We start from the raw sequence: 60522 nt of genomic DNA on the forward strand, positions 1-60522 counted from the left end.
GACGTGGATGAGTCCGAGGTCCCTGCTGGCTCTCACAGCCAGGGCTCTTCCCACAGCCGCCCACCCCTCCCTGGAAGTCTGGGACGTGGGGGTATAAGAGGGCCTGTTTCTCTGCCAAGGGCCCCTCCCCCTGCAGTCATCTGTCTCTGAGTGTGGTGGGTGACACTGAGCATGTCCCTCACCAGCAGGTGTGAAAAGCCATCACTTTTCTGCAAACAAAGGAGGAAGGTGGCTGATAGAACCAGGTCCTGGTTGGGCAGAGACAGGGTTCCTATATCCTGTCCCTCAGGGTGACCTTAAATTCAGGGAGGTTTTCTTTTCCCCTGTGGCTGTCACTGGCCACTTCAGCCCAGCCTCCCACAGGAGCCCAGTGTGGCCCTGTGTCCGTCCCTCTCAGCCGCCCCTCCCGACTCAGCCACCAGCAGGACTGACAGACTCTCATTGGATTGTTTTCTTTTTTCAGATACCAAGTTCTGCTGGAACCATGAAAAAACTAAAAGTGTTTCACAGAAAGTAGCGTTTCTACTTGGAATAAAAACTACAACAGTTGACATGGATATAATTCGGAATAAATATTTTTATTTCCCTATTTATTTCTGTACAATACCCTTTCCCGTATATTACTCTATATTTATCATAAAGAGAAAGCAAAATATTTTTTGTTAAAACATTTGCTCTGGCCTAAAATAAAGTTATTTAAGATAAATTACAATGTGCCTGTGAGCCTACCGTGCCCGTCCCTGTGGCCCCGTCCTAGCTCACTCCAGCTACTGTGACAAAACCCCATGAACCGGGGGCTCATGATCAACGGAAATTCGTTCTCTCCCAGGTCGGAGGCTGACAGGTCCAAGAGGGACCAGCAGGCTCGCTGTCTGGCGAGGACCCCTTTCCTGATCCGTCCATGGCCCTTTCTCTCTGTGTCCCCACGTGCTAGAAGGCAGCTGTCTGGGGTCTTCTATGCGGGCCCTCGTCCCATTCAAGCGGGCTCTGCCATATGAAGGGATCGTTTCCCAAAGCTCCCACCTTCTATTAATATTACCGCCACCTTGGGGGTTAGGATTTCAACATAAGAAATGGGGGGACCTGGGCATTCAGACCATAGCACCCCCGTGTGGCATCCTGAGAAGGAGGGGGAGCCAGAGGTTGATGGGTAGGGAGGGTTTGGGCATAGGAGGGAAGAGGAGGAGGAGGACGGGGAATGTGAGCTGAACAACAGGTGATCCTCTTCCCTGGCCCCAGCATGGCAGCCCCGCTCTCTAGGTCACCCCTGGATCCCACTGTCTGCTCACAGCTCGCCCTGGTCCCTCCCCCTGCAGCCTCTGTCTTCCCACAAGAGCAGCATCTCACCCTCCTCCTTTCCCTGATTCTGAGGACTCTTCCACGGGGACTTCCCAGGCTTAGGGCACTTTCTACAGGATGCACAGAGCTGTCCCCTTTACCACCCACCTCCCCAGACCCGCACTGGCCACACCCTCACCTTGTGGTTCTGGAGAGTCCAAAGCACAGGAATCGCCCCCATGAAAGGGACGTGCAGCCTGGACCCCATGAGGTCGCGTCGTCCCACTGCTGAGTCTGACTCCAGCCCCCCGGGTCAGGGTGTGCAGTGAGAATGTCGCGGGGGAAACACAGTGCTCAGGACTCTGACCCACAGCCCTGAATCGAGATGGCCAGTGCTTTATGCACGTTCATTTTTGTTTCGTTATCTTCATGGGAGTTCTGGCATCTGCATGGTTGGCTTTTCAATTTTTTTAACCTCCAAAAGGCTTGTATTGGCATAACACGGGACTCTGGATTCCCACTCCTTCCTGTGTCACCAGAGGCAAGTGGGCTCCTGTGCCCTAAGACACCTGCACAGGAGTGACCATAGCCACATTGTGCCTAAGGACCACAAACTGGGCTCAGCCCAACGCACGCATGTCATTGTCTCAATTGGCCACCAGATGGCAGTGCGTGAGTGCTTATTACTAGAGCATTGCTCCAAAAGGTTTACAAATTTAATTAGGAAGGTAGTGAAAATCCCACACAATAAATGAATATAAGGCAACTCAGTAACCGGAAGATGCACCTTGCGATGCATACAGACTTGTAAAATATGAGTCCAACCCCAGCACCCTTCCCCCGACCTCCATCCATCCATCTATAAACATCTGTCTGTATAATCTTACTCCTTTGTGATAAGAATCTTTCCGTCGCAAGTGGTCTGCACGCCAGACAGAAAGTAACTGAAACAAGGGAGGACATACTACAGGTGATTGGCGGGAGGTCTCAGTGCAAGTCTGAAAGTGGGAGGTCTCGTGATTAGCATAGCCAAGGTCACGTGTCAGTTCCCTTGTATCCCCAAAGCACTGGGTGGTTTTTTCCTCTGGGGAACTTTGCTAAAATCCTTTATATCCTAAAAGAGCATCAAGTCAGAATAATGGCAAGCGGTTGTAACAATATTGAGGGAAAGATAAGGTTATCATTACAACTACATAGTAGTCTGCTTACTACATACTCTATTATAATCCTTAGTCCCCCAGGTAAGACAGTCAGTGAGCCGAGAGCAGAGTGTCCCCTTGGTTCTGACTGTGTCACAGGCCCCAGCCCAGCACCTGGCACAGCAGAGGTGCCAAATACTGCTCAGTGAATGCACCTGGGATGCGAGAGCTGACAGGGTGTTGAACACTATATGAAGTTGGGACTCTCTTAGAACAGCCCAGATATGAGGTCACCATAAGTACACTGCTTGTTAACCTGTCAGGCTGTTCATTTTTAAAACATTTTAATCTTTTTATTTATTTTTTTAGAGACAGGGTCTTGCTCTGTAGCCCAGGCTGCAGTGCAGTGGCAAGATCAGAACTCACTGCAGCCTGGAACCCCTGGGCTCAAGTGATCCTCCTGCCTTAGCCTCCCCAGTAGTTAGCAGTATAGGTGTGTGCTCTTACACCAGAGCCTGGCAAGAGGAGCCACTGTGAGCTCCCAGTTCTCTCACTTCCAGTGTGACCCGAGCCTCACTAGCGGGTGGGAATTTTCTCTCGGGTCCTCGTGGTCTAACGCCTGACGTTTCCCACAGGCGCATCCGGATGCGATTTCTACCTGTGAGAGGCTGGTGCACTCTTTGCATTCCCAGCACGAGGGACCCACCAGTCCTGGGGTCCTCGGGACCTTCCCAGCTGTGCAGGTGTCACTGCGTCACGCCCAGCACAGTGATTTGCGTCACAGGCTGCACCTTGGTCACGTGGTCCCTGATCAGAGTCAGACCTTGGGGGAGAGAACTCTGACTCTCCTAAATCCGAGTTCGATTTTTGCCAAGTACCTTTATGTGCCTTTCAGCTTCTCCTTCCTCCTCTTGCAATAGGGATTCTCAGTGCCATGGAGACGGGAGGGTGAGAATTAAAGGTGTAGAAATCCCCACATAGGACCTGGGACTGGGGACACTTTGGTCCCTTGGAGGGACCCTGCCACCTCCCCTGTGGGTAGTGGCCACAGCTTCCCACTGAGGCCAGCGTGTGCGTCTTTCTCAGAGTGTGGCGAGTGCAGGGACATCCTGGAGTCTGTCCTGGGGGTGAGGCTGGACTTCTGGGAGGAGGAGCGGGCAGAGACGGTGAGCCTGGAGGACGAGCTCAGGTAAGGGCGCTGGGTGCGGGGCAGGAGGGGGATGTGGGAGTCTCTGATGTGGGCAGCTCAGCTCATTTGTGTCACATAGCATCTCTCTGTTGCACCTACTTTTACTAATTCAGTTTTGTTAATTAAGGCCCTTTGGTGTTAAAATTGAAAGTAAGCTAGCTAATTTATTACAACTGTGCCAAACCTGTACTTGTTCGAGGCAACTTTAATTAAAGCAGGCCACAAGAAATACAAGATATACCCTTTGCAGTACTTTTATTAACAATAGCCAGAGCCTTTAGTGTTGATAGCCCACTTTAATTCCAAAGTCAACATAAAAATTCAATACAACAGTTAAGTTGAAAAGTGTTAGTGAAATAGGAGCTTAGCTTTGCTTTTCCAAACATGTTTCCAAAAGATTGTTTTATTTTAAAACGCACAGTGTTGGATACAAATGCCTTTTACCCATCGTGGTGGGGAAGATCACAATGACTGCTGACAATGGTCACCTCTTCCTCGCTACTAAGTCCACTGTTCTCAAAGTCTTACGAAGTACGAGAAGATGTGTCTCTTCCTTTATTTTAAAGAGTCCTTTGAAGAGAGCAATTATGTGACCAAATTTTCTATAAGTAGTTGGCAATTATTAAAGTTTTGCAGTGGCTAGTTTTCCTACTGGCGTCTTACCACCTAGGATAAAAAAAGAGAGACAGCTCATGAGTGATGTTGACTTTGCCCTTCCTCATCCAACTGTTCCTTAAGCCGCCACCCAAGCCCGACACCTCACACTGGCACAGAGCTTTCCAAGGGCAGCAACCAACAGGGATGTCGGCCCCTCTGCAGGGGCGGCCCAAGAGGGCGCGGCCAGGGCCATGGGGCCAGAGCCAGGAGCTGAACCCCATCGTGTTTTCTGAATTTCAAGTTCAGTATGTTCTAGTATGTTCATGCTCATATTACAACTGCTTCCTGTGATTAAAAAGTTGATTATGTCACCCTCACAGAAGGATGGGTGTTGGGGGTTATCTTAGCTATATATCCTCTTACCAAATTTGAAATGAGTTTCAACGCTGCATATTCTGAGATTTTCAGACACAATATGAATGGGAGACTGGGATTCCAACCTACGTATTTCCTTCCACACGGTCTGGTACTTCTGCCTCCCCATCCATGGCAACCAGCCCATTGCCCTCTAGCCTTTTTCTTCAGCTGTTCTCCTCTGTCCATGTGCCCTGTCCTGGTCCTCACTTAACCCCAACAGACATCTATCTAAAGCTCTTCTATGCAAGCATGACAAATGTACTGAATTAAGATCACGCAGCAAAATGCTTGTAAGAAGATCCATTCAGGGATGTCATGTTTATTCAATATAATCAACAGATGATTATTTTTCTCAACACCCTCCTCAAACTGCCCCATTAATGCTAGGAGAAGTGTTCTCGAACTCCACTGAGCATCGTGTCTCTGTTGTGTCAACACTCTTGACTCTAACTGTGTACCACAGACCAATGGCCCCGCCTTTTTGGGTGGGACTATTTCTTTATAACTGATAGGCTCTAGAGAAGAGTAAGCATGGGATTATTCTCCCAGGGATGTGCTACCAGTCCCTGGTTCTGAGTTCAGAAAGTCTGTGTGATATCCACACTGACCCCAATCTCTCACATGGGAAAGAAGGGAGCCAAGAATTAAGAAGGACAGCATGAATCAAAGGACAAACATGAGAGACATTCTCACCAAGCCTAGGATGTGAAGGGTCTGGATTTCTGACTCAGATTGGTGACGTTAGGAACTGAATCTTTATGTTGTAGAAGACTGCCTACTTTATGCTTGCTGTGTTTTCTTTGTTAATTTTCTCTGAACTTTCTCTTTAGTGTCCTTGAGAAAATTCTAGATTATATAAGTAGTTGCCGTTTATATTAGAACTCCACTAGTATTCATTTTGATAAAGTATTTGGTACCACATATACTTTTTTGTTTTCATATATATTGATAAATACAATGCAGAAACGCATCATATCATATTAAACTGCACTTACCAAGCATTTCTTCTAATTTGGTTATGGCAGGTTCATTCACATTAAAGATACAGTCATTATTTCTAGGAGAAAAGAATTAATAAGCTTTGTTATTACATAAACTATGGGGAAAAGACAACTTTCATTACTGTATTTTGCTGCTGATCATAGATACTGCAAGGATACTTTCCAACAGTCTCCCTCGAGGCCAGTCTTACCCAGCTGAAAGACCTCTTGTTCCCATCCTACCTCCTGGCTTCCTGTTTCGTCTTTGGACCACAGAATACACATAATTGTGAGAGTTTACATATTAAGCTTTATTAATATTAAATTTGTTTACTTAGAAGAATAAATATCTATGTATCTATACATATATACAGTCGTATGTGTCATATATATGTAACGTACTTGTATTTGTATATATGTATGTGTACATACATACTACACTCCCCAAAAAAATCTTTCTTGTAATTAATCTATATATTTCAATTTTAGGTCAAATACTGTCCTTGAGTACTCTCTTTCTTTGCTTCATTTTTATTCATAACCACATAAAATTTTCGGGGTCATAATGACTTCACTAATTAGGGGATGGATAAGTAAAGTATTAGGTCATTAAATGTGAAATGTCTGATTTCAAATCAAAAGTGTAGTTTATTATATCTCAAACAAGAAGCAATACAGTTAATCATAGTATGCACCTAAACTATCGACACAGTTTTAACATCTTAACAGCGGCTTGTTTACGCCAGCAGCGAAGAAGCCTAGAGAGCGAGTGGCGATGAAATAGTGAAAGGCATTTTCCACGGCTTGTTAAGAACTGAGTATTTTTCCTTGCAAGAAGTAGCCCAAAGCCTGGCAGAAGTGGTGGTCAGTGGGTGCAAGGTCTGGTGAATACAGTGGATGACACAGAGTTTCCAAGTCCAGCCTCTATAGTTTGAGCAGCGCTGTTTGTGCAACACGTGGTCCAGTGCTGTCTTACAAGAGGATTGATTGGCCTGTCTCTGTTGACCAATCTCAGCTGCTTAATCGCAAACATCCTCACCATTTCCTCTAATTGGTTGCAGTTGACACCCACTATAAGTGGTTGACCAAGTTTCATGAAGTGGATAATACCAGTGCTGGGCCACCAGACACCATTAGCTTTTTTGGATGAGTATTCAGTTCTGGACTGTGTTTCAACACATGATCTTTATCCAACTGTTGTGCCAAATGCTTGCGATTATCAAAAAGAATCCATTTTCATCACATGTAACAATGTGGTATAGAAATGGTTTAACTTTATGCCGTAACGGCAAAGAAAGGCAGGCTTCGAGGCGATTTCTCTTCTGATGCTCGGTTCATTCATGCGGAATCCATCTACCCAGCTTCTTCACCTTGCTGATTTGTTTCAAATGGTCTGATATTGTTGGAATAGTAACATCAAACCTTGTTGCTAATTCACGTGTAGGTTGAGATGGATTCGCTTCCACTACAACTTTCAGCTTGTCATTATCCACTTTGGTCTCAAATTGCCCATGTGGCTCATTTTCAAGATTAAAATCACCAGAATGAAACTTCTCAAACCATCAACGTACTGTGTGTTTGTCAGTCACATCCTTCCCAAACACTTGGTTCATATTTTGAGCTGTCTGTGCTGCATTGGTTCCACAAGAGAACTCATTATTCGAAAATAACACAAATTTTTGACTCACAAAAATTGCTCTGAAAAAAACTTGAAAGATAATCACAAGCCAAAACGTGTGTTTGAAAGACACAATAAACATAAAACAAGACATGTCAAGGTGAAGTATCAGAGAGATCAACAGTCAAACTTAGTACTTATGGAAATCGGACATTTCATACTTAATAACCTGATACAATATAAAGTCAGTACACTGTGATCTAGTAAGATCATACATTTTTGTGTCTCTGGAATTTGTGCTCAAATGTCATTCCTGTCCTTGCCCCTTTGCCACCCATGGGGTCCCATCGACTACTTACACCTTCTTTTTCTCCACCACACCAAGCCGCACAAAAGCTGCTAAGGCATTTTTCTGCACATCAGACGATAATACATCATGACACTGAGAGGCACCTAAAATAGAGGGTGAGGGAGAGGAGAGTTAGTGGACCGCTGTTTGTTCTCAACTGAAACAAATCACCACCCACAGAGGTGTGACTGACCTTGATCGAGAAGTTGGCTTGTGAATTTTCTGACTGCGGCCAAGTACTGTTTCTCATTGAAGTGGTCCTCTTCTTCACTCAAGAGGTATTTGCAAATTATCTGATTTTAAGAGGGAGGATAAGGGGAATAGAAAAAGGGTAGCCGAACACAACAGAACAGTAAGTAACTTTCCATTGCCCCTTTTAAGAGAATGATATATTAGAGCAGCCTAAAAACTCTCCAAGCTTGGAGCAGAGAAAAGCTGAAGAATTTTTAGGACATCACTTTCAAGCTTATATGATGTTTTATAATTATTAGAAAAAGGGAGTTTGAAATAATATTGGTATTTATTAAAGTATAATTTTTCATATTAATATGAATGGGCTGCAAGTTAATTACTATCAGCTTAATCTCTTATGCTACTTAGGAAGAGAAGGGGCAGATTTTTTGTAATTTTGTTTTTTTTCTCTAAATACACCTACCCAAGTGCCAAGCCCTAAAATACTTGATGATTTCTACTGCAGGAAGGTGATGAAGGGTACAACTAACACTTGCCAGACGCTCGCTAAGTGCTAGGCTTTGCGAGAGGGAGGCTGGCATGGGTCACTTCAGGGACCACAAACACCACTCTGCCAGGAAGTTGGTCCCGGCGCCAGGGTCCGGTGCCCATGTAAACAGAGCTGAGAGTCACAGAATCCTCTCGTCTCAAACACTGCAGACCTCGCCTACGGCTTACATTTAAAACTCCCTCTCTCCCTCTGACTCCTGGCACAGTTCTGCTGGGCACGTAACCATCTCCTCTCTAACCGCTCCTAAGAGCTCTGACAAACTCAGATACTTTCACCTGAACTTTTTCTTTTCCTTATAATATTAGCATTTAGCAATAGAAATAACTGACTTCATGTATCATTCAAGTCTTGCCTTTACTGAGTGCCTACTACATCAATATATCAAACACCTTGCTACACACTCTGAACAAAAGACATAAGATACAGTATGACAAACAATGTCTGGGTGTAACTGTAGTCACATAAATATTGTGCTCATGGCAACGCTAAGCTGTTATCCTCTTGGGTCTGTAATGGACCAAGCTTCCTCCTATATGCACTAAGCATTTCTAATCTCACTGGAGAGGTGAAATCATTCATTGTATTAATCAATCTCTATAGTTCTACCATTTGCCTGGGGAAGCTCTCGGTCCTTCGGATTAGAAATAAGCAGACTGAGGAAGTCTTAGCATATTTAACACAGGAAGCATGAAGGAGAACGCTGAGTTTACATACCTGATAACACTCCACAAAAGGCTTAAAGAGTCCTATTAAAAATTCTAACACGGTATTGCCTTTCTCTGTAATTAGGATGTCCCTCGTAGTCACCTGTATGGCCTCACTTTTACAAAGCAGGTAACAGCCTTCTTCGAAGTCCTGGAAGGGGAAGGGAAGGCCACACTAGGCTCCGCTCATTTAGGCGGCCGTGTGCATTGCTGCTCTCAGTGTGAGCAGCCACAGCCCTCAGACAGCTCCGAGAACACGGCTGCCTCCACGGCCCCTCCCAGAACACGGCTGGTTGTTAGACAGCAGCCAGAGAAGCATTTGTTCTAACGTTCAAAACATTGAACCTCGAACACAAAAAATTCATAGGCCTTAGAAATCATGACCTGGGTGATCAATTTTCTTTCACTTTGCACAGGCACATTCCTTGATTTAAATAGGAAGCACACATGGCAACTCTTAAAAATACTTAGAATTACGCTCATGCTCAAAAACCTCCAATACCCCTGCTCCTACTCCCCACAGAATAAAACCGGTTCTTAGCACAGCATACAAGAACTCAACACCCCCCTCTCATCTGCTCTGTCACTCGCTGTCCCAGCCAAGAAGCAGCCCAGCACGGAGAGCCTGGCGATTCTTCACTGTCTACACCACCAGGCAAGACCATCACTCGCTGCTCTCAAAACAAAAGGCATTGGCCTGGCTGACTCATTCCAACAAGCTGATAACAGGAAAATGAGTGCGGGTTTTTTCAAGTTTACTAAAACAGAGTTAGTTTATTTACAGTGGCCTCACTCATGGTTCAAAGAATGACCCTCCTCTCACCAAATAATCCTAAGTCATTAATTAAACTTGACCTGGGTTTAAACCAGAGTCTGCTAAGCTGTGAGTGTCCCGTTTTCTCTGCTCCACTTCGCCTTGAAGAAAGAGACGACACACCGCCTGCGACACGTCTGTGAACTCACGCCTAATGTTTCCAGAACTCACACTAAGCACCCTGGCTCTGTGCTGTAAGGACTTTACCTTCACTGTGTTTCCTGGAAGGAAGATGAACTCGTCTGAAAAAACATCGAGTAGGAAACGAAAGCAACTGTAGACATCCTCTGGAAATAGATTCATTACATAAGATTACAACATTGCTTTTTAAACTTTTGGGGAGTACCAGGAAGTCCATGATACGCCCAAATGCAGTATTTCAAAGGCATATTTTTATTCATATAACAGAGATAAGAATTTAGTCCCCTAAAAGAAGCTAAAGTCAATCCAAATTTTACTTACAAAGCAAACTACAGTCTAGCACACTTTTTAAATGATTACATCTAAAATTACACCAGGCCCGTAAATCAGCCAGTCTGGTAATGAGCAAGACACCACAGTCCTTAGAAGCTGGTACTTCACTTTCCCCTACCCCATTGTTCCCTAGTTGAGAATGAACTGATTTCTTAATTTCCCTCTATATTCACATTTCCTGGGATCTTTACTGTATCTTTAGCACTTTTCCTTAGACTCAATTGTGGAGCTTTGAAAAACTAAGACCAAAACAAAACATACTGGCTTGCCCACACCCCAGACCAAGGGAAGAACAACCTCTGGGGTCAGGCTCACCCCACCCCCTCGAACCACCCATAATTCTAACACGTGGCCTGGGCAGAACCCCCAGCCCTGACTACTACTGTAGCAAGAACCGTGTCTCACTCCGTTTTACCTTCCCTGGTGCAAGCAGAATGCCGCTGTGCAGCTAGAAGTGCTCACGCTGCGGGACGGCTCGCCCACCCCACTGGCCTCTGCTGCATCGGGGAACTGGTACAGCAGAAGCGGAGCGCCAGACCAGAAAGCGGAGAACTATGCTCAAATGCCAGATCCTTCTCTGAGTAACTGTGTGACTTTCTAGGCCTAAATTTCCTTATTTATAGAAGAAGAGGTTTAGATTAAATGATTTCTAGGCCCTTCCAATTCCAACATTCTAAGCAGACGGCCATGCATTTAGGGACAAGGCTAGTTTCTTCTGAGCGTACAGGCCTGCTCCTTACGGGGTTACACAGACGTGGCTGAACAGTACAAGGCTTCAAATGTTGCTCCTTACATGGAATGGAATGGCTGGGCCTCTTCTAAAACTCAAGGTCACACTCCTGAAAGTTACCTTTCCTGCACCCGGGTGTCATCTGCAATGCCACAGCTACTAAGGACGGACGCACAAAAACGTTGAACAACTGGTTCCTGTAAGCTGAGCACATGAGGAGAGTGATGTGCTGGAAAATGAGTCCATTGACCACTTCGGAGTCTCCGGAACCCACGCGCAGAACCACCTGGTCTCTGGCCACGCTGGCGAGGTTGGAATGCAGAAGAATGCTGGACTGGACAACTTCTTCAGCAGGTTTGCTATCTGCACACAAAGACACGTCATTCAAACAAGATGGGTCACTGCGGAGTCTCAGGCCTCGCATGCTCAGTGCTGGTCACTTGACAGACATTTATTCTCAAGTGTCAGGTTTTAGTCTCTACCAATTGAGGTGACAATATGATATGGAAGAAAAATCTTAAAAGTGCTATTTGATAAATCAAATCCCTGTCTAAGGACATGTAGCATGCTTTCTTACCTACCCCAAATCTGTCAGCCATTCTGAAATGTACCTAAGTTTCCGCTCTGAAAATCAACACTTTGTCTACCTCGGGAACCAAGGGTACCCAGAGTTCTGTAACAGCAAGTTCCGTAAACCAGAAAATCACATGCATGGGAATGTGACAACACTGAGACCAAAAGGCCTGTGATGAGCATTATGAGCACATTAACACTGCAGTCCCCAACCCCCAGCACTGTTCCCCAGCCTGTGGGGACCAGGCTGCACAGCAGGAAGTGAGCTGAGGCTTTGTCTGTATTCACAGCCGCCCCCTCCCTGGTCTGTGGAAAAACTGTCTTCCATGAAACCAGTCCTGGTGCCAAAAAGGTTGGGGACCGCTGCACTAACACATACTTCACACACGCAGCCTGCTGGAACCTGGAACAGGGTGGCAAGATCACCCTGCAGGTGACCAAAGGCAACCCAAGGATGCACAGTCCTGCCATCGGCCTTCAGGAGCACAGAGGGAAGCCGAGGAGATTCCTGTTTTCCCACATCAAGGACAACTCAAGCAGCAGTCCCGTGACAGCTCCCGACACTGTCACCCAACACGATGTGGGCCTGCCGAGAGCCAGGCAGCTGGAAACACAGAAGCATCACGAAGACATGGCGATATTTAACAAATATTCTCAGCACGGGAAATCAATGACGTCTCCTACCTTAGGAATCATATTTAATCACCCACCCTGTTGCTGTCACTTGGATCCCAACCCTCACTTTATTATAGTAACAAGTTACCATAGTGCCTGGACAGACACTCTCTGCTATGGATTAGTCACACATTTATCCCATCTTGGGAAAGCAAAACACTGTAGAGAGACGGGTGCCTATGTTTCCATCTGCTCCTGGGCCAAACAGTGATGGGTTGAGCACTTTGCCTATTCCTGCCTCGTGACAGCAACACTTGCTACCCTGTATGAGAACTAACAAGACCTTTGCCTCCCGCCAGACCTTCACAGAACTGAGAACACACATCTGACTGATTTCTCTCCCTCTTGGCAAATGGCACGGGATGACTGGCACCTGTCAGTGACTCCTCCTCGACACCCTATGGCTGTGCCCCCAGCACTGCCCCTGCCAGGGCCCAGCCTCTTCACTTCTCATCTGGGCACAGCAGCCCCCACCTCGCCTCCCTTCCACCAGTCTCTCCCCCCTGGGGTCCACCTTAAAACTGATTCCAGCTTGTTGCCTAAAAGCCAATCTGCACTACTTCCCTGCTTCAAACCTGTCAGTGCTTCCACTAACCCAGAGGTTTCAGTCCCGAACCCCGAGGCCCGCAGGCTCGTGTGATCAGCCATCTCCACACCCTCGTCTTCTGTCACTCCCTCACCCGCAGCCACCACTCTAGCATCGCCAGTGACTCCTCAGTGCCCGGCCCCTCTCGCCTTCCCTCATCCCTGCCTTGCAAGGCTCCTCTCCCCATCTTCCTGCAGAGCCCCTACTTTTCTGTCAAGATCGGCTCAAAGGTCATGTCTGTGAAATCTTCCTGATTCCACAGCATGGGCCTTTCCTCCACAGAATGCTCAGGAACCCTCCAGAATGTACGCGTAGCTCCTTGTCTCTACTCCACCGAACCCTCGTTACTAGTGTGCACATCACCGACCCAGCCCTGCTTTCTACAAACCAGGAGAGCCTCCAGGACAGGTATCCACCTTGTTCACTCTGTATCCTGGTAGTACTCAGCATCAGTGAGGTACTCAACATAGGACTGATGAGTGAATAATAGTACGTACCTGACGATAAATAATTACCTGGTCTTGAAAGGATTGCATTTCTAACTCTACTCTGTACAATTTTAAACCAAACAGATTAAAAACAACTTAAGCTAACTACTGTCATATATATCCTGAACACGCAGCATGGTATTCATAACTCCAATGAGGTTTTTACACAGTTTTTATAGAGAATCGCATAAAGTTCTAAGACCCAACCTTTAATCCTTACAATGCAGTGAGACCAATGGGTTGCAAATATAATCTGGTTTCAAGAGGTAGGTGTGGAGGGAAGGGGTTGTGGACTACAAGAGGATTTGTTACTTCATTCTCCACTCTGCTAGTTGCCAAGGAGATGGTATTCTAGTCCTCAAGATCCTTAGAGCCTTGTAGGGGGAAATGACATGTAAGCAATTATTCACAAACAATCAACATGCTGTGTTTAATGTCCCATAGTGATAAAAAGAGATTAGGTGTTCTTCCTCTCTCTGAGCAATGCTTTGCTGAAAGTCTTCTATAGGTTTTTCAGGTCCAGGCTACAATGTTTGCAATAAGCATTCTCATCACCTACGTCTCACCTACATACCGGGCCAGATGAGAAACCCTCCGAACATCTGGGTTAAGCCTTTCAGCCATAAAGTCTTTTCCACCAGAGCATCAAAGTCCATGGATGGCCGGTTCTGGAGTAGAACAGCAACTATTAGGGACCAGGGGCTCAGAACCAGGTTCTCAATCTGCAGAAGCTGCATCTTGTAGGCAACTTCAGTGACAAAGGCGTGCATGTCCGCGGACTGTTTCTGAGGAATGTATCTAAAAGGAAGAGCACAGAACAACAGATTACAGTTCTGCCACCGAGACAAATGGGAACGGGGGAAGATCAACCCTTTAGAAGGCGTCTCATACTTTCTGCCAACCAAATTCTCTCAGGCCAGGCCATGTGCAAGAGGCATTCCTTTGCTTTACTGTAGTGTAACCGACCCACACATTTCCAGGGTATGCTCTTGAGAGGTGATATAAAAAAATACTCAAGGTCCTATTATTCCCAGTCCCAGACAAAAGACTTCTATTGCTTTATAAATCAGATACAGCACTTCAGTGAAAACTGATGCCTCCCCCAGTAGACTGAATTATTGTCTTTTCAGAATCCACAGCACATTGAACATATCTCTATTGTAGACACACTTATCAGATCACACAGTAACTGCTGACATCCATACCGGACATGCTGTCCAGTTTGCCTGACTTCATGCACGGATCACCAAACTTTGAGTCGTATGATAAGGCCTACAGAGCTGGCTGGAGCAGAGATACACACATGACTTAAAAGCAGCCACATAATAAGGTAGCTTAATGTGAAAGCTGTAGCCCATAAGGGTGCCCTGTACTAGATAATAACTGGCCGGCCCAACCTGAGATCTAAAGAGAGGCAGCCTGTGGCAGCCAAAAGCTCACACCTGCTTCTGCAGTGACTAATGCAGCTGCTGGGGAGCTGCCGAAGCCACAGAGAAATTATTCATGATCTTGCAGGCATCTGAGCCCTGACTGTGCAGGCAGATGGCTTGTCTCCCTCACCTGTCCAGGTATACCCAAACGCATCTGTACCCTGCATCCTGAAAGAACCTAACACATTTTCTTGCCCATACAACTACAACCTTCTTGAGAATAGAGACTTGCTCCCATTCATCATTATTATGCAATCCTTTCTAGAATCAAAAATAATACTTAGTACCTACTTTGTCTGGCCTACCAATAGTGCTCAACAATTCTTGTACATATACATATTAATGGCATCATTTCTTCCCAATTTTAAGTTAGTTCCCCTGAGAAGAGCGATCATTGTCTGACTTTGGGCATTGACATATATCTCCTGTGGCTGATCACATTTTTGGCAAACACATAATTCATTTCTAATTGAAGCTTTCCACTGATGAAAATGGAATGGTACAGCTTCCCCGATAATTTGCTGTGTGATCTTAGGTAAACCAAGTTTCAGTCTTACAAGTGGTCAACTCAAGAATCACAATTCATGCTTTTAGATTTTCATCCTTACGATAGTTACTAAAACACAGGCCGTGCACCTTGGAACCAAGTTATATGGGCTCCGACTCATCCTCCCAGCTGCCAGAGATCGAAGTGACACAGGGTCTCCAAAGTAGACATGGATGCTTCCAAAATTTTCAGAGAGAATCTTTCTGGCTTTCAACAGCCCCTAATAGTATCAGAACAGTGGAAAAGGAAACAAAAAGGAGTACATTAGCTGAAATTAGTTGATGTGTAAGTTAGCACATTCTCTGAATTCAAATAAAATTAAGTCTGGCTACCCTTTACGTACACTTGTAGATTCTTTTGGCTTAGGAACCCCTAGAAGCTCATATACATAAAGAGTTTCTTCCAATATCTTATCATAACTGATGCTAATGGGAACAAAGTAGGTATCAAAAACTTCTCTTTTAAAAAATGGCTCCATCACAATATTCAGAAGACCTGTGAACACAGGGAGAAATGTTTTATCGTCCACAGTGAAGAACTGGGCACATACACAGGAAGATACTAAAAGTATACATTATACACTAAGCCCATAAATATAAACAGTTAAATAATCATACTTGCAAAGAAAATGTATCCTGTTAAAGAAAGGGTGTCAAGTTCTATGTAGCAGCTATGACGACACCACACCTAAAGGCTCTGGGTTTGTATTTTTCCTTCTAATCTGCAGTGACCTACCAAATTTAGGAGTCAATGTCTTGGCAGAGCGGCTTCTTGTCCCTTCGAGGAAAAATTCAACAGGAGCATAACCATTCTTTAAAGAGAAAACACAAACAAACAAAACAAAATACGAAACCCATTGCCTACTCTCACAATGACGAATGCTTCTTTTGATTCCTTTTCCCAAGCCCCCCTCCCGGCTCCCTGAACAAATACTGCTTACACTGAAACTTAAATAAGAGAGTCACACAGATTAAACACATTACTGAGCTTATGAACATTCTTTTAGGGGAAAAAGAATAACTAAATGGTCGATTCAGAAGGTAAGAATCTAAATAAGCAAACATCAATGAAACGAAAGTATAGCTTGAAAGTACTTGGTAATTACTGGCACTTACCCGTAACATGGTTTTTACGTATTCAGAGAACACAGCCCAGTAGAGTTTATTGCCACCAAAGGTACGCCGCATGAAAAAGGCACCCGACATTCGCAGCAGCTCACCAACCATTTTCATTCCCAGGAAGTCTAGAAAATAAAAGAGGGGTTAATATTTATTTGCAGATCTTGGAACTTTCTATAAAGATCTAAACTCAGACACTACGAAGACAGATTTCGTGCATGTGAAATATCCCTATGATGTTAATAATTATACCTTTTAAGATTAAAATCCTTAAGAGACACCTAATAGAATTATGAAGAAGAGATTCTGTGCGCTGGGTGCTCCTGGAGGTCACCTTGTGCCACTCTGTGCACTACTGCACTGACCACCAGGCCAGCTAGACACCAGGGACAACAGCAGAGCAATGTGACCACTTAACAACATCATGGCGTCAATTTCTGTAGCCAGCCCTGCTTAACGTGACAACGGACCAACATGTGTCCTTCATGCCCAGGACAGCAAACCAATCCTGCTCTCCTCCTTCTCTCACCAAGTAAAAATATCATCCTACTTTTAGTGGGAGAGACTAAACAAAGCAAGTCTGGTATGGGAGGAAGAGTTCCACCAGCAGTTTTAAAACAGTCCTTACCTTCATTTTCCCTAATTTTCAAATGACTTCCTCACATGTCTATTTAGACGAAAACGCTTTGAAAGTGCTTAAGTCTCTGGCAGTTTCTACCTGACTGTTTACTACATTTACTGACAAAGGTGTACACTTGAATCCCAGCTTTCCTGGCTACCCTGAAAGGGAGTTGATAAACAATTTACTTGCTTTAGCAATCCCTCTTTCAAGAATCTATCTTATAGAAATAAAAGCACTGATATAAAAATGTATTGCAACACTGTTTGTAACAGCAAAACTATAAATTATGATATGTCCAAACTGCTGAATATTACAAACTATTAAAAATGTTAGACATGAACTTGGACCCTGACTTTACACCATATACAAAAGTTAACTCAATGGATCAAAAACCTAAATTGTAAGACCTGAAACTATTAATATAAAACTCAATGAGCACCCAAAAACATGCTCAGGATCACTAATCATTAGGGAAATGCAAATCAAAACTACAATGAGATGCCACTTCACACCCATTAGGAGGATTATTATTAAATAAAGAAAACGCATAAAATAACAAGTGTTGGCGAGGAAGTGGAGAAGGTGGAACCCTTGTGCACTGTTCATGGGAATGTAAAATGGTGCAACTGCTGTGGAAACCAGTATGGTAGTTCCTCAAAAAATTAAAAGTAAAATTACCACATTGACCCAGCAATTCTATTTCTTGGTATACATCTAAAAAAACTGAAAGCAGGGTCTTGAACAGATATGTTTTTCCAACTTTAAAAAGGAACAAATTTCTGACATTCGCTACAATATGGATGGACCCTGAGGGCACTTTGCTAAGTCAAATACAGCATATATTTCACCATACAGTCACCCAAGGACAAATACCGTATGATTCCGCTTATATGAAGTATCTAGAGCAGCTGAATTCATAGAGACAGAAAGCAGAACGGTGGCTGCCAGCCGAGGGAGGGTAGGATGGGGAGTGTGTCTAATGCGCACCGTCTCAGTTCTGTAAGATGGAAAGAGTTCTGGAGACGGATGGTGGTGACGGTTACACAACATCGTGACTATATGTGATGCCACCGAACTGTACATTTAAAGATGGCTGAGATGGTTAATTTTATGTTATGTGTATTTTATCACAATTAAAAATATATTCAAAATCTTAGATTTATTTGCTATCTGGATAGATAGCCATCAATATATTATCAAATAAAAAAAGTAAAAGGCAGGTAATACATGTAGGTAGTATAGTCTCCTTTTGCAAACCTAACCCAAGGAGTCCCGCGTGCACAAACGCCTGTGTGCGTAGTCTAGGGAAGGGTCAAGCCGCATAGAAGGAGAGGCCATCTGCATCGTCTTCTTCAAATACCTCAGTATTGCTGGAATCACGCCAGCGAACACTTTAATTTTTATAGTTAAAAAAAAGTAGAAAAACAATATTTACCCATTCCTGCTGCTATAACTGGCACAGGTAAATCATAGTTGTACAAAAGAAAAGACAACATCAGGAAGTCAATGTAACTTCGATGACTAGGCAGTAGGACAACAGGATGCTCCTGGATGGCTCGTTGTAGCTTGAAAATAAATATTACATTTTAAATGATTTCAGTTTTCATGGAATTAAAAGCACATCTCAAATCAGAAAGTGGAAGAAGTCTATGTACAGAGGGAATACTAATCATCTTTTTCTGCCTTCCTTACCATACACACAATTTTCTCTGAAAAGGTACAAGCATTATTTCAGAGTTCTAATTAAATGATTTCACATAAAGCAAGAATAGTAAAAATGTACATTTTTATAGATCAGAATAATGATAACAGCGATGACCACTGTTAGTAGGGTGCTATATCGGCATCACTTTACATGCTAATCATCTTACACGCGTTGTTTAATACCACATATTTGTAAATAAGCCTCAGCCTCCCCATTTGTAACCTGGTCATACACCCAATAAATGGGGGAGCAGGGGACTGAACTCTAGTCAGTCTGACTGAAAAAGTCAACTGTTAATCATTGCAACGGACTGGTTGTTTGCAGTAAGAGAAAACAAGCTTCTATGGGAAGATTTAAAAAAAAAGATCTGTAAATTATTAGGACAAAGTAAGAGGAATCATGTTTCTCTGTGTGCTGGACTCGCTGCCAAGGAGAATGGGAGCCAGGCAGCTGGGAAGGACACATCTGCATCTCCAGATTCACTCCTCAAGTTCCCAGCCTTAAGAACACTCGCTGGTACCACTGTGCTCTGTAAGGATCACTGAGGCCCGGTAACTTGTGATCAGTTACGACATGGCTCGCTGACTCTGCCTGGCGCCCAACGCTATACCGAACGTTCTCTGGCAGATCCAGAGCGTAAGTCAGCAATCTCGAAGACAGTCATAGAAGGAAGAAGTATTTGACAGGAAACAAAAAGACTGAAGAAAAACACAATATTAAAAGGCACGAGGAGGAAGGCAAATGAAGGTAAGAACTTTCCTAGGAGAAAAAACACAAACGAATAAAAATAATTTTCATAGGGAAAGCTCTTCCTCACAGGAAAAAGCAAAAATAAATAGTAAAGTGATGAAATTAGAAAAATCACAATTTGGCAATCTATTACTCTAATGAGTAATAAAGGATTCAGGCAAAAATCAGTGAAAGCAAAAAATAGTGGGGAAAGTATGATGAAAATAGGATACTTAATCATTCTCAAAGTGTCTCTCCACAAGAAACTTTTTAAAGAAAAATAATAACTTTACGGTGGAGAAACCTGGTAGTCACCACCTTAACCAACTGAGGAAAGTGACCACCCCTAGTAACAGGACAAAGAGACACCATCTGCTCCTGATATGATGCACTGAGAAAAATCCAACACTGCCTCTGGGTGTTCCTGCCACAGGTACACAGCCTGACCCCCTCGTGCACTCGCCCACCCCTCCCTCCTCCTCTCCCCTCCCCTCCCCTCCCGGGGGCTCTGGCCCTGACCCATTCAGAGCCCTGACCCATTCGCTGCTGGGTCTTCTGCTAGGCAGGATGTCGGGTTTGTCGATCCCTAGTGCCCCGGCCCTCTGGCTGCTGCTGGTCTCTGGCTCCCTCAGGGCCAGCCTCAGAACAAGCCAAGGATTGTCACCAGTGAAGAGGTCATTACTCGAGATAATCCTGCTCTCCCTTTCACCCTGCAGTGTAACCTCGCCTCCAGCTCTCACACCCAGACATACAGCTACCGGACAAAGAATGATCGCCATTTGTAAGAAGGCCAACAACATGGAATCTAGGATCAATAAGCCGAGAGCTGAGGATTCAGGCAAGTACCACTGCGCATATCACTTTGTCAGCACTCCTAAAGCAAATGCCTCCATTTAAGTGAAAGCTGCTCCCGACATCACCGGCCATAGACGAGGACAAGAAGGAAAAGCAGGATGCCACCAGGTACTACAAGTCAGCTGGCCACCCTCACCCAGAGTGGACGTGGCGCGAGGGGAACGGTAGCCCATGGAGCTTGTCAATACCTCTGGCTGCTTCTTCCTCATCAATAAAGAAAATTATACTGAGTTGAGCATTGTGGAACCAGAGCACAGAAGACCCTGGCCAGCGTGAATGCAATGCCACCAACTCCACTGGCTCTACCGCTGCTGTCACCATCATCAAGACACGGAGCCACCTGGCCCCGCTCTGGCCTTTCTTGGGACTTGTGGCTGAAATTATCATCTTCGTGGTGATCGCTGTTGTGTACGGGAAGAGCAAGAGGCCAGACAAGGTTCCTGACAACGATGAACCAGCTGAGCCAATGAAAACCGACTCTACCAGCAACCACAAAGACAAAACCTCGTGCCAGAGAAACACCACCTAGGTACCGCTTATAGTATCTTTGGGTTCCTGAAAACGGTGGCAACATGACCCGCTGAATTTTCTGCTTGGCCCTTTTTGGTTCTCTCGGCTTTCAGGTGAGCAGCCCCACAAGGCCTGTCCAAAGCAGGCTTTACTCAGCCTCTTCTCCAAGGTGGCTGAGCCTTGGAGAATGCTTCAATGTAGAAGGTGTAAACTATTTGGGGCTCGATGTGCTGTGAATGTTGCTTTTTTTTCCTTTGTTAAAATATTTAAATAGAACTGAAAAGGTCCTCTGAGGACCACGTCATGCATGCACCGTTTTTTACTTAATGCAGCTGTTCAACGGTGCTTTAAAATGCACTGCTGCCATCTAGTGACACGTTTTGTAAAGTACAGCAAAACCTACAGAGACATACACTAGATACATATACATACATATTTATATTTTGGGGGGGTGGGAGAAATCCAAAATAAAGTAAATGCTTGTTTCATTTTTAAGCTGCTGATATACATTCCTTATTGTATGTTGTCAGATGAGGAAATGTACAGTTCTAGTACTAACGATGAGTAATAAAAACTGAAATCTATAATTTTTAAGGGCTTAACCTATGACTTTAATAAGAAGCTGGAACAGTCCACTGAATGGGTATAATGAATTGCAGTATATACATGATTGCTTTGTAAGTGATTATTTTTGCCTTTGCTAAATCATGTAAATCCTTAAATCCTTTTGCACCAATGTGTTGAACCTTATTCTTGCACATTCAATCAAAGCAAACTTTTATAATTTTCCTTTCGTTTTCAACGACCTTAAAATATTATAGCATGGTGATATTCCATGCAACTGTAGTTATACTTTTTGGTTTGACACTGTATTTTTTCACATTGATTTAATGGTTGATGGTAGATTTTATAACCTAACAGGTCTCTGATGCAGTGCATAACTGTAGATGCATGTACTTGTGTTTTGTGTAATTGCTGAAGTGCAGTGATGTATAAAAAAAGTGGATTCACCTATGTTTCTAAAAATAAAGCATTAATAAAAGAAAATAAAAAGTATACAACCTGAATCTAATATTGAAATAACATCACTTAAATCCAAATCAAAGAACACTATAAAATAATTGGCCTGTTCTTTAAAAAAATATTATCATGAAACATTAAAAAAAAGACCAAGACATTGTTCTAGATTTAAAAAGTCTAAAGAGATGTAGAAGCAGAATGCAACACACGATCCAGCACTTTCTTTTGCTGTACAGGTTATAACAAGACAACTGGGGAAACACAAGTGCGGTGTGTATTACTAGCATTGTGTCAATGTTGATATCCTTATTCTGGGAACTGTACCTTCAGAGAATTTCCTTAATTATAGGAAAAACACATCACAGTACTGGGCAAAGGATAAAGGAAACGTAGGGAATCTAGGTGAAACATACACAGAAATTCTTTTATTACTTTTGTAATTTTAGTGAACATCGGACATTAAGTTACTTGACTGTTAGTCTGAATTCTGCAGGTCTAAAGCTAAGAGGAAAACAACCCAGCCTCCAGACAGGCACTCCTCTTCCCCCAGGCTAGAGGCCTGACACCTGGCTCAAGTGAGGCCTCCTTGAGCTGACTAAATTGTGAGGAGTGAAGAAGAGATTGTTTTTTTTAACAATACTTACCTTCTGAATACCTTCTTCATTTACACACACCTTCGAGAAAATTTGTTTAAATATTTTGCTTAAGGCAAAGGCAAAAAAACGAATGGCTCCCAGACGCAGTTTGTGACTCATTTCATCCAAGATCTCATTAACTTCCTCTCGGAGGACATCAACTGATTTAAGGGTTTCCTTGGAAAGCTAAGAGGAAAGGGAAAGCAAGAGTAAATTTTTGATAAAAACAAGCCGGACCTCTACTCAAACCAGTATGACTAGTTCCAAATGGATCAATATTACATAACTCAAAGGTTGTGTGTTTTCTTAACTTAAATTGACATAATTTATTTTCCAACACAGTAAAAGTAGATCAAAGATCCTATCTAGACAAGTTTAAAGGCTAGGAGTTCAAAGAGAAACAGCTTTCTAGGATAGCATTTTAGAGCACAGAAAGCACTTCACTTTTCCATTGGTTGTTAGTAAGTTTACATCCAAACTCTGTAAAATAAGTCATGGCCCATGACGTAGTGTCCCAGCATTTGGTAGCTTCTCTCAGTGGACGGCATCAGCACTTCACCTACTCGTCCAATGCTTTTACAAGGTATTGTACAAGGTAAGAAAACAAGATGACACTGAAATAACCAATTCAGACTACAAGAGATATATCAGTACAAAAACCCCCAAACTATCAAAGGATAATCAGTGAAATCAAGGATCTTACAATGGAATTTACTTACTCACATGGCATTCCACATCTTTGGAGAGAAAACAAAATGTCTGCTGTGTGCTAGGGCTGTCAAGGGGCTGGAGATGAACAAGCCACAGTTTCTGTCCTCCAGGAAGCCTGATTTCACCATTTGCACTTTCCCCTAAACAAGCACTTTGAGAAGAACTGAAGTCTATGTGACAAACAGTACCTATGCTTCCCAAAGGAGAAGGCTCCACTTTAGGACGGGGCACAGCAGGTTAGAGGATGGGAAGTTACAGCCCCAACTACAAGCAGTGAATGCGCAGCTTATCTTTTTTTCCCCTGAGGTTAAATTCACACACCATACAATCATTTTAAGTGAACAATTCAGCAGTATTTAGTACATTCACAAATGCGCAACCTCTGTCTAGCTCCGCATGGTACCATTCTGAGGGCTCAGTTCAATAGGCCCAAGGAGGAGGAACCGGGATGACTATTTCCGCTGACTTGTGTTCCTTTGTTTTACTCAGAGGTTCTCAGAAACAGTGACCTTACTTGGCAAAAAAAGGTTTAGTAATATGGTCAGAAAAGAACTGATACTGAATATAAATGGATCGAATGAATGGGAGGTGGGGAAGTAAAGAGAGTGGCCATAGAATAACTGAAAAGTTTGAATGAGAAGAACATTTTCCATCTTGCTTTCCCAAGATGGAAAAGGCTTGGACCAGGTTTTTGTTTTGATTAATTAGCATTCCATTTTTTAAAAAAGTATACTAAAATACAAGTAATATAAAATTGACCATTTTAATCACTTAAGTGTATGGCTCAGTGGTGTGAAAGCCTTGGAGCTGTTTATAGATTAGACGGCTGAGAGAGAGGCTGAAGACAGAGGGGGAGGGGGTGCCTGCCAGAGACCTTACAAGAGGCTGGAAGAGTGGACCCCAGACCACAGATGCGGAGTTAGCTTTGACCAAGAGTACAGGCCCTTTGTCTCTGAGACTGGACTAAAAGGCACCCATGGGCATGAGTGTAGATATAGATACATTTGAAGATAAGGATCGGGAATTAAGGAGGACAGTTTCCAATATTTTCCATTATCTCAAAGGAAAACATATGATCATTTGCTAATAGAAAGAAGAGAAAGTCTTAGTGACTGACAGATTGCAAAAGAAAAGCAAGTTGAAGACGGCATCCAGATCTGTGGTTTGAGCAACTAGTATATGAAGGGGCCATTCTTAGAGACAAGTGGTCTGGGTACGTGGTACAGGGGTCGGAGCGGGAGGGGTAAAGAGTCTGATTTAGACACCTTGAATTTGAGGTGCTTTTGAAATTTCCAAGTGGATATTCTAGTAGACAAATGAAAATAGACATAAGAAACTCAAATGAGATCTGGGCTGAAGGAATAGATACTATTTATCTATATTATTATATTACTATTTATTGCAGTAGGGAGATGTCAGCATAAAAAGGGTACTTAAAATCCTGGTAATAAATAAAACTGCCCAGTGAGTGGGTAGAATAAGAAGTGGTTAGAATAAAATCCTGAAGAATACCAGCATTTAAAGGGACAGGCAAGGCCAAGCATGGTGGCTCACACCTGTAATCCCAGCATTTGGGGAGCCCAAGGTGGGATGATCATTTGAGGCTAGCAGTTTCAGAACAGCCTGGGCAAGATGGTGAGACCCTGTCTCTACAAAAAATGTTAAAAATTAGTTGGGTGTAGTAATGCATGCCTGTAGTCCCAGCTACGTGGGAGGATTGCTTGAGCCCAGGAATTAGAGGCTGCAGTGAGCTATGATCAGGCCGCTGCACTCCAGCCTGGGTGACAGAATGAGACTCTGTCAATCAATCATTCAATCAAACAAGGGAAGGTAAAGGAAAAGAAGCTCATAAAACAACTGAGGAATGATCAAAAAGACATGGGGGCTTAGGGTGAGGGTATGGTGTCACGGTAAGGAAGGAGAGAGAGCGAGTGCTAAAGGCTATCATGGATTTGAACAAGGTACATTTCCGCCATGAGGAAATCACTCACAATCTTGGGAAGAGCTATTACAGTGAATCAGAAAGCAGATTCTAGCAAGCTGAGTAGTAAATGAAGGATGAGGAGGTTTAGCAGTAAGTGCAGACAACACAGCCAATTTCTTAAAAGAGGAGGAAACAGAGGTGGGAAAGAACGAGATGCAAGAAACTAGAGAAGGCAGGGGTCAAAGGTCTATTTAGGATAGAAGAGACGTAAGCATATTAAATGCTGATGGAAAGAGCTAATAAAGAGGAAGAAGTTGAAGACATATGAGGGATGGTCAACAGAGCAAAGTGCCTGAGGATGAAGGAGGGGTAGAATTCAGAACAAAGGAACAGGGTAGGAGGAGGGGATCCGCTGACATTTTAACAGGAGGGATAAAGAAAATGACGAGTTTTGGATGCAGATAAATTGGTATATGTGGTCACAGCAGTTGAGAGAGCTCTCATATAATGGTCACAATTTTCTTTGTAACAGAGAAAGAAAAGTCAGCTGCTGAGACTAAGAGGAGTGGGGAGAATTGGAGGTTCAGAGAGAGTGGAGCAGCCAAAACTTGCCATTTCGGAGAATGGGAGACAGTTCACTAGGGAAACAAAGAATTACTGGGTAATACGGAAAGCCCAATTGTGCTGCATAATCCTCAATTTGTAACAATTTCAATCTATCTAGATTATGTGATTGTTTTTCTCACCAGCACAGCCAAGTTTGAGAAACACTGGCTTGAATAAGATCTTTTAAATGAATAAGTCACTCTTAACCTGGCTGTGCATTAGGATTATTTGAGAAGCTTTAAAAAAAGAATAAGAAAAAGAGAGAGATGCCTGGGTCCTACCCCAGACCAATTAAATCAGAATCTCACTACATGGGGCCAAGGCATCATCATCGTTTTTTTAATTCATTAATTCAACAAATGTTTATTAAGTGCCTACTATGCACTAGTAGGCACTAGGAATACAGTAGTAGACAAAAATTCTTGCCTTCAGGGAGCTTACATTCTAGTGGATAGTAACGGTGAACTTTCTGCAAAAGTTCTCCAGGAGATTCCAACGAAAAGCCAGTGCCAAGAACCACTGTTGATAGCATCTAATTGATGACGAAATTTGATTTCACCTATGAGAAAGGCACAACTAGATAAACTGGACAGCTTCTCCATACTTAAGGCCAATCAAAACAAAGGGATTGGGAGCACAGGTCATACGACAAATTCACAAGAGAAAACAGAGAGAGAAGATAAAAGAATTCTCCATAAACCTGATTAAATTCCAGTTAAAAGTTAAAAAAGCAAGATCTCTACAAGCAAACTTCAGAACATGGGAGTGAAAAATTTAAAACTTAAAAACCAAACAGGCATGGTGGCTCCCTCTTATAAACCCAGCAACTCGGGAGGCCGAGGCGAGAGGATGGCTTGAGGCCAGGAGTTCGAGGCTGCAATGAGCTATGATTGTGCCAGCGCACTCCAGCCTGGGTGACAAGTGAGATCCTGTCTTTAAAATAAAAAACTTGAAAACTGTCTTTCCTCTTCAACTGGAAACCAGAACAGATACCAAGTGGTCAGAAAGGAAGCTGCAGAACAAATAAAGTCTAGGGCAATATCCTGGAGCTGAAACCGAAGATATCTCTACTAAGAACTGGAGGTATCAGGCGAGATCAGGAAGAGGCCTCAAACACGAATAGAGTCAGTCCTATCTGAGGGGAAGATGAGTGTGAGGAAGAGGCAGTGCTACAACATTAATATTCTTTAAAAACCAGCATCAAGCAAGAACACTGCATTTCTGAATGAGTTCCTCCCTCCTTTACAAAAACACATAACTAGTTGCATGCGTGCTTTCCTTTAAGACATTTATAAAGGGCTGAAAATAAAAAAGGGAGAGCATATTCCTTCTGACAACAAAGGAAATGGGGTCATTGAGCAACAGGAGGTGGCTGCTAGTGAAAATAAGGCAAGAGGGTCTGGGAGGGATCGAGCACCAGAGAAGCAACCGCTGCAAATGCGTGTTCATCGCCGGTGGACCTGCGACCACATGAGCACTTGGTCACAGGGCACAGAGTGCCAGCCACCAGGAAGCTTCAGCCCTGCCCGCTCAACACCTTCATTTTGACATCTTCAAATGACACATCCATAACGGTACTTAGCTTCCCTCCTAAACTGGTTCCCTCTTCTACCTTCCCTATTTCTGTGAGTCACCCTTGCCTCTCCTTTCCTTCCCTTCCTACACCCAACTGGTCACTACACAAGGTTGACTCTACCTCTCAAATCCCTTAAATCTGTCCATTTCTTTGTTTCTACAACCCAATCCAGGCAACTAAAACTGCACAAAGGGATTACTGCAAGAGCATCACAAGCAGACTTACTCTCTTTAGGCTTAGCAGAATGGTATTTCTAAAACATCAACTGATGATCCTGTCAACCTTTCCATGGCTTTGCACTGGGTGTAGGATAGAATCCAATTCCGCTGTGTGGTTTACAAAGCCCTTCATCGCATGTCCAGGTTAATTTCTTATCATCACCCTTTCTTTGCTCTTTGGTCGGTCATACAGAGCTACTCTCAGTGTGGTGAAAGTACCGTTCTCTCTTTGCTCCAGTCCTTAAAATAAGCTAGTGGTTCCCAAACCTTGCTATACTTCGGAATCTCCTGGGCTTCTTTAAAAACTGATGTCTGTCCCCTTCTCCTGACATTTTGATTTAATTGGCAGGGGGATGATATGTAGATGCAGCGACTTTTAAAAGCTCCCTGAGGAATTCTCCTGTGGAGGTTTGCAAACCACGGGAGTAAGTGATCTACTCTAGGAGCACCCTCCTTCACCCACCTCACTTGGGAAACCCCTACTCATCTTTCAGGCCTCATTTAAAACAAAATCACTTCCCTGTCTCCCTACACTAAATTCGTTGCCACTATGATGAATCAGTGTCCCTGCATGTGGGACTACCACTAGTATGTCTCATATTTCATTGTAACTGACTGTACAGTTGTCATTGTTCCCTACTAGACTATACACTGTGCTCAATTTGCTCACTGTTACACCTCCAGTGTCTAGCAAAGAGCTAACACACGTACGGCTACCACAGGTATGGGATGAATGTGATGGATACAGCTCAACCTAAAAGCAGACATTAAAGACAGCAAAACAAATTCACAGAATCAAGAAGAGAAGGAACATGTTGGCAACGAACAAGTCTATCCATGGCTAAAGAGGGAATAACTTACCTGTTTAATGACATAATGAATCTCTTCAGAATTGAGAACACTACATTTAATATCAATTGGCTTACATGGAGTAATTCCCTTATAGACAAGAGGTGTATAGCACTTCATTGCAAATTTCAAGTCACTGACATGCCTTCTCTCTTCTAAAATATCTTCAAACTCATCCCACTTTTTGAGATCCTTCTGTGGATAAGGCAAATGAAAGAAAGTAATAAGCACATATTGTAAAATAAATTAGGACAGATTAGACTGCATTGGGAAGGTTTTATCTCTTACAAAATTTTTATTCTATGACATAAGAACAAGAGCACAGTGTTCTGATGTAAGATTTTCATATACTAAGAAAAAGAGATACAAAGATAGTTAAGATCGATAAATTGATAATGAATTATCACAATATTTATTATCATATTTCTGATTGCTATCCTTGTAAAGCCAGAAGCACTTTGGGAAATTTAACCAAGAAAGCAAAGATGAGACATTAAGTTCTAGAGTAATCTGATCAATTTTACACAGTTTCATCTATCACATTGACAAATGTCTTGTTTGCCTCTACTGAGCTTTAAAAATTAAATCAAAGCATACACTAGAAACCCAAAATTATGTCAGATAAACCCACATGGGTACAAACTGAAGGAAAAATCACTCAAGACAAAAGCACTCCCATATAAGCTACTACTGAGCAGTCTATTGCTGTGACAATGTTCTCACCTCCTGCTAGGCCACTGCAATTCAGCTTCTATCCAACCAGCCCCTAAAACTTCTCTTTATAAGGCTACCAATGACTTCCAAATTACTAATTTAAAAAAAAAAAAGTATTTTACTGATTATAAAAGTAACAGTAGCAATAATAATTATAGTTTACTAAGCATCAGGCACTATTTCTAAGAGCCTTACATATTAAAGAACAACCCTCACCACAAACTTATGAAGCAGTTGTTATCACCCGCATTTTGCAACGGGAAACCAAGGCACACAGAACTGAAATAATTCACGCAAGGTCCCACAGCTCGTAAAGGGCAGAGACGTGATTCAAACTTGAGCCTACAGCTTCACAGACCTTGTCCCTAACGGCTACCCCGTACTGCTCACCATGTTTGCTCATGGAAAATTTGGAAACACGTAAACATATAAGCAACTATAAACTGCCCACAATTTTAAACCCCAGGAATATTATTACTTAGTAGTTTCTTTAGTTTTTCATTCACAGCTATAGAAATAAATATTTTTATTCAAAATATGAATACCAGTTTATCTTATCTTTTCAATTATGAATATATTCCTATATTAAATATTGTTTTAAAACATTTTAGTGGCAGCATAATCATCTTTGTGTACCCTAACTTCCTCCTCTTCTTTTTTTATTTTTCCAGAGACAGAGTCTCACCCTGTCGCCCAGGCTGGCATATACAGTGGCACGATCAGAGCTCACTGTACCCTCCAATTCCTGGGCTCAAGCGATCTTCCTGCCTCAGCCTCCTGAGTAGCTGGGACTACAGGCGTGTGCCACCACACCTGGCTAATTTTTTCTTTTTTTTAATTTTTGTAGAGACGAGGTCTCATTATTTTGCCCAGGCTGGTCTCGAACTCCTGGCCTCAAGCGATCCTTCCCACTTTGGCCTCCCCCAGTGCTGGGATTATAGGCATGAGCCACTGTGCCCGGCCTACTAACTTCTTAAATAATTTTTTTAATTAAAATTAATTAAAGTGATACGTGCTTATTATAAACATTTAGAAACTAAAGTAAAGGACAAAGTAATTAAAATGACCTGCAATCCCATGGTCTAGAGACCATTTCAATGAATGCTTTTTTCTCTGAATGTAGATACATTCTCCCTCACCCCAACATACACACACACACACACACACACACACACACACATACGACTTGCAAGTGATTTTGTCACTTAACGTCATAAATTCTCCTCCATGTCATTTAAATTTCTTCCATTATTTTTAATGTTGGACATGGGAATCATGTTTTTGTCCTTGCTATTATACAAAAATGCAACATTCTCAAGCATAACCTTTGTGTATAATTCTTATTATTTCTTTCCATTTGACCATTCAATCCTGACCTCTTTCCAGTCCTGGAAATCCTCCTGGACTTCTCTACAGCCTGACACCATTTTTAAATGCTCCCTCCTGACCCCAACCTCCAACCATCCTGACATTTTCCTGCTTTGGTTTTTAATTTGTAACCCTCTTGTCACATATTGGAAAATCCACCTCATTTCTCTAATCTGTGATTCTTAACCTAGGGGAAGTTTTCCCCTCAGAACTATAAATGTGTCTTCTTGCCTCCCACTTCCCTTTTACTATGTTAACATCGCCACCCCTCCCCTCTTCACCCCACATACCCTGCTGGGTGCTCTCACCTGGCCCACTGGTTTAAAGTACTAAATATATATACGCTTCCAAATCTTTTGCCCTGTTCTCTTCTCTCATGTAAGCTCCCAACATATATATTTAGTTGCAAAAACTTCACACTTGGCCTTTTCAAAACCAACCCCATTTCTCTTCTGCATAGCCCCACGACATGACCATTTTCCTGAAATCTCAGTCATCAACTGCCACACCATCTACACCCCTTTGCATCATTCTAGATCCCTTCTCCCTCACCCTTTCCACCCAATCCTGTTAACACGGCCTGTGAGAACATACCACATCTACTCCTCATTCCCACGGCCACCGCTTCAGCCCAGGCTTCCTATTCCTAGTAGGAAAACTCAGGCAGTTTGTAGAATGAAAAAATAAGTTGCTGAATGAAACCATTTATTGAACCCTGTTGATCATGGCTTCCCAATATTCACAGGATAAAGCTCCAAACTTCCCCAATCTGGCCTTTATCCAATCAGTGTCTAAACCAGAGGTTTCTAACTCAGGCTGCACATTAAAATAAATTGGGGACACTTAAAAAAAAAATGCCAATGTCCAGTTTCCACCCCTACAGATTCTTAATTTGGTCTGTGAGTAGTGCACAGGCATCAGAATTTTTTTTTTTTTTTGGAGACAGAGTCTTGCTCTGTTGTCCTAGCTAGAGTACAGTGGTGTCATAGTAGCTCACTGCAACCTCAAACTCCTGGGATAAAGTGATCCTCCTCCCTCAGCCTCCCAAGTAGCCAGCTGGGACTACAAGTGTGTGCCACCATGCCTAGCTAATTTTTTGTATTTTTCGTGGAGATAGGGTATCTCTAGGCTGGTCTAGAACTCCCGAGCTCAAGTAATGCTCCTGCCTTGACCTCCCAGAGTGCTAGGATTTGCATCAGAATTCTTTTTAAAAGTACTGGAAGTGATTCCTGTGTGCAGTTAGGGTTGAGTGCTACTGCTCCTTAACTGGCCTTCCATATCCATGCTGGGGAAATATTTGCTATCATTAAATAAAGACATTTACATGGCTACTCACCCAGAAACACAATACAAATAAGAACCCAAGCAAGAAGATTTAGGTGAAGTATTTCTCGCCTGTCTTAATTAGCAGAGCAGGCCTTTCCCTATCAATTGCTAAACAGGCCTTCCTTGTACCTTCCTTTCAACTGCTCTGGAGGATCCATTCAATCAAGATGGCCACTGAAAGCCCACAATGCACCAGGCACTGTTTTATAGGCTGAGGATACAGCATGAATAGGGCACGCAAGGGACTGCACTGAGACAGCTTACATGTAGCGAGCCCGTCCAACGTTTAACCATTTAACTGGTATGGGAGAGCCCTGAGTTATAGCGTTTGCCAATGTCTATGGTATATACACTCCCCCTATGGCAGATTTCAAGCCACCAATATGACCCCACTGAATACAATCTTGGTGAGAGACACCCAGTAGCACATGGTTATAGCGGATCTCCACCTTCCAGTACGATGGACATAAATAACCTCAAGAGCATAGGTAACGGTAAAAATCAGTAAAATAACTAGGACATGCTAAGTTTTGAGTATTTATTAATATTACCTTTGTTTTTACCAGAATTTAATTGCAAATTTAAATAATGTTTAATTTTTAATAATGGCTGTGTTTTAACAACGGCCTTGCAAATCATGAAAATTTAACAATCAGCTCTTGCAATATAGTACAAGACTGTAATCTACCACTCCAAAGAGAATACAAAGAATAAAATAGGGTGACTAATTAGGACAAATAATTGGAGCTACTTTAGATCGAATCGTTGCGGAAGGCCTCTCTGAGGAGGTGATTTTGAGTTGGGACCTCAATAACTAAAACAGCCAGCAACAAAAACTTCTGGGAAAACATAGCACGCCACATAGAGGGGATATGAACATTCTGAGGACAGTGCATGCTTGCTGTCTAAGAAGCAAAAGGCCAGCGTGGCTGAAGACCAGTGAACAAGATTAGTAAAGTCAGAGCAGCAACCAGGTAATATAAAGTCCTGTGAGACAGTGAGAGGCGTTCAGGTCTTTCATTCAGACTAACAGGAAGCCATGATTTGGACTATGATACGCCAGTGGTTACCCACACCCAGTCTTCTTTCCATCCTGTGGTCTCACTGAAGGATTGCAGGCTCATCCACGGCTTCAGATACAACCCGCTTGCTGATGAGTGCCCGATCTCTCTATCTAAGTCAGACCTTCCTCTTGCTCGGCACCGTATTTCTAACTGTACTTGGACGTCTCCCAAACACCTTGTGATGCATCTGGTCTATCTGGTCCATGCCATGATATTCCCCAAGTTAAAAATCATTGCTTTTGCCTCTTACATCTCAAACTGAACACGCCCTCAACTGAAATTACTATTTCACCCTGACTAAACCTGCTCCGCTCCTTGTATTTCTTATCAGTGAAAGGCATCATCATCTGCCCACTTGCCAGGGAAAAGAAACCCAAGAATCAACTTCAGACTGCCTCCTTCTCCTTTGCCACCACATTCTTCTTGTTCCAAGGGCTGATGATTTATTGTCCTAAATATCACCCCAATTCCTCTATCTCCCTTCTTCCCAGGCCCACTGTCACCATCTCACTTCAGGCTTCATCATTTCTCTGGATTACTGCAATGGCATCCTAATTGATCTCCACACTTATTATGCATCAGATTCCTTCTCCAATCTCATTCTCTTTCCACAGTCTCTACTTAAGCAAAAGAGGTTACCCACACAATCACACCAGAAACCTAGTAGTCTTCTTAGACTTTCAAAATATAAATGTTAAGATCTCCCATAAAGTTAAGATTTTATATTTAAGGGTATGTAAACATGATACATAAAATTCCTTTAGGAAGTGCCCTCTGCCTACTAACATAGTTTTGTTTCTCACGTCTGCTTTGTTCTACCCAAATCTAACTATTTATAACCCCAAATATGCAAGAGAATGGTTTTCTTACACTGATGCCTATGACAGTCTTCACTCCCTCATCTCCCATTTATGCCTCAAAAACTCAGCTCAAGTGTCACCTTCTCTTAGAAGCCTTCTCCAAGTCCCCAAACAGGTTAAGTGCCCTTTCTCCTTACTCCCACGACACGTTGTACATACTTCAATCATTGCCTTTATCCCACTTAATTGTAATTGTTTGTTTACTTTTAGCGGATCTGCTGGGAATAATGACTAGGATACTGTACATACTCCTAATGTTTGCTGTAATCAGCAGTATCTTAAACTTTTCTAAGCGCTACTTTCAGATTAGACAGAGACTATTGCACAATAACAGCGTGGCTGAGGAAATAAAGACAGCCTGCAGTAGTAAGAAAAAGTCCAGGTTATCACAAAAGTAAAGGCTATGGAGTCACAAAGAGTATAAAGAACTACTGGTAAAGAGAGGGCTGCTGTCCAGCAGTAGCAGTAGCATATGCTTACATACAATTGTCTTAGTCTTTCATATGAAAAAGTTGACAAGTCTTATCACTAAAGAATCACTGGTGAAAGGGGAAGTAAAAAAAACAGCTCCTTCCTTTAATAACAAAAGGAGAATTCCAGTCAATTCACAAACCAATTTAGGGTCCAAAAAGCTACCTACTACAAGCTGGTTTTGCAACACATAGCTCCTCTTTTCTATATGCCTGCTCTGGAATAGCAAGGTAAGAAAACAAAGTCGAAGCATGGGGGACCCCTCTACCGCAAGGGTCCCCAACCTACAGTGAGTTGTACAATTATTTCATTATGTATTACAATGTGATAACAACAGAAATCAAGTGCAAAATAAATGTAATGCGCTTGAATATCCTGAAACCATCACCCCCCCTTCCCTGGTCCATGGAAAAATTGTCTTCCATGAAAATGGCCTCTAGTGCCAAAAATATTGGGGACTGCTACTCTACAGAACTGTGGGATGAGAAGATAAATGATGAGAAGGGTTAAAGTCATAAGCTTTAAAGAAGTAGGCAGTTATCAGCAATCATAAACCCTAAGTTCTTGACAGAAAGGATGGCAACAGAGGTTTCCCCATGTTCCAAAGAATATTGGTGTCCCAATTTGAAGGCAGACATATTTTCTTTTGAAATTGGGGTTTTTGTTTATCATGCTGTTTTGTGTTTTCCTGTTTGACCTTCCTGCACAAATGAACACTACACTTAAGTCAGAAACTGACACTAACCACCAGGACATGCCAATATACTTTTAAAATGCATTCTTTTATTTCCTTCTAAAGTAGTTAAAAATTAACTTGATGGTTAAAAACAACAACAAACAAAAAACAGAGCAGCTGCTCCAGGATTGAGCAATCCTGAGGACTACAAAGCTTCCACCTCATAATTTCTTCATGAAAACTGTGAGCAACCAACATCCTGCTAGCAAAAAAGACCCGTTAAAACCAGGAGAGGAACAGGGGGTTGGGGGTGTTTGGCAAGTTGGAGAGAGGTTGGGTGGCACTGGTTGTCCTCCAAAACGATTTACGGAAAAAGTACAATGAATGGAAGGCAGAAACAGGCAATAGAAATTTCCAGACGTTCTGAATTTTCCCATGTTAGAGTGTTTTTCAAAACACTATTTCCACGTACAAGCCAGATGTTTTTCTGCCACGAATACATCAGCGAAAGGGCTGGGTGTTGAGCCACACGGGCTACTTCAGGCTGGGTCAGACCCGCAGGTTTCTCCAGTTTGCCCACGCTGACCTGAAGGGCGACACGCCGTCGCCAGAGATCAGGAGGCTCCAGTTCTCATCCCTCATGCCGGCGTCCCGGGGCTTTCTGAAAGCCCATCCGGCTGAGGGTGGGAAAGAGAAGGAACGAACAGAAAGGAACCAAAGGGCCCATCACCACCGGCAGAAACTTCTAAAGGCAAACATACATTCACACAGACGCACGCCACATGGCTGCCTTGGAAACCAAGCCAACCACCTAAGCCTGCCTCTGGACGCACTCTTTTGGGCCGGGGTCGTGGGCTGGAGGAACCGGGTCGGGGACCCGGAGAAGGGGGTCCCCTCTCGCAGCCCCGCCCAGGCCTCGCTCCCCGGCGCTCACCGAGTAGAGCAGCACGACCGCGCTGGAGCTGGTGGGGCCGACGGAGAAATAACAGTTAGATGAATTGGAAGAATCCATGGTGCCGCTGCCTTCCCGGGTGGGGCCTGGGGTTCTCTGCTAAGCAGTGCTGCCGCTGCTGCTCCTCGGGGCGGTTCTTTCGCGCTGGGAGACCCGACCTCGCCCGGGGCGGCGGCACCCTCTGCGGCCGCTCCGCAGGACCCCGGGCGCCGCCATCTCAGCCAGGACGGAAGCCGCGCAGGGCCCTGCCGCGCATGCGCACCGACGCCGGAACCCGGAAGCAGCGGTGCCGCGCGGCCGGAAGCGCGTGGGCGCTCGGGCTGGGGGTGGGCGGCGGACCCCGCGATGGAGAAGGAGAAGGGGCCGGGACGTGTGGCGCCGCCCGGTTCTCCGACACTTCTGGATGCTCTGCTCCAGAACCTCTACGACTTTGGTGAGTGCGGGGACTCCGGAGCCCACGCGGAGAGCGGACTTGGGGAAGCCAGGGACTCCCGCGTGGCCCGAACTGGGATGGCCTGTGCTTTCTGGCTGAAGGCTATTGCACGTCAAGCACCCCTCACTTCGTCCCACCGGCTTCCAGTAGTGGGTCCAGAACACACTTCTCCATCGGAAATCACCCTTACTTTGCCCCCTCGTCGGGGCTCCGTTGATATTCATGAATCAGACCTTCCAACTTGTCCCCAGGTGTGAGGAGCAACCTAGTTGCTTGTCGGTAGCATCAAGGCTTTCAGACTTAACTGGGACGCCGCACACAGACCCTGGACTCGAAATAGCCCACTTCTTCACGTTTTCCTGACCTCTGGGAAGTCCCCCTCTCTCATGCGATTCCCGCACCTGCCTGACCCTAGTGTGTGTCATGTCTCCCTGGGGCCTCATGGGTAATTCACCAGCCTCGTCCTTGTGTGTCCCTCTCCAAGGACTAAGAGAGTGTTCACGTGAAGCTTTTCACAACCTTTTATTTCACAAGTGGGCCAACCTTTTGTACTCATTCTTTTATCTTGATGGGGAAAAGAAAAATACAAGAGCTTATTATTAAAGATTGCCAGTCACCAGAGTATTGAGAACTTATCGTATACTACATGCCTCTCATGTATTTACTCATTTATTTTGCACAACCATATGAAATAGACACTGTCATCAACTGCATGATTGCAAATGTAGAACCAAGCACTAGAAGTTACAAAAGCTTTCTGAAGTTTACCTAGCTGGTAATTTGCCAAGCCTGGGTTCCAATTCCCAGACAGGCAAGCCCCAGACCCTACGCTTATATTAACATACACTGGGACAGAGCTTCTCTGCGCCCTTGGAAATATTGGAGGACAGAGGAGACTCAGACTCTGACCTTGAGAAGTTTAAAATCTAGAGGAAAAAACTATTGTGCAAAATCCTAAATATAGTTTATGTCAACAGAAGCTGGAAATCATTCTATCATAGGAGCTCTGAAGACATGGAATGTGCTCATTCATTTTTATAGAGTAAAAGATTAATCAAATAATTTGAAAGCAAGCATAAATTGTCAGCTGATATCTAGAGAACTCTGTGGTATTTGTACTGTAGGTGAATAATGAGGCCTAGGAATCTGGTTGGAACTTTCAGGTGACTTGTGAGTTTGAACAGGTAAAACAAAGAGTAGATAAAGGGATTTAGTAGAAAATAAAGGCATTCAAATTGAGCTTATTGTCCTAGGTTCATCTTAACTCCTGACTGTGAAAGAAACAGAAAGACTATTACATATTTCTGAAGCCCTAGAAAGTGTTAAAAAGAAACACTGGCTTCAGTGACTGACATTTTTAGTATAAAGCATGAGCCAATTGGAATTACCAGTCCTGAGGACTTGAGTAGAGACCAAGGTAGGGACTAAAGTAATTGTGCTAGTAAGGGTCAAAGACATAGTTACGTAGCAAAAGATGACTGGATTTTGGAGTATATAAATTATGCAAATATACCGTATTTGAAGAAAAACAAATAGTTTATTTCCTTGTGTGTGTTCTGGGTGCTTATATCTGTGGGCTATGCACAAGTACATTCATATGACGTGATATTGGTGATAGCTAAAACCAAAAATATTTATTTTCCTTTTTGTGTTTGAACAAATAGGAGAGACAGCAGATGAAACAGAACAGAAGAGGGTCAGAAAGAAAATGGAAAACAAGAAGACCGATGTGGGGGCGTCAGTGGCCTGGGCAGCAGAGCCAGCTCCGTTACCTGGTTCTGTCCCAGGAGGCCAGAGGAAGAGTGCCTCCAGCTTCTTCCAGGAACTCAGAGAAGAGCTGCACTGTGCTCCTGCTGGCACCCCCACAGGTCCCCCTTCAGGACCAGAAGTCCCTGCTGCTGCAGTACCTCCCTCTTCCCTAAAGAACAACAGGGAACGAATAGAAGTGGTAGAATTTCACAGCAGCAATAAAAAAAGAAAACTGAAGCCAGATCGAGAAGAGAGCACAAAGGTAATGAGTTGATTAGCTTATGTGTATGTGATGCAACCCCTGGTATTGTGGTGTTAGGTGAATAGCTTTATGTACCATGTCGGGAGGGCCCAAAAGCACCCTCAGGCCCGAGGATTTGCTAAAAGGACTAACAGGACTCAAATGATGTAGGCATACAGACTGACCTTAGTTATTCGAGCTCTAGGCCTCCAGAGAAAAGCAGTGTTTACCATCAGTCACATTGTTAGTATGAACTGTCTGGGCAAACTTGATACAGTAGTGGCTCAAGGTCTCAGGTATGCAAAAACACTTTGCTCAGACAGTGTATTCTAAATGCTCAGTTCTCAGGAGCCATCCAGTGGCCAATCATGAAACTAGGACTTTCTTGGGAATGGGCAGGGTTTGATAAACCCAGGCCTGCTGAGTTAGCCCTTTCAACAACTATGTCTGGCATTCCTACTATGTGCCAGCCACTGTTCTAGGCACTGGGATATAGCAGTGAACAAAATATACAGAAATTCTTGCTCTCAAGGAACTTACGTGCTGGTGGAAAAGCAATTTGATTTTACTGAGCAGCAGTCTTTTTCAGACTGAACTTGTAAATCCGACCCAAAATTCAGTCCACAAGGGAGGTGTGGTTGCTCCTTTGAACTGGGGTTACCCCCCCCCACAAGGATATCTTAAAGGCCTTGTCAAATTCATTGCTAAAATCCAGATATCCCATTTCTGTAACATCTCCCATGTTCCGTAAACCTTTGTATAGCAAAAAAGGAAATGAGGATTGTATGAATTAGTTTCTAAGACCTCTATAACATATTACCACAAACTTGGTCACTTAACATTACAGAAATTTATTCTCTTATGGTTCTGGAGTCCAGAAGTCCAAAATCAAGGTGTTGAGAGGGCCATGCTCCCTCTGAGGGCTCTAGGGGAGAATCCTTCCTTGCCTCTGCCCAGAAGGTAGCTCTTGGCATTCCTTGGCTTGTGGCTGTGTAATTATAATCTCTGCCTCTGTCTTAACATGAGTTTCTTTTCTTTTCTTTTTTATTGACTATTAAATACCTTTATTTAAAGGTTCTGGAAAACGAGTTATTTTTAGCTGACATACAGGCTAATCTGAAGATTTCAGTTGCTAGTCATGCAGATTGGTTAATAGAAATGAACTTGTTCTGGCATGCGTGGGCTCCATGCATCTTGCTAGACTGTTACGTTTCCTCCCATGTGAAAGTTTTCCCTATCACCTCTAATACTTTCATGTTAAGTCCGTTTTTACACCTCACTGTGGTACATACACCAAAATCACCTAATACATACTGGCAGAGACTTCCTTTTTTGCCAAATTTTGGGAAACTTCTCTAGGTTCAGTGCAGTTAAATACTATGAAGAACTTACATTCTTAACAGCTCTGTTGTGGTCCTTTCCCCCAAACTGGCCTGATATGTTTAAATATTTTTTATTGTTACACCAGGACACCAAATCTCAAGAGATAAGTGACTTTCCAGAAGTCACATCGCCAAAAGTTACACGTGACGTTCCTTGTTCAGAGCTACTCATATGTGATGGAACTTGAGTAACTACCTCATTCCTTCATCTGTAAAATAGGAGAATAGAATCTACCAAAGTTGTGAGAATTAAATGAAAAGATGAACGTGAAGCATTGCTGTACTGCCGTGTCACCCCCAGCATTGTCCTCCTGCTCTCACTCCTGTGGCAGTGCAGGGACACATGGTTGCTACAAGGTAGTAAGATACTTGACCTTATGAGAGGCACTTTCCTATTGTAACTGCAGAGTGATAGTTGGTAATAAGTCAGATGAAATACTAGCACCAGAGCATACCAGCTTCAGTGGCTTGTGCCTGTAGTTTCAAGCTTAGAATTGAGGCTGCTGCACCTCCACAGACGTCAGGAGACAAACTCCTGAGCCCAGGGTTGGCCCCGGGTTGGGCTCTTGCTGCAGGCGGGGTCCAGCCTGAAACCTGCTACAAAGTAGCTGCAGATCTGTCCGCCCACCTGTGTGGGGCAGAGAGACCCTAAGGAGACATTCATCCCCCTGTGTCCGAGTTTCATATTTTCCTCTGCCTGTCTCTTGTAAGGACACCAGTGATTAGCTTTAGGGCTGGACATGGCCCTTATGTTTTCAGAGGCCACGATTCCACCCACTCCAGAGACAGTCGGCTTGCATCGTGCTCTGAATGTACAAGTGCTTGTGGCAGTGTTCGGCTCATCTTTATGGTTTTAAAAACTACCTGTGTAAAATTTTCTAGAATTCAGGTAGCACTTCATGTCAAGCTCACCAGCGTCTCTTCCTCAAAGATTATCAGTGCATTCTGTAATCTGTCTACCTTTGTTTTATGAATAGGATTTTAGGTCAGCTTCCCAACTCTTATGCTGCAAATACTGGGGCTCTGGGAACTGTTACAGGTGGGCTAAGAAATGGATCCCCTCAGCCCTCAGGAAAGCCAGAGCCCCCAAGCTGGTCGTTTCCTGGGACCCCAGTGTACCCTACAAAAGCTAGTATTTTCTGTGTGTGCCAGGATGTGGAAAAGGTTGGAAAGCACTGCTTTGCAATATAATTCTGCACTTAGAGAATTAAACTAACACAAAGCATCTAGGTTCCTCCTCTTGTTTCTTCAAATGTCTCAGACTTTGGTTTCCTCTTACACTCACTTGTATTCCTCTTTCTGGAATGGAAAGTTTTCTTTTTAATGGAAAGAACAGCAGAGTTGGCACCGAATGAGTCTGCATTTCCCTGCTGTTTATAGAACATCTGCAGCAGGCTGTCCAATGGTCTTTTTCTTCTTGCTTCAGCTGAGCCATTTTCACTGTAGTTGGCTTTTCTCAGGAGCCTCAGTTCTGTCTATATTTTGAACTTTCTGACCTTAATGAAAATTTTCAGTTGTCTTTGGTGCTCTGCCCTTTCCTCTTTTTTAAAAAAAGATATCCTTTGAAAATATGAGTGTGTCTGGTTAAGGAGACAAAATGTGGACCAGTAAAAACACACGCACCCATAAAAAGATGTTAGAATGTTGGCATTACAGCATGTAAATAAACACATATGAATATAGTGCTAGTTATGGCATATCCTGGGTGCAGGGCAAGCCAGGTTGAAGGGGAGTCGGTTGGCTGGGGCTAACAGGATGCATCGTGCTGTGCTAAGAGATTGTATAGCATGGGGAAGTATGGCTGTGCCCTTATTCTCCAAAAGCTGCTAAGCCATCGCAGGACAGTTCAAACAGCACGGAGTTAGCGAAAGTATATAATAAAATAATGGTAGCCTCCGTTGACGAATCATGGCATCAACTGGTCATCTTTGGAGAATACTTGGTGGGTTGGACAACAATCCAGCTGCCCTGCCTGAACCCAAGAAATGACCTTCTTTTTCAAGAACTTAGACTGGTGCTGTAAATTCTACAATGAAGCTGTATTTTGCATTGAAGCAGGTTTTCACGGGCTTCTCTGGGAACTTGGCCGCTATGTACATAACATTTTACCCATTCCAAATGTCCAACCTGCAAATAAACTTCCTGATCGTGTCCTATTTTTAATGCAGTGACTGTAGAAGTAATTTGACAGGAAATAGTAGGAAAGAGATCACCTATTGATTCCTTCATTTATTCAGCAAATAGTTGGGTTGCCTGTATTTGCCAGTCCCTGGAGATACGGCAGTGAACAAGGTAACAGTCATTTGCCCTCATGGAGTGGGCTGTACAGTCAAGTGCAGTCGGACAGAGCCCCAGGTAAGTTAATAATATAATTAAAAAGAATTATTTAATGTAAACACTCTGAAGGAAACAGAGTCCTGGGAGTAACAGGCGGAACCTTCTCTAGATAGAAGGGTCAGGGACGTCTCTGAGGATGGAACCTTCAGGCTGATGCTGTATCAGGAAGAGTGACCCCAGCAAGGGGAAGACAGCCGTGCAGACGCCCAGGGGAGACCAGCGGGAGGAGGACGGAGGGGAGCGAGGGGGGAGCTGGTGTGAGGCAGACAGGCTGCGGCCGGCTCTTGCCAGGTCTCCTAGGCAGTGGTGGGGCCGTAGGATTTCAGCTTTAAGTACATGGGAAGCCACCACACAATTTTATGCAAAGGCAAGAGGTGATCTGATTTATATTTTTTTAGAAGATCACTCTGGTTCCTACATGGTGAATGGATTATAGGGGAGCAAGGGCAAGAGGCAGGAGAGGGCTGAGTTAGGGGTTTCTTGCAGCCGTCTGGGTTCGAAATGGGGTGGCCTGGGCTAGTGATTTGAGGAAAGAGTGCATGAACCCCATAGGTGCACCCCATAGGTGCACGTCTCCCCGAGGAAGAAAATTCTCATGCTCTTAAGAACTGACTAGCGCTGGGCCATCTTAACACGAGCCCTTCACTGCCCCTGCTTCAGGAACTTTAGCTTTCTTGTGGCTTAGATAAGAAAGGGATGAGAAAGACAAGATAGAAGTAACAGAGCAGCATACTGTGGGTCAGAAGAGACCCCTGTTTCCGTGACCGGGACGGAAGCACATACAGGCTGCTTCTGAGCATGTCTCGAAGTGCTAATATTTACTGAGTGATATTTGCTATGTGCTGAGTATGGTTATTTACATTCATTAACTCATGCATTGTCCCACTTAACCCTCACAATTCCTGGGACCCATGTCCATTTCACAGAGGAGCTTGAAGCCTGGGGAGGTTAAGTTAATTTGCTTGTAGTTAAACATTAACCCCACAGTCCTGTGTCTGCGATTCCAAAACGCCCAGAGCTTTGGAAACCACAACTTGATTGTTTTTCTTTTAAGATTAGTGCAAATTTATTTGGCAGAAAAACCTGATGAGGCCTTTTAAAAATCATTTTTTATTCATCTCATTTGGTGTGAATATTCATAGATATTACCATAGAAATATGAACATGTTTAATTATGGGTTGCAGCCTTGGACCCTATGGAAGTGGTTTTTAGTATTCAGTATCTTCACAGTAGTGCCTTCTTTTTGTTTTGTTTTGGAGACAGAGTCTCGCTTTGTTGCCCCAGGTAGAGTGCAGTGGTGTCATCACAGCTCACTGCAACCTCAAACTCTTGGGCTCAAGCAATCCTCCTGCCTGAGCCTGGGGAGTAGCTGAGACTGGGACTATAGGTGCGTACCACCACGCCCAGCTAATTTTCTATTTTTTGGAGAGACAGGGTCTCGCTCTTGCTCAGGCTGGTCTCAAACTTCTGAGCTCAAGCAGTCCTCCTGCCTCGGCCTCCCAGAGTACTGCGGTTACAGGCGTGAGCCATCTTGCCCAGCCACAGTGGCGCCTTTTTAAAATGTAATAAGACTTCTGAATTTCAAAGCTGGAGCCGACCCTAGGGATTCCAGATAAAGAATTGTGGAGCTGAAGTAAGTGCCCAAGATCAGATTCAAACCTCAGGTTTTTTCCTTCAACAGTGTACTTAACTGCTGCAACTAGAGGAGTGAAATGTAGATCAGAGCAGGCTCTTTGCCCTGGAGTGACACAGTGCACTGACCCGGAACCACGCTACACATAAAGACATTTCCCTAGGTTATTGCCAGACAGCTTTGATCGGGCCTGGGGTCCCTGCTGCCCACCTCGCTCTGCGGTATCAGCGCACCGCATCGTGCTCCGGCCTGACCCCGACTCTACCACACTCCCTGTTCTTGAGTAGGTCCGGTGTCAGGTGGGCATGAGGAAGAAAAGAATCTAGTGGAAGTTAATTTACACTCACTGAGGTGTGAACAAACTTCTTAATATTCCTAAAACTGCCTGCATTTTTAAAAGCGAGTGTTCATTTACACAGCTCCTCTCTCTCTAATTGGAAATAGGTTGGGCACAGTAACTATTAATAACAGATTGAAAAAAAAATCTAAGCTACGCAGGAGAAACTATTCAAGTCAGCCCATAGACAGATTCCCTGAGTCTGGCAGACTGCCTGCCTTCATCCCTCACCCCGCACGCTTCTCCCAAACTGTTCTTTCCTTGTCTAGCTTTTCTTCCTTCTTCCTTGCCTAGTGTACAAGTCCTCAGACATTTCTCCAGTCGTGAGGGTGATGTGGGGACAGCAAGGCTGGATTGATTGGGATAGGTGGGCTGCGGTTCGATAACAAATAATCCCTACCTCCCTGTGGTTTAAAAGGCAAAAGTTAATTTTTCTCATGTCGCATGTCCATCAGGATTGGCAGGGACAGGTCTCCTGCCCCACCCAGGCTTGTCAGCAGAGCCAGGAGGATGGGTGCCACCATCTGGGGCCTAGTTATGCAGGGAAGGGGAGTTGATCAGTGGCTCTCGAGGCTTCCACGTGGAAAGAGCACACGTCCCCTCTGCTCAGATTCCTTGGCCAGAGAAAGCCACATAAGCGCGCCTGGCATCAGGTGGGCAGGGGAGCGTGAGTCTCCTGTGTGCCTGGAGGCGGGGGACAACCCGATATTGCCTGCAGGCAGTATTGCCTGCTGCTGCAGAAAACGTGGGGGGAAAGAAAACTGAAGACCACCGATCGTGTCTGAATTGGGGAATACGTTATGAGCAACATGCGGAAGTGGCTCTATAGCTGTGGGTAAGAAGAGTTAGTGGTGGGGTCGGCATCTATGACATAATGAGCCAAGAATTTTTTTTCCAAAAACATGTTTGCGTTTGTTTTATGCAAGGATCTAGACCTCAGACATTTTCTCAGAACACATCGACAGCTACAAAACTAAGGTGTTTCTGGTGAAATGTTAACAGGGGTGAGGACCAGTGTGTCTGTGTCACAGCCCAACCCTACCCTTGGTCTAGCTGGGCCCTCAGTCCTGGTGTCCCCACAGCTAGGACAACTGTGGCCTGAAGTGCAGGGAGCTAGGACTTCTGTGGGGCTGCTGTTGGGGACAGCAGGGGCTGTCAGAGACTAGACCCTTTCCCACTCTTGTGGGCCATGTGAATTATTTATCTCGGGATCCATGTGAGTTATTTTTCAAGTTGCATATAACTCACACACAGAAAACAATCAAAAATAACAAGTTTTTCATTAAATTAGAAAGGATCATTTTGTTTTCGAAGTTTTTATTTTATTTTCCTAGTAAAACACCATGGCCCCAAGGAAAGAAATTGTTTTTCTAGTGTGGCAATGTGTGAGGTATAACAGTCTTACTCTCTGAAATCTCTGCGCAGTTATCCTTTTCTTAACCTCCCACCAAACAGAATCGTCTGTAGGTGGCGCCTGTGATAGAAACATTGCTTCTTACCACCTTTTCTTTCTTCTTAGTTTCTCATCATTCCTTTCTTAAGCTTTGAGACTTTAGAAAATATTGTCTCTGTTTTTCTTCTGTGAATTAGGATCTTGAACACCAGGCTTATGTTATTGTTGGCTATTTAGCTACCTGGACCAGTTTCAAGGCACTTTTTTTTCCAATTTTTTTTTTTACTGTGGCAAAGTAAGCATAACGACATTTGCCATCTTTTGATTTTTAAGTGTACTGTTCAGCGGTATCAAATACATTACTAGTGCTGTGCGACCATCACCACCGTCCATCTCCAGAACTTTCTCATCTTCCTCAACGGCGACTCTCAACTCATGGGCCACTGCCTCCCATTCCCTGCTCCCCCAGGCCTGGCAACCACCATTCTACCTTCTTCTGTATGAGTTTGCCTCCTCCACGTACCTCATGTAGGTGGAATCCTGCAGTATTTGCCCTTTCATGACTGGCTTATTTCACTTGGCATAACGTCCTCAGGGTTCACGCGTATGGTAGCAGGTGTCAGGATCTCTTTCCTTCTCAGTCTGATGCTCCATTGTGCAAACGCACCACATTTCATTCACTCCAGCGGTCAACAGACATCTGGGTTGCTTCCGTGTTGTAGCTGTTGCAAACAGTGCTGCCGTGAACATAGGTGTACAGCTATCTTTTTAAGACCGTACCTTCAGTTCTTTTGGATATATACTCAAAAGAGGAATCGTTGGATTGTATGATACATCTGTTTTGGATTTTCTAAAGAGCTGTTATATTGTTTTCCACATTGGCTATACCATTTCACATTCCCACCCGTACAGCACAGGGTCCCAATTTCTCCATATTCTTGTGAACAATTGTTATTTTCTGTTTTTTTGGTAGTAGTCAATCTGATGGGTGTGAGATGGTCAGTTGGGCTTCTTAAAACCTATCTACTCTGTTGGTGATTGATATTATAATGTTATAGTAACAGATGATCTGAATAAGAATTTTTTTCTCTGCAGACTGAAACTAATGTTTTTAAGAAAGATGTGGATATACAAGAATTTAACCTAGAAAAGGTATGTACTTTGAGACTGTTAGATTATTTATAATTAACTTTATTTACGTACTTATTAAATTTATCATAAGTTAACAGCTTTGTTTATAATACCAAAAAGTGAATATTTTACATATTTAATCGGTGGGGAAATGCTTAAACAAATCGCACTACATTCTCTTGATTGAATATTACACACATTTAATGCATGATGACTTTATGACTACAACACCAGGGATACAGTGGTATGTAAGAAAAGCAGGGATATGTCTATTCTATGGCTGTAATAAGGTTTTAAAAATGCATAAGAAAAAAGCCAGGAGGAAGCAATTCAACTGCTAAGAGTGGGTCTCAGGGACTTTTCCTTCTAAAAACATGGGTCTGTGTTGGAAGCTCTATGATAAATGGCTTCTAAGTGTGAGCAGGTGTGTTGGGAGAGGTACTTTTCAGTTGAAATTACAGCCTTTGTGGGTAAGGGCTTGTTTTGGAGAGCGTCCTAACGTCTTGCAGAACTCTGTGTCGGTCCTAGCTCTGCTACCCATTTGTGTGGAGGTGATTTTTTGTGTCAGCTGTCCAAATTAAACGTGGGAGCAAAATGTAGTGAGATATGGTGACATCACGGTGGGAGAGCCCCCACAGAGCCCGCTCGTCCACACCGTAGCAGAACTGCCACCACTCAGTGCTGTTGCTACACACAGCAGGTCTGAAACGCATCATTCCTGGGGCGACATTTTTCCTGCGGCGTTGTCGGAATGCACTTGCGTCTGATTCTGTTTTGTGTCCACAGGCTCGTCTGGAAGTACACCGGTTTGGGATCACGGGTTACGGGAAGGGGAAGGAAAGAGTCCTGGAACAGGAACGCGCCATTATGCTGGGAGCTAAGGTGAGGGGCTGCTGCCTCCCATCCCCAGACAGGACGCGGAAAAGGGGACAGCCAAGGGCAAGTCAGGGCAAGGGGCACTGAGACATTTTTGCGGAATAAAAATTGATGGTACATGTTTCTTTCATTTCAGCCTCCCAAAAACAGTTATGTGAATTACAAGGTTTTGCAGGAGCAAATCAAAGAAAAAAAGGCAGCAAAGGAAGAAGAAAAGAGAATGGTAGGTGTAATCGTCTGTTCTTTATCAAACTAGAGCGGAAAGATGGGTGCGGTTTGCCGGGGGATGAGGGAGGCCGCTGCCTGGAAAGCAGTCAAGACGCCAGAGTCGAAGGGTCACGTAATCCCCACTTCTTTGAGTCATCCACATTTCATGATACCAGTCAAGTGATCTGACCTATTTACATGCAAGGTTTGCTTTGAAATAGCAGACTCCTTGTCTTAGTCCTTTTGTGTCGCTGTAGAGGAAGACCTGAGGCTGGGTAACTTATAAGGAAAAGCGGTTTATTTGGCTCACAGCCCTGCAGGCTGCACAAGAAGCATTGGAGCAGATCTGCTCGGCTTCCGGTGAAAGCCCCAAGCTGCTTCCACTCGTGGCAGAAGGTGGAGGGAAGCCCGTGTGTGTGTGCGTGTGTGTGTGTGTGTGTGTGTGTGTGTGTGTGTGTGTGTGTGTGTGTAGGTCACAGGGTGAGAGCAGGAAGCAGGAGTGGGGGGGTTCGAGACTCTCACGGGAACTAGGAGGGAACTGACAGGGCTCTCAAGCCTTATAGTGAGGAGCCTCCAGGACCTTCCTGAGGGATCCGCCCCCATGACCCAGACACCTCCCACCAGGCCCCACCTCCAACACTGGGGTCATATGTCAACATGAGGTTTGGAGGGTCGGATATCCAAACTGTAGCACCCTTGTTCTGGCAATGTAGGCTACTTTGACCTTTCTCCTATACTTAGTTTTTTGCATTTTACGTTGTATAGAACACAAGGGCCTGTGAACAACCACAGGGTAACAGGTGTTACGCTCCCTACCTTTCACCCAAAAGGAAATAGCCTTTCACATTCTTGAAGGGGTTTTAGGGTAAAACTTTGAGACTGTGATATTTAATATGCCCACTTGAAAAAATGTTAAAAGTAAATGGAATCTCAGTGGCTTTTGGTCACAATCCTCCTGCCTTTCTTGGAATCTTCATTATCCATTGCTGATATGTGTATTATCTTAAATTCTGACATCAGGCCCAGGAAACAGATATTTTCAAGAAAAAGAAGAGGAAAGGGCAGGAAGACAGGTGAGTGATAACCACCAGGCACTGGGGTCGCACGGTCTGCATGAGTCTGTTGCTGAGTTCTGAAAATCGTGCCTTGGATACGCGCGGTGTTCCTAGCCCGTTAGACGGCTTCACTGCCGCTCAGTGACCCTCATGAGACCCTGCAAGGGGAAGATAGGATTTAGTGACTTGCCCAGGATCAAATAATTGCCTCAGAACTGAATTGGGAACCTCCTCCAGTCTCCCATTTTCAAAGACGGACACCTCTAGGGACTACTGGGAATCTGTGACTGACATTTGCGACAGAAGACTTCTGTTCCCACCTAAGAGCGTTTGCGGACACGACAGCATAGGCTGGGTCAGTGCTGCCCGTTCCCTGACATACCGCGTGACGCAGAGCACCACGATTTTGAATAATGGAACATTGATTTTGTCACTTTATGCTCGTTTTCTTAGCTTTCATTCAGGTGCCTTTCTCTCCCTTTCAATTACCGTTTCAAAAGTGACAGTCGGACTCCCAGTGTGCCCGTGCAGGCCGTGAAGCAGTCAGATGCTGTCTGTTGAGGGTCCGCAGTGCGCCGGGCATGCGGGGGCCCTCGCTGTGGGTACACAGCCATGGTCACATGAAGGCGTCCCTGCCCAGAAAGAGTAGTGAGGGAGGCACCCCCGACACACAGAGAAGTAGGTGTTGTCGGGTTTGGCAAGGACTGTGACAAGGCTGAAATAGAGTGTAGCCAAAGAAAGTCATGAGGGCTGAGCTGGGAAGTCACTCTACAGAGGTGACATCTGAGCTGAGAACTGAGAAAGGAGGAAGGGACAGCCTGGAAAGACCCAGCGGCACAGCCCTCCACGCAGAGGCGCCCGTGCGAAGGTCCTGAGGCAGGAGGGCGGTCGGCACGTTGCAGGGACTGCGCTGTGGGGGTGGGGCTTCACGTGGGTGGGGGCTGGAGTGTGCAGGCCGGGGGTGCTGCTGCCGTGCGTGTTTGTAAGTCTGACTGTTCACAGCACCTTTCTCCGACTTCACCTCTAGGAAATCCAAAAAGAAGAAGTTAGCTCCCAGTATTTTGTCCAGTGGACGGATCGGACAGGTTGGAAAATTCAAAAACGGGACGTTGATTCTGAGCCCAGTTGACATCAAGAAAATAAATTCTTCCAGAGTGGTTAAATGAAGTACTTTATCAGGTACCAAGAGGAATGAGAACAACTGAGTCAGCTGTGCTGAAACTGGACCCCGGCAAGACTTATAGATGATTCTTATTTCACGTTTCACAGACTGCTTTTTCATTTGAGGGAAAAAGTCAATCAAATAACATTACTAGTCGCCGGAAGTGTCTGTTGTCCGGTGCTGAACACATTGGGCCACGTGTAGCGTGAATATGAAGTGAACCAACCGAAAAGCATCTTTCACATTCTCCAGCGAGCGTCACTTCAGTTTTGTGCTCACCAGTATTTGGTGCATTTGGTCGTAATACAATTTTTCATAATTGTACTGTTCTGTAAATGCTAGTAATTTACATTAAATTGCCTTGTAATGTTTTTAATGCTTTAATGTCGTGATACCACGAAAGAACCAAGAATCTGGTGATTTATCATTTGTTTTGTGGAAAAGCAGTTTTGATTTTCAGCCAACCATGTGTATAAAATCTACTTCCTAAGAAGTTCTATAAATAAAATACAACTTTTGTAGTTTGTATGACTGTGACTATTAAATAACACAATGGGATTTTAACTCATGTCTTCTTACTTGTGTTCAAGCAAGGTTGTCTTCCTCAAAATCATATATTTTTAATGTTATTGCCCCTTGCTTAAAGTGATGGCAGTTTCTCATATGTAGCACATTAAAAAAAAAAGTCTTCAATGATGGTAACAGTTTTGGCTTTTTTTTTAATTGCCAAAAAATTCAGATCCAAGCCTAGTAAGTAATAAAGTTTGGTTTAAAAAAGTCAGTGACTGGCCAGGCATGGTGGCTCACGCCTATAATCCTAGCACTCTGGGAGGCCAAGGCAGGTGGATCGCTCGAGGTCAGGAGTTCGAGACCAGCCTGATCAAGAGTGAGACCCCGTCTCTACTAAAAATAGAAAGAAATTATCTGTCCAACTAGAAAAAAATATATATATAGAAAAAATTAGCCGGGCATGGTGGCGCATGCCTGTAGTCCCAGCTACTTGGGAGGCTGAGGCAGGAGGCTTGCTTGAGCCCAGGAGTCTGAGGTTGCTGTGAGCTAGGCTGACGCCACAGCACTCACTCTAGCCCGGGCAACAGAGCGAGACTCTGTCTCAAAAAAAAAAAAAAAAAAAAGTCAGTGACTTTGTTCTGTGACTTTAAGATGACATTGGCATTGGCAAATGAGGAACTCACAGGATGGTTGGAATAGTGCCAGCAAAGTTGGAACGAGTGTTTTGTTTTCCAGTTTTATTTTGAAAGGCAGAATTCATTAGAATATATATTTTGGCACTAAGAGTAATTTTTTTAAAGGGTGTAGAAGATCTCAAACATGAGAGAAGGCATGAGGGGAAAATCTCAGGGGCTGGATATGACCGACGAGAGTGGGAACTGCTGTGGTTTAAGCTCCTGTCTACACAGAGCCTGGGGACGGGGCGGCCCCACCTCCCAGGAGCCCTCCTGGCTCAGACAGCCGAGCACCTGCCAGAGGCTGGACCTTGGCCCCAGGCTAGTCCATTTTGGAAAAGCATGCACATCCCAAGTGTAAGTCACTAAGCTTGTTTCTGTTTTCAGTTTTTAATTTACTGTGTAAATATTTGGAGAGCTGTTTTCTGACCACGGAGCGCTCTGGAAACACCTAGAAGGTATAAGGGCTAAAAACAAAAACGACAAAAAACCTTGTAGTTTAAGGACTGAAGATCAACCGTGCGGTTTAGTGATTGTTGATAAGGTTTCCTCTAGCAAGGTCAGCACCAGAGAGAACCGACAACACAAAACAGTCCAGAGGACGACGGGTCACGACTAAGGCTCTGGCAGTGGCCACCAAGGCAAGGGACGTGGGTGTCAGTGCCCAGGGCAGACGTGCCTGCGCTGTGGCTTCCAGTGCTGCCGTCACCCCCTCCAGAGGTCGCTTCTCAGCCGCACACACAGTGCACGCCTCCACGCAACTCGGGACACACAACTACGGGGCACATTACGTTGGGGGGGCTGGCCCAGACTGGGGTGCCTCCAGACCCTCGGCCTTGGGACAAGCCCAGCTGGCCAAAAAAGGGTTGCAGAGCCCGATTCTTACAATGACAAGTAATTAGCAAGTAGAAAAGCATCGCCACGATAAACCATGGAAGCTCTTACCTCATTTGGACCAATGGTGGAAGGAAGCATTTGCTTGTTGCATTATCAGCCTAATGGGGAAAAACCCAAACTTCCGGCCTGTAGCACCCCCTTTCCTGCCTGCACTGCCCACCCTCCCTCCGGCTGGCCCCCTGACCGTGAGGCCAGAAGTCTCATCCTGAGCCGGGATCTGTCAGACCCTCCGTGTCACAGAGTCGGGGGCTCCACGGAAATCCACTGGGCACCCAGGATCAAGCACGAGCAGGCTGCATGGCCAGACCCAGACCCCTGTGCCATCCCTTTTCCTCCCTCAGCCTGCAGCTGGCAGCAGCTGGCAAAGGGGCAAAGCCTGTGCTTCCGTCGTGAACGGGCTCAAGCCCAGCATGGGTGGCAGCTTTGCTGTAGTGTCACTCGGGCGGTCCCGACTTCCGCTGCTGCTGAGATGTTCAACCTGCCCACGACAGAGTCCAGCGCGGAGTCCCCAGTGAGGGACCCTCCCCGGAGGAGACCAGCCAGCCACCTGGTGGCATGCTGTCTACACTGGCTCCTTCCCACCCCGGAAGGAAAAGTAAGCCACTGCGACAGGAGCAGATACCCATTCTCGGCACAGGTTCTCCTCCCCTGCCCACAGGTCTCCGCCAGCACCCCTGTCACCAGGGCGTGTGGAGCGTTGGATCCTCCCCTGGCCCGGGGACCCACAGGACAACACTACTTCCAACCAAGAGCCCCACTCGGCGGCAAAGGAGGTGCAAGCCTGGCCGCCTGTGCTGGGGCCACCGTCCTGAATCGCCGTCCTGCTGGGAGGAGGGGAGGCCTGTCGCAGGTGCCCCTGAAGTGCCATCTCAGAGGTGACACCTGGTGAGCAGAGGCAGCATCCTCCAGGGAGCAGCATACACCTTAAGCCACCCTGAATGTCATTACCTTTGTAAGGTGCTGTGTCCCAGTGAAAAGAATCCATGACCCGTCTACCATGACTCCCAGGGACCCGCTCGAGGAACTTGGGATTCCCACCCCCACCACTCCTGGCCCTGTGGACTTAGAGACCCTGCTTCCCAAAGCGGAGGACCCCACTGAGCTAAGGCTGTTGCCTGGGCCAGAAGAGCCACCTCCTTGCAGGGCTGCTGTCACACGGTGGCAGGGAGGGACCTGTTTGCACCCTGGCTGTCCACTTGTGCATCTCTGGACACAGCCTTTGTCCAAGTTTGATGGGAACCAGACAAGTGCAGCAACCCTGCACCAAAAGGGGCCCAGAGCCCTGGGGCTCAGACTTCCCCGGGGCTGAGGGCCTGGGTCACCACAACAGGTCAGCCCAGCTCGGCCGGAGGCAGACAGATGAGTTGCAGCGCCAAGGCCAGCTACAGTGGCAGGGGACGGAGTTTGTCCCACCGACCTTCCTCTTCTAAGTGTGCCTCTCTGGACTTCTGGAAGAGCTTCTCGCTCACACTGTGGAGCACAGACCTGTGCGGGCACAGTGGCAGATTGTGACGGACACCGTGATGTCCCACTGGATTCCCTTTCACAGACAAAGGACTTGCTCCCTCCGCTGCTGAGAGTGGTCAGGGCGGACGGGCTTCAGGTGTGAACCCTCTGCAGGGATCGCCTCGCCCCCTTCCTGGGGGACCCACGGTCAATGAGCGGCTCACGTGAGGGTGTTCAAGCCCAGCCCTCTCATCCCAACTCGGGACAGCTCGAGTCGCGCTGGCTGAGGGCGCTGCTGGGTCTGTGTTGCAGCTCCGTGTCTCCCCCGTCCAATCCCACTTCCTGCCCTTGGCTTGCATGGGCGTTGACCCCAAGAGCACCCCCCTAAGAAACACTCCACACTGACCTCAGCGTCTGCCCCCACCCAGCCGCGCCCATTCAGCGATCCTGTAGGTCGCTGGGTTTAGGGGTTGTCAGGGACCGTGTGAGGTGGCGGCCCTGAGGATCGTGATCTGAGAAAGGCAGCAGGGGACAGAGTTTTGGGGCCAGACACATCTGGTCTCAGTGTGTGTGGAGGAAGGGGCTGGTTAGTCTCCCAGATGTGTCCCCCAAATCTCTGTGTAGACCCTGTGATCTGTTTTTCACTCATGAATGCATCTTATCCGCATGTTAACCGCTACGTATCGCCGGCCTCATTACCTCTTGCAAAAACAAATTCCGTGGACTCCCACTATGTGAGGTGGTGCCTGATGATTTAGAGTCGGACGTCACCCCCTCAATATTTCCCTGGCACACGAGGCAGAACCATGTTGACCCTGCGACCCAGTGATGCCCAGATGTTGACCCTGCCACCCAGCGAGGCCCAGATACTGACCCTGCCACCCAGCGAGGCCCAGATGTTGACCCTGCCACCCAGAGAGGCCCAGATGTTGACCCTGCCACCCAGCGAGGCCCAGATGTTGACCCTGCGACCCAGCGATGCCCAGATACTGACCCTGCCACCCAGCGAGGCCCAGATGTTGACCCTGCGACCCAGCGAAGCCCAGATGTTGACCCTGCCACCCAGCGAGGCCCAGATGTTGACCCTGTCACCCTGCAATGCCCAGATGTTGACCCTGTCACCCAGCGATGCCCAGATACTGACCCTGTCACCCAGCGAGGCCCAGATGTTGACCCTGCCACCCAGCGAGGCCCAGATGTTGACCCTGCCACCCAGCGAGGCCCAGATGTTGACCCTGCGACCCAGCGATGCCCAGATACTGACCCTGCCACCCAGCGAGGCCCAGATGTTGACCCTGCGACCCAGCGAAGCCCAGATGTTGACCCTGCCACCCAGCGAGGCCCAGATGTTGACCCTGTCACCGTGCAATGCCCAGATGTTGACCCTGTCACCCAGCAAGGCCCAGATGTTGACCCTGTCACCCAGCGAGGCCCAGATGTTGACCCTGCCACCCAGCGAGGCCCAGATGTTGACCCTGTCACCCTGCGATGCCCAGATGTTGACCCTGTCACCCTGCAATGCCCAGATGTTGACCCTGCCACACAGCCAGGCCCAGATGTTGACCCTGCCACACAGCCAGGCCCAGATGTTGACCCTGCCACCCAGGAGGCCCAGCCCCACTGGGTGAGGCCGGCGTGGCTACCCCACCCCCGCCAGCAGCCTCTGCCCCTCTGGCTGGGCAGTCGGGGCCAGTTTGGAGAAAGGCAGACCTTGCCTGGCAGGAATTACAGACAGTACCTGGTCGTTCAGTGGTCGGCAGTGTCAAAAGAATTTATTTCAAATCTGCTTAAGACTGTGGTAAAACTCAGGTTTTCCAAAAGGTAATACAGAAAGTTCAACCAACCCCAAAGACCAGAAAACACAGTGTTTGCAATTCAAAAAAATACAAACGCTTGTGGATACCAATACAAAAATTAGAAAAATGTTGCTTTTCTCACCACTCCCCCCCACCCCCGTGTTTTCAGTGGAACATGAACAACAGGACCAAGAGCTGCCACCAAATACCAACAAGTGACAGAGAGTGGATGCGATGGGGAGGGGCAGAACAGGGTAAAGGACGGCAGGGAAATGGAAGTTCTATCGACAGCCAAAACAAGGACACAAAGCTTTTTGTTTTCTTGTTCGATTCCTTTGCCAACGTTAAACAAACGCCTCTCATGCTTAATACGACAGCTTAGTGCGAAGGCAGCAATTCTACATCATGCATCTAACGTTTTCTGCTTCGTCTGCTCCCGCGTCCTCTTGCTGCTCAGAGTCTGGGGCTCTGGACGTCCAGTCTCCAGGGCGGGCGCGGCTGGAAAGACCTTCAGCCTGGGTCTCACGGAGCAAGCACCTGACATGTCCCTGCTTCTGCAGCTGCAGGCGGCCACCTCCCCACACCTGCAGCCTGTGTCTCGACCTTCCCGCGGAGGTTTGCCCCAGGGTCTGCCCTGGTCTGCGGTGCCCCCCGTGGCCCTGGGCCTTCCCCAGGTCTAGGCCAGGCAGCTGCGCCCTCCACGAGCTGTGCTCCTTGAGAGAGCAGCGACACCTCCAGGGGAGACTTCCCCAGCGGTCTCAACTCCCAGCTGGCTGAAGCCAATGTCGTGCATGGAAAAAGCCAGAACCCTCCACCCCCACCCCTCACTAGCTGGTGCCAGTGGAGCCCCAGCCGCCTGCTGTTGTCTGAGAGCAACGTGATCCCCGCTGCTCCCCTTTGCCTTTCAGCCCAGCCAGAGCTCCGGACCCCGTGTGGTCACATCTCGTCACGCTCAGACACGCTGGTTCCCAACCCGCTCCACTGCACAGACCTCTGCAAACACAGGAGACAAGCTGTGCGTGGAGAGGCCCCTTAGATACCAGAACCTGGGTAACCAAGGAGGCAGAAAGCAGAGTGATGTCTCTCCTTGGTTGAAGGGGACACCTTGAGGACCAGCAGTGAGATTGCCACCAGGCAGCCTGGTCACAGCACTCACACAGAGCACTATTAAAACAGGCTGCACCGGGAGTGGGAACATCCGCGTGTTACTCTCTGCGGTCACTCGAAACCTGTCTTAAATGTCTATTTCAACCCCTCAGGGCCAGCTCCTTGCACCGCTCATGAGGAAGAATCGGATGGAAGACAAGTCCGAGAACACTCTGGAAAATCACCGCACAGGTATGATTTATTGAATGTGAACCATTAGCCTAGAGGGAAGCGATGAAAGATCGTACTTTTTTCCTTAAAAAGTGTTGTTCTGTAATCCTCACCACACATTAGAGGAGGTAGGTTAGTACAACTAGTCCCGTTTGCAGGCGGGGATACTGAGGCACAGAAAGATGGGGAGATCTGCCCCCACTCGGGCCGGGAATTGATATCAAAGCCGGCTGAGAGTGGATCTCTTTTCAGAATCAGAGGGATAAACTTGGTGTCCGATCACACCTCCTGCCCCAAACCTCTTACAGCTCAGACACAGCGAAAGCTGCCAGGAGCCCTTTATCTTCCAGAAAGAACTTGCCAAAGAATGCAATCCATGAGCATCGCTCCCCTCTCACTTGCAAAAAAACATCCTGAAATTTTCCAGGATCAGCATAGACCTTGCCTTTCCACTAACAATATCTGATAAGTTTTTTTTAACCAGTTGAAGGCCACAAACTCATTAAGAAGTCCCTGTTGCTCCCAGTAAAATGTGGCCAAAGAATATGAAGGTGACGCGTTTCGCTTTCTAGGAATGGGCATGGAGGGTGCGAGGCATCTTCGCCCCATTTCTCCCCACCTGCCCCAGGGAGAGTCCTGGTGACAGTCCACGTAACAGAGAAGCGGGAGCCCACACCACTGTAGATCCACGCATGACAAACCGCTAGCGTGACCTGGCAGTCCTCAACTGGGGACAGCCCCTGGGAACATTTGACAATGTTATAGATACTTGTGGTTGTCACAGTTAACTTGGGGGTTGCCAGTGGCCGCTAGTGGGTAGGGACCAGGGATGCTGCTAGACGTCCTACAGTATAGAGGACCCACCCCAAGAGTCAGTAGAGGTTGAGGAACCCTGGAATCCCGCCCACAGGCCTTGCGATAGTTTCTTCAGCAGTCACGCGCTGAGTTCCCGAAGGATTTTAGCCACCCCCACTACCCTGCACAGCCAGCAGGGGCCTGCAGGACAGGCGGCATCTCATCAGTCAGTGGGCCACCTGCTCCCTGGTGCTGAAACGCCTTCCCAGGGGACCAAGCCTTTCACTTGCGACTAGAATTAAGGCTTAAATGCAGATATCCCTGGAGGAAGTACATAGATCCTGCATTCTGATCCTTTCCTGAGAGTGCTCTGGTAGGGCAGAGCGCAGGGGCACCGAGAGAGACAGAGAGAGAGCACGGGGGCTCGGACGGCAGGGCGGGCCTGCCCCGGCTCCTGGTGAGCTCCACAGTGTCACCCGGGCTCACTCCGGAGCAAAAGCACGACCGGCCCCGACCTTGGTGGGCCAGGGGCACCCGGGTGTGGTGTTGCAACTGCAAAGTACACACAGGGCTGAAGACGCAGCCTAGAGCTATATAGTTTTATAATTTTTAGGTCAGTCACCTTGTGCGTCAGGCTTGCTGACATCCTCTTTCTTGGAATCATTATTTTCCCAAAGAGGAGAGACCAGAAAGCAGGTCTTGGGGAAACGTCTTCCCCTGCTCTGAATTAGGAGCTGGGGTGCTATGCAGTGAGGTGCTAGTGGATATTTTTTAAAAAGGTTGATTTGAAAGGGAAAAGGCATACACTTTGACAAACTTGCTCGCTCGCGAAGAACGAACTGCAGAACGACGTGCCGGAGGTGTTATTTACAATGCGACGGAACTCCACGCAGGGAACTACTTCGAGTCGCTTTCTCACCGAAACTGCTGGACAGATTGCCACCAAGTTACTCCTCAGCCGGCCCGACAAAAGCATCGTCTGGATACAATTGTATGTACAAAGATGCCGCCACGTTGTAACGTGACGGCGAATTCGACAGAGGATGAGACTCCCTGACCCGTCTGTCGTTTCTGCTCCGCATCCCAGGGCCTCCCGGTCACGAGGAGTTGTTAATTCCTTCTTCGCGTTTCCGGTCCCTCAAAACCAAGAGGTGTGTGGCACAGACCTGCCCTTCTTTCAAAGTCCATTCTTGTCCCTGAAAGGTGTTTTGTGCTGAAGACAGGAGAGGTGGCTGTGCACTGGGCAGTGCAGCTGGGCACTGTCCCCGGGATCAGCCGTATTGCTTCTGGGCTCCTGGAGGGGTCAGAAAAAGGCGACTGTCCCCGGCCCCCAAGCTCCCTGCTGCAGGGGAGGAGGGGGCCTGGTTCCTTCTCTGAACGTGAGGGAGGTTCTTCTCAAAGAGGCCACTGGATGGGTGGGCATTTCCCTCCTGCACTTCGCACGTCTCCCCCGACCCAGGTGTCGGCTCCCCTGAGGGTGGTACGAAGTCCAGGTGGCCCTGAGCTGCCAGTCCTCTGCAGAGCCGCGGCCACCTGGTGACCGGGCTGTGCTGAGTCTGGGGGCTTCCCTGGGAGAAGCTGCTCCCGCCAGGCAGCCCTCCCTGCCTGGCCAACCTTCCCCGCCCGACCCTCGCTCCTGGGGCGGGCGCTGGCCTCGCTTTTCCAAAAGACAGTGTGACATTTCCCAAAGCTGACAGTGTCTGGACGGAGCCTGGGCCCCAGGAAAGTGGTGTCTCCTCTGTGTCCCCAGTCTTTAGGGATCTTCTCCATGCTCTGAGCCGAGGCCACCAGAGCTATGGCTAAGGACGAAGCTGCAAGAAAGTGGAAGCAGAGAGAGGCAGTCGTGCGGGCGAGGACGCAGCCAGGTCCTGTGTGACTCCTCCAAGGGTCTGCAGGGGGCTCTGGGACAGGAGGGAGAGAGCCAGAAGCCACTCAGCAGGATGACAAGGCAAGACCCAGACGAAGCAGATGGCTCCCAGGGCCCCGCAGCCGCGGAGGCTGCCACACAGCACCAAGCAGCTCCTGGCGACCCGGGCAGCTGGCCTCACCGGCCACACCTGCAGAGACTGCAACCCAGGCGGCCCTGCAGGCCAAGGGTGAGCGTGAGCGTTGAGGTAGGACTGTCGCACCTGCTGAGCAGAGGGGCTCTGCGCGCCCGGGGCAGGCGGTTACTCAGAAAGCAGGAAGGCAGAACCGAGGAAGCACAGTTGGTGCCACGTACGGGGCGAGTTTTAGAAACATCCAGTCCTGACAATAGATGACTTGCTCCTCAACCTCAGAAATAAAATGCTGGATAAAACATATTCTTTTAAAAAGGAGAGAGAAAGGTTATCACCAGGTGGGGCTCGAGGTGGCAGGGGACAGGGAAGGACAGGAGGGGTTCTCTGCTGCAGTGTCTGGGGTCGGAGCCCTGGGCCAAGCTCTCTTTGAGAGGAGGGGTACCTCGGTGTGGGTTAGGGACAGCAGGGCGTTTCCAGGAAGGAGGGGAGGATCCACCCTGAGCCCCGCCCTGGCACGCGGGACTGGCACACCCCTGCTGGGGGCCAAGGTCTACACCAGTGCCCTTCTGTCTCCCGCCACCCCGTCAAGGCAGAGCCTTCCCTGCCTGCCATCGGGGCCACTTCTTGTGTTCGTGATGCTTTCATGGTGACAGTGGGGTTGGATTCAAAACAAAGCGTGCACTGACTGTGAGGGGCGTCCCCAGGGTCTCATATGGCAAATGCTTCTGCGTCTGAGCATGGACAGCCCAGAAGAACAACTTGGATACATTTTTAGTTAACTTGGGGAGCCAGTTCCCACCAGGAGTGACACATCACTAGTATTAAAATTCAGGTGTCGTCCTATGTGTTTAACAACTAAGAACTGAGTGAATGCATTTTAGCAGACTGTCCTCTCTCTCTCTGTGTGTGTGCGTGTGTGTGTGTGTGTGTGTGTGTGCGTGTGTGTGTGTGTGTGTGTGTGTGTGAAAGAGAGAGACACAACTGGGTGATGAATGAAGGACCCAAGGAAGCTGTTTTCAAAGTTTCTCAGCAGTTAGTTCAGTGAGAGGCAAAATCCAGCACTAACGATGAATACCCCTTTCTGTCACTCCTGAATTGGGTCTGCAAGTGGCAGATCACACTAAAGGCTCCAGGACCAAGAAACTAAAGGATGACTTTTCCCAGCACAGATGAGAACCCGCTGCCTGGTGCTCTGAGGAGGACGCTGTCCCGCAGAGAGCCAGCACTCGGGCGCGTGGCATCACCACGCACACGCAAAGCTCCGCAGGAGGCCCGTCTCAAAGCCTGCCTTCCTCTCTCCCTCCAAAGAAA

General features: G+C 46.0%; 2 protein-coding genes and 1 pseudogene across 3 annotated transcripts; 2 read left to right on the top strand and 1 right to left on the bottom strand.

The window, feature by feature from the left end:
• Window positions 1-3844: 3844 nt before the first annotated feature.
• On the bottom strand, window positions 3845-36107 carry GNPAT (glyceronephosphate O-acyltransferase). Of its 2 annotated transcripts, none has more exons than XM_045537284.1 (16): window positions 35822-36107; window positions 28421-28603; window positions 22534-22710; window positions 18506-18635; window positions 16446-16573; window positions 16066-16141; window positions 15674-15825; window positions 15420-15550; window positions 13928-14151; window positions 11152-11394; window positions 10035-10114; window positions 9024-9164; window positions 7761-7860; window positions 7578-7671; window positions 5616-5677; window positions 3845-4272 (listed from the first exon to the last, which is right to left on the bottom strand). In XM_045537284.1, exons 1-16 carry the CDS (start codon window positions 35897-35899, stop codon window positions 4229-4231), a joined length of 2043 nt encoding a protein of 680 aa, XP_045393240.1. In that variant the 5' UTR covers window positions 35900-36107; the 3' UTR covers window positions 3845-4228. The 2 variants fall into 2 exon arrangements, with proteins under 2 accessions (XP_045393240.1, XP_045393241.1); XM_045537285.1 differs by having other exon boundaries at window positions 28421-28600; window positions 35822-36074.
• LOC123627408 lies at window positions 20072-20888 on the top strand (annotated as a pseudogene).
• On the top strand, window positions 35898-50340 carry C25H1orf131 (chromosome 25 C1orf131 homolog). Its single transcript, XM_045537036.1, has 8 exons — window positions 35898-35918; window positions 36038-36272; window positions 37937-38283; window positions 46441-46497; window positions 47263-47358; window positions 47489-47575; window positions 48580-48632; window positions 49642-50340. Exons 1-8 carry the CDS (start codon window positions 35898-35900, stop codon window positions 49778-49780), a joined length of 1035 nt encoding a protein of 344 aa, XP_045392992.1. The 3' UTR covers window positions 49781-50340.
• Window positions 50341-60522: the final 10182 nt, after the last annotated feature.

Source organism: Lemur catta, chromosome 25 (genome assembly GCF_020740605.2).
Source record: "Lemur catta isolate mLemCat1 chromosome 25, mLemCat1.pri, whole genome shotgun sequence".
Classification (NCBI taxonomy): Eukaryota; Metazoa; Chordata; class Mammalia; order Primates; family Lemuridae; genus Lemur; species Lemur catta.

What these genes read in the sequence shown, in the direction of transcription:
- C25H1orf131 (XM_045537036.1), top strand. Translation starts at nt 35,898, where the DNA reads ATGGTGCCGCTGCCTTCCCGG. An exon ending in TGGTGCCGCTGCCTTCCCGG is followed by an intron (nt 35,919 to 36,037) that starts GTGGGGCCTGGG and finishes GCCGCTCCGCAG; the next exon opens with GACCCCGGGCGCCGCCATCT. An exon ending in ATCGAGAAGAGAGCACAAAG is followed by an intron (nt 38,284 to 46,440) that starts GTAATGAGTTGA and finishes TTTTCTCTGCAG; the next exon opens with ACTGAAACTAATGTTTTTAA.
- GNPAT (XM_045537284.1), bottom strand. Translation starts at nt 35,899, where the DNA reads ATGGATTCTTCCAATTCATCTAACTGTTATTTCTCCGTCGGCCCCACC. An exon ending in AGCCAAAAGAATCTACAAGT is followed by an intron (nt 15,551 to 15,673) that starts GTACGTAAAGGG and finishes TGATACTATTAG; the next exon opens with GGGCTGTTGAAAGCCAGAAA. An exon ending in CCATATAACTTGGTTCCAAG is followed by an intron (nt 14,152 to 15,419) that starts GTGCACGGCCTG and finishes TCTTCCTTTTAG; the next exon opens with ATACATTCCTCAGAAACAGT.